Below are 72,089 nucleotides of genomic sequence, written 5' to 3' on the forward strand. Positions count from 1 at the left end.
GATAAAACATCTGGTGGCTCACAAAAGCCAACTTCCTTTCACTGTTTATGGAGCACTTCTGAGACAGAAGTCTGAATGACACAGCAGGTGAGTCCTGGCAGTGGTTTTCTTTGGCTAGGGATGAGAGTTGTTCATGTTCACGTACATTGATTGGACTGCAGTAGAACACTGGAATAACATATGGCTTGAATTGAGAGGGATTCCAGTCTGCTATGTAGATAATGTAGTTCTTACCATGCAGAGGGCAAGTGTCGGTGGCAGGGAGACCTTGACCATCAATTCTTTATTGCTGACAAGGTTTCCATTAAAACGTTGATGGCTTTAACAGGTTACTGGTGGACAGTCTGGTATTTCTGGCTTTAACTTCAGTTTCTCTGCGGTTTCACAGAACACTACAGGTTTACTATACATAGACACTCAGTATAGCACCGTATATGTATTGGCATACTTACAAAACATTTTAATAGACCTTTCAAATGCAGCGATATCTTGAAGGACACCAATTTTCATATTACATCTGGTTCACATTGTCCAAATAATCCAGCTTCCTATTCTCTTTGTGTCACTTTAATAAACATCATTACTTTTGACAGTAGTTTGACATCCAGGGTTGACGTAATTGTGCTGCTTAGACTCGCTATTGTATAAATGAAAACATGAAAATTCAAACTCCAGAGAAAAACAATTATATAATTTCTCCTTCTCAGAGGTAATCACAAGATTACATAATTAAGATTGTTTTGAGAGGAACGATACAGGTTAATTACGTGATGCCGTGTCATTTTAAAGATGCACAGGATACCACAACTCATAGGAAACATTTAAGTGGAATTGGACCTTGTGTGAACACAACCATAAGCTCATTTCCAATACATCAAGGGCATTTAAATTGTACAAATATAATTGTTATGTGTATTATATTGAACCATGGTTCAAACTTTCTAAAGCAGGATTTTTATTCGAGTAAAGATATCTCTATTATTTACCCTCAAGTTGGAACTTCTGTAGTCAACGGGAGAGATTGCAGTCCATCAGAGAGGCTTCTCAAATATTCCTCAGTCTGCTTGAAAATAGAGGGGAGATGAAAGGTCAAAGAACTACAATTCTGGAAAATCTTAAAGAAAGAAGTTGACTTACCTAATGTAAAAATATTCACTGCTGCTACTTTGTCTAAGTAAGTCTAAGTAAAGTTGAAATTATAAATGGTTCCACCACAATAGCTTTTAACTTCTCATCAAGATCCGGGCAAGTAAGTATGCATGCACCTGAGCTTTGTGACAAACTTACACCTTCACATCTTTCTTTTCCTAATCCTGGGATTGACAGCTGGGGCCTGTGGGGAGCATGATGAATAATTTGGTGGGCAGAAAGAGCTGCAGGCAGGCGGAAAATTTGGAGACAAAAGTAATAAAATGGCGAAGTCAACAGCTTCATGAACTATTTATCTTTCTAGAAAGCGATATGTCCGCTCCCTCAGTCTCATTCTCAACTGTTCCTCACTTCTAGCCACCTCACTTGTCAAAGCCCACCCCGCCGTCCAGGCTTTATTGAAACTTTGATTCAGTTTCCCCAAGTTGTCACTTTTTAAGGACTGGGTGCAATAAAGGAGACAGGTTATTGGGGGAGAAGAACACAAAATGGGACTAATGAAAAAAGAATCCTTTACTTGAGAGAAGGGGAAAAAACGCGCAATACAGTGTGATGTGAGGTTGGAGGAAGCACAACAGTTGACAGTGATCTATAGCATTAATATGGGCTGCTACAGACAGTCTGCTTCGGGCAGGTTAACTATCTACTGCTGAAAAAGACAATAGACAAAGGTGATATTGTACAGCCTTCCATGCAATGTGATATTTAGTTTTTGTAGACCTGTGGTTATCAAATTGGGGTTAAAGTTGAGTGAATAATATACACAGAACCATACTTTCCAAAAAGTTCACAATTTTCCAATTCCTCATTGAAAAAAAAAAAAAAAGGAGAAGTCGGGGTGGGAGTAGGCTATATTGTGTTTTTCCATCAAATTAAAAAATCAACACAGGATAAAAAGTAGCAAGTGTGAAAACAGTGTGTTGACATTGCCCAATCCAAGTCAGATAACAGTAGCAAGTACATATTCATATTAAACATTGATAGTTACAAGTGATTGTCTGTCACAGGGAGATAAACATAGAAGCATTTTTCTCTGTGGTTATCAAACTCATAAAAGAGCATAGACCTACAGGATTCAAGCATATCTTGAGCCTCACTGTATAGTCATATAGGTCAAAGCAAGACACATTTCGTGAACAGTAGGCTAGCTCAGTTCCAATAACGAGCCATGTCACTGAGCCAGCATGCAGAATAGAAGCCTTTGAACTTGCTCACCTAAACGGAATGCAATCACTAGGTTATTAATTACACCTGTGCTTTTTTCCAGCTGTAACCTGTTTTTTTAGTCTATGGTTGTGACGTGCCAAAATGTAAGCAGTGACAAAGTGTGTGCTGGTGTATGCAAGTAATTTTAATAGCTTACAACAAAAACATGTCAGTATTATTAGAGACTTATGTTGGTGTTATTTTACTGCAAGCCCTAATTAAGTTATTAGCTATGTTAGTTTTAACATTTTCAACATAAAAATGAAAAGACAATGAATATATTTGAAACATTCAAATTACATAATGGAATATAAATGTAGGCCTATTACACCCCTGATATTTTTTTCTACAGGTCGTGTTATTGTTATGTGTGAATAAACATTTAGTTTGATGTTTTCTAGCAAGCAAAGGTGGCTGACAAACTAGCTTACATTAGCAATAGTAAGCTAAGCAAGCGTTAACAGGTTTCACAGCAAAACCGAAAACCTTTTATGGCGCTATTGCAACAGCTTAATGGGTAGCCTAAATGGCGGTTATTTTACTAAATAAAGAAGACGTGTTTTGTTTTTTAACAACGCCACAGCTCTTACCTGAGGCTTGTGACTAGCAGCTTTCTTTTCTAACTGAGAGCAGAATTCGCTGGCGGGAAAACTGTAGTCCTTTAACCATAGACATTATAAAGGATAGACGCCGCATTGGGCGTTGAGCGCGAGAAATGCGGGCGCCATCTTGGACCGGTCACACGTTCCACTCAGTGTAGTCTGTTTGGCAGGTGGAATGAACTGTCAGCGCATGTAATTAATCATATCTCATTAAATACCAAACTGATTTTCACGCGGTTTTCTTTGCTGCAAAGATCATACATGTAGCTAAGATACAGGGCACAAGTTTTCGACCAGTAGCGGCCAACGCGGCGTCTATCGGTCTATCCTTTATAATGTCTATGCCTTTAACGACCAAATTGTCAGGCAGCTGTAAAGTGGTGAAAACTGTCGCACCTTGTTGCAGTGCCACTTTGGCGCATGACGCCATCCGCTGGTAGATCAGACCAATTTCATTTGGCATTGGGGTTATTTCATCTTTCAACAAATTAAAAAAGTACGGGATGAGAATTGTTAGAAATATTAAATCATCAAATGAAAAAAATACTCATATCACTAATAATTTTGTTGGATATTGATAAAAAAGTTGATAATAAAGTGTAAAGAGTGTCTTTCTCAGGATGTGGACAGACTATGCTGGGTCGTCCATTTTATGGTAAGGCTGATGGTTTGATCCTATTTTGTAATCTCCAGTCAAACAATAAACCCCAAATTGCCTCTGTTACAAAAAAGAAAAATTGCAAATATGCTTAGGCTATAGGCCTATACCGGAAGCTTAAAAATAGCACCAACACTGCTGCATCATGTAGGCATACCTTACATATTTTTATTTGTATAGGCTTATTCCCACTTCGACAAAAAATGCAAAACAAAAGTAGCAATCATTGATTGGGTCTCAGCCTTTACAGTAGGCCACATGGGAAAATATTATGGTTTAATAGGCATTGGTTTTGCATTTCTGTCTCACTCAGTATCAGTTTCCCTCTGTCTTAAGGACAATATTATGTGCATCTCTGAATGCTCTTGATTCATGAATAGGCTGCATGTTTGCTATAAATGACACTAATTCATGCTAAATTAACTATAGCCTACGTTTGCTTTACTTAAACTGAACTTTCCCCTTAGCCTCCAAAAGCATTGCTTTTGAGAGAGCCTCAACAGTGAATTATTGCTATGGCCATGTAAACGTGTAAGGTTTATTTATGTCTGAAGGCCATTTTCTTGTAAGAATAGCTGGGGAAGTGCATTTATATTTAAATCGTCTCATTATCTCCCATTCCCCATAGTAAGGTTAAAGGTCACATATTATGCTAAATGCACTTTTTAAATGTGTTCTAACATATCCATGGGTCCACGGTGTGCCTAGAGACTGCCAAAATATTTTAAAAAATAACAATCTCCTTTTCTCACTCTCCCCCTTTCTGAAACCCCCACCCCTCCCCCCCAATATACTCCAGTCAGAATTCTCCTCGTTTCTGACCTCACAAACTGGAAAGCCAGAAGCTTCCACTGTGCAGCCCACACCCAGCATAGTACAATAAATTATCTGAAAGTTTTTTTCAGCAAACAATTAAAGAAAAACGTATTAGGGACCACTAAGACCATATAATATGGTGTATAATAGTACCGAAAAGTGTATAATATGGGAGCTTTAAATCCACATCTGAATGGAAATGTGTTTGCTTTTTTCAAAATATCAGTGAGCTGTCGCTACAGTCAAACACGAGTAAAACACAGCAGTCATCCATGTATATGTGATACCTGTCTCAAGCTTTTAACAAGAGCGAGGCAAATCTGGAACGGGGCCCTGTAGCATTCCTATCAGCATGTTGATACCCAGTTGAGCAGAGCCACTTGATTTCCTCTAAAGGGTAATGTCACTGGAATGTGCTTTGAGTGCTCTCTCTCTCGCTGTCTCTCCCTCTCTTCTGCCGCTTGGGTTGTCCAAGAGTTGAACCCATCATCACACAAGGCAGCAGGGACGACAAGAAGTTCATGGTCCCTCTTTTATCATGTATAATTTAAAAAGCAGAGATTAAACATTAAACTCACTTCAAACCTTCTTCTATGTTTGAGTGGTGGTGGGGGACGGGGGGAGGGTGGGGGGCTCTTCTGTTGGTGGTGGTGTCAACTCATCACTGACTAGAGCTCATAATGCAAGTCCACCTCAATTACATGTCTAAAATACTGCTTCTTGCTATCGCCAAGGCTCACAGACACAGTGTGTGCTATAGAGAAAGGCACACAAAATAACAGCTCACAAATATAGAATAGGCTGTCTCCAGAGACACTATGAATACAACTGTATTTCACTTTGGAATATATTAAGCATGGTGGCATGACAACTTTCAGGGTCGCTTCCTTGAATTTCGTACAATTTCCCTTCAGGGATGAATAAAGTATGTAGGCCCATGTATCTAGGTCTATGTATCCATCTGTCTTTGAAAAACAAATAGATTTTATCATTTCGTGGATAATCATATTCTAAAACCTGTAGAGTTTTGCACAAATCACTTTGGTGGGGGAATTATTTAGGCCTAGTGTTAATTAGGAAACTTTGCCTTGCATGTGGTAATGAATCCATTGAAAACCTATCTTCTATTGTGCAAAGTGATGCTCAGTTACATACATTAAACGGAAAAGAGCATTAGAATAGCATATGTTCACTGGCTAATTAGGAGGTCCAATCAATAGTCTCAACTTGCTGTGAGATAAACGCACATTAGACCCGAAAAACTTGCATCTTATGTAAGGACTTTGGGCATTTGAGGCTCAACCCACTCAAAGCACTTCTGTTAAGGACTGCAGGCACTGCACTGAAAAACAGTCTTGTACAGCTGAAACGACATTCATTGCAGGAGAACTGAACAGTATAGGCTCTGGTCACTCTCTATATAATGCACCTCGACACCAGCTGCTGTTTCTGATTACTGTTAACATGTATTGTCTTTTTTGTATACTGAGCCCTTTTATGAAAGAAAAAGAGCCCAAACATTCTTACCAGAGGACAGGATAAAAAAAAAAGCATATACCGAATGTTGAAGTGCAATGCCAGATGAAAGCCTTCAAGTTGGAAAGTGTGCGGTTGTAGCTGTTCAACTACAATGAGAAGCTTTTCTTACCTTCTGCTTCTAAGACTTGCTTTACCTGTGAGTGGATGTGTGGACATGCATGTTTGTCAGCGTTCTGAAGTGAATAAGAAGTGAAGGTGAGTCAGTGGGGAGCTGGTGCTGGAATGAGCAGGATTGATGTGCTCACAGCAGGCAGCCTCTGGATCCATCATCATCATGGCTTGGTCTAAATCCAGCTCTCTGGTTTGTTCAGTGCAGAGGTGTATACCTGCAGTATAGTGCCCTTTACAAGTCTCTGTGGCACGGGAGGCAAGTGCAAGAGTAGCTCCACTCACACAGGATCGCACACAAACGCAGACACACACACAAATGAACGACATGTAGGCTACAGTCTGTTGCTGAGCAGACCTGTGCGGAGGGCTAAATTAGGAACAATGAATGTTGTAATATCAGGGTGTTATTGCTGGAACAGATTCACACTGAAGGCTGTGCATCAGACACACCAGCTGTGTGTCTAGACACTGTTACTTAGCAATGTAAACAGGACAGATGTAGCACAGGTTTACGTTTATACTGAATAGAAAAACTCTATACGCAAAGTGCTTCTTCATCTGTGTAGACAAAATGGACAGCCAGTTCAACTGAAAAGCAAGCTATTTAGTAGAGACAGAAATGTTGCAGGATTATTAATAAATCATCGAAGAAGATACCAAAATGCTAACACAGTTCCAAGAGGAATATTTCATTTATTCAGCTTGTGTTTTTAGGGGACCATTTGGTACGAGGGGTTGAGTAAGTTGTTGCTGCATTTTCTAGACACTGAAAGACCTGTCTGTTTTGCCTCTCAAAATTCGATAACTGATGTTAGCTCAAGGTTTTGAATCTGCTTCCATACACCCTTGTGGCTCAATGTCGACCCATTCAGCTTAGGGTAGAAATAAATAAAATTAAAATCCCTCTATCGGTGCTGTCAAGAAAGATGGAGCTGTGGCAACCCACATGTATGATATATGGATAGTACATGTTTTGATGATTGATTGCTTTCTATCAAGATCAGGTCAAAAGACATTGAAAAACTTACACTGTAGCTCAAGTAAAAAATATTAAAAACAAGGACAGAAATATCTCAACCACCCACTCGGGCGACTTAAAAAAAACAAATATACAATTGGAAACCAACACTTCTTTGAATTGCTGTAATCATTCTAAATATAAAGTCGTAGTAACATTTGTGTCAAGCGATGTCAGTCACGTTTGTTTCCATTGGCATAAGTTAACAGTGTCATTTGATCCCTGTCGGTATTAAGGGATTAAAAAGGTTCCCCCGTCCTCTCCACGTTGTTGACAGGTGTTGTGACTCATTGCTTCCATTAGCATTAAGCTGGCTCATCAATAGGCACTTGGCTGTTCCATCAGTCTTCCTCAGATGTAGCCCAGGGGAGCCCAAACCATACAGGTCTCTGCCAGTATCGAGAGCAGCTGCAATGGGCACCCTTGTTCTGTCGGTCACCACACACACACACACACACACACACAGACAGACACAGACACAGACACACATACACACACCCGCAAACTTACCTGTCCTGGTCTTTGCCTGACAGAGAGGATTCAAGTGCCACTCAGAGCTTCTCTTTGTTAAAGTTATCTGTCGATGCTGTTGCGTCAACGTAGCCCTTTCTGCTCGTCAGCATTTTAGTGTTTGTCAGTACACTCTTGTTTGTCATTGTGTGTCAACTTGATCACTAGGACCTTGAGTGTGTGTGTGTGTGTGCGTGTCGGTGGGTGCACATGTGTGGCACAGAGAAAAGGCAGTGGGGGCTTATCCAAACATGGAGTATTTTTCTGTAACTGTCAACTTTAGTAATATCTTGTACAGTATTTTCATTTATGTATGCCATGTAGGTGTGGGTGTGTGTGTGTGTGTGTGTGCGTGCGTGCGTGCGTGTGTGCGTGCGTGCGTGTGTGTGTGTGACTGTGTAAGTGTCAGGTGTGGCAGTGTCAGTGTCAGTCAGTGCGAGACTATAGCAGTGTCAATGCATGACAGCCAGCCATAGTCTGATGTGATAGTGTGCCACAGTGAATGACAATGTCTCGACTTACAAACCAGCGTGTAGTCTTTTGGGAAAGAGTGTTGTTTGGGAGAAAGCTGGGACAAAAAAGACAGAAAGAATGTTAGGAGAGGGGAGGGGGGGGGGCTACAGTTCATCGTGGAGGGCCTCTCCCTCTGCCTGATCCAGGGCTCCTATCAGTAGCAGGGCTCCGCTAGCGTTGTCTCTGACAAAGTAGATGAAGGGGTGGTCAGCGTAGAACATCTTGGGCTTTCCTACCATCTCCTCCTCCAGATCTGCCTCTCCTTTGCCAGCCTGAGGAGCCAGCTCCAGGGAAGCCCACTGCAACACTCCTCCCAGGTGGACTTTCCCCTTGCCCTTGGCCGAAACCCCGGAGAAATCAGCCACCTTCTGGTCCCAGGCATCGGTCAAGCCCAGGGCAGTCAACTCTTTCTGGAAAGAAAAAAAAACACACAGAGCGATGGAATTTTATGGAGTGTCTTAAATCGATTCTCTCCCCGAGGTTGAGGCCATCCTACATAGAGACTCTCTGCAAGTGTAAATGCAAACAAGCAGCTGCCTGCCACGACACTGCTCAATTATGCACGCAAGAATACCAAATGACAAGAGGGGAGGGAAAACAACATTTTAAAATTTCATGATGCTGTGACTTTCAGAAGCGACGGTGACGTGCAGCAGCAGCAGTGCCCTTCCCCAAACTTGGCCACATGATATTAACGTAAACATAAACAGGGACGACGCCCCGTCCAAAACAGTCAATCAGTAACTTTTTCCCAAGGAGTTTTTTTTTCAACCATAATGTTTATTTACTTTTCTATCAGGCCCAGAAGAGATTGGAGATGGGTATAGGAGGGAGGCTGACGGTTGCCCTTGTTGTGAGCAGGCAGAACAAAGTGGGCGACAGGCAGAGAGGAGAAGGAAAAGAGGAAGCAGAGGATGAATAATTTAAGAGTGATGCCCCGTGACCTCGACACCTCCTTTTGTTTTGCCTGTGATATGAATTCCACAGAAAGTCGTCGGCATGACAGGTAGTTTATCCTCCCATGGCAGAGGGCCACTCATACTGACAGGCATCTCCAGGGGCCACATGAGAGCATGGTGTGGGTGTGAGTGTGCCACTGTGTGGACTCGCTTGTGGAAAAGTTACAGGGGGAAAAATGAGTGGGTGCAAATCTGGTTTTCTATCAATGTTTAACCCTTAGCTGAGCAAACTCTTAAAGCCCAAAAGTTCTAAACAGTAAAAAAGCAGTTTTTTAAAATAAGTTTTATAATATTTATGAAAATGGATTTCCGTAAAAGCCTATTGAGACAACCACCTTTAAAATCATATATTGATTTTTACTATTTTAGACCAGCTTTCCAGATGCTATAATGTATAATGGAAATATTTTGAAACTGCAGGAAATAACACAAATTATTTGGATGATTTTTCTTGTTCCGTGGATTTCTTTTCAAAATCAGATTGTGATAGCTATGCCTGGCTCTTAAAACCACATGCTAATGGGCAATTGTAACAACGCATGTAGAATGACTGCTCTTCTACCTCAAGTTGACATGTGCCTGCACTTGTTCTTGATCCTATCAGATTTGTATGTCTAAACATTGAATAAGTAAATATGAATACAGTTGTAGCCAGCTGTCATTCCCTTTGCAGTGTTTCCATGCAAGGCTCTCTCCACACAGAGACACGCGCGCCACCTCCTGCTCTAATGCACTTCTATTGTTCTCATCCATTATTCTTCCTCTTTTCTTCCACCCGCTACATCACTGTCTGCCTCCTCTGCTCTGCCACTGGCATGGCATCCCCATCCCTCATCTGACCCTGTTGCCTCTATTTTATCCCACTCAGTCTCTCCCTCTTTCTCTCTCTGTACCTAACTCAGTCTTTTTTCCTAACTGGCTCATCCCTCTCTCGCTCTCTCTCACTCACTCACTGACAGGCAGGCTCGCCCCGGTATACATCGCTCTCAACTTCTGGATCTCCATCGGCAATGATTTCAAGTTTTGCCTTTTCGTCTTTTAACGAGAACACAGTAACAGGTGGATTCCTCAAATCGTGATGGACAAATGCGTGCGTTTGTTTGTGTGTGTGTGTTTGTGTGTGTGTGTGTGTGTGTGTGAGTGTGTGTGTGTGGAAAAGCAGGTGGTTTCTATATCTCTCTGTGTCCCTCATTCCTTTCACCAGTAACCCCTGAGAAGTCGGCCCCCTTGCCTTACAGTAGCGCAGGTGCCACTATGAAGCATATAAATAGAACCAATGAACCCTCTAAAACCTTGCCCTTCCTCTCTGACTCATGACTGCTTGTCATGGGGAAAAGCACTTGGTTAATTCTTTGGAAGCTGTAACATGTTTAAAAATGAAAGGAGCCATTGGCTTGAAGCTAGGACAGAGGGGTGTCAGAGGAGCCTACGGTGGCCTTGTGCACAACAAAGGAGTGGCACTGCATTATATGGGAGAGAGAGAAGCCTCTGGGAGGTGCTCTTTGGCTGCCCTTTCTCTCTGAAGCGCCACATGAATCTTAGATGGAGCAGAACTGGGTGGACTGCTGATGCCTCGCGCACAACATCAACGAGCTATTTGTCTGCGAGTGAGAGCCACAGGCACTGTCAGCTCGCGGTTCTGTGTGTGTGTGTGTGTGTGTGTGTGTGTGTGTGTGTGTGTTTAGGGCTTACTCGGCCTACAGCGCTGCAGTGGAACCAGGCCTGAGGTAGGATGGCATCCACCCTCAGGCGTGCGGCACTCCGCATCACATTATTTCAGCTGGGTGGCTGCGCCCGCTAAGTAGCTTGTTGGGTGTACCTGTGGGGGTTTTAAAGGGGAATGGGTTGTGGCAGCCAGGGCATGTTCCATTTTTTTTCTGGAAGGAGTCACTGATGCTCATGCACAGAGCAGGCATAGGGAAAGAAAGAAAGAAAGAAAGAAAGAAAGAAGGAAAGAAAGAAAGAAAGAAAGAAAGAAAGAAAGAAAGAAAGAAAGAAAGAAAGAAAGAAAGAAAGAAAGAAAGAAAGAAAGAAAGAAAGAAAGAAAGAAAGAAAGAAAGAAAGAAAGAAAGAAAGAAAGAAAGAAAGAAAGAAAGAAAGAAAGAAAGAAAGAAAGAAAGAAAGAAAGAAAGAAAGAAAGAAAGATGAGAGGGAAGCAGAGATCAAACCGTGAGGCTATTGCCAAACAGTGCTCCTTTTATAACAGCTGCTGAAAACTATGGCATTATGCACTGGAAAAAAAAGACCTTACCATGATCAAAACCATGGAAAGACTACACACCATACATAACAACTGGCTACAGCATCATACATACAAGAAAGGGCAAAGAAACAACAAAAGAAAACTTCCTATTATCAACATTCTATTATCTATATCTATACTTCTATTCCTGACTGTACAGAACTTCAGGCCAACTGTTATTCTTTTGAAACGTGCTCTATAAATACATTTGAATTGAATTGAATAGAAATGTGTGTATGCTCAGGTAATCAAATAGTTATAGTGCATGCAGTATCCTAGGGTGGGGAACTTTGTCATTCCCCTCCATCTCTCCATTGTTTCTTTCCTGTCTGAGTATTCATTATTACTTCACTACAGCCAAATAAAGACAAAAATAACAGGCATTAGAAGATAAAAAAAAATATGTGTGACGCGTACATCAAGACTAGCCTGGCTCCGCCCGCCTACCTACTTCCGCTCAATTTTCATTTCACTTCAGTAGTCAGTCTGGGGGTGGGGTGTGTTATTGGGATTCTGCTCGTCCAAATTTTTAGCGGTCCAATCAGCGATCAGAGCGAGTGGCTGAGAACGATGACGTCGAAGTCGCGCTCCAGTTTCAGTTGAATGCTGCGTTCCTTTATACTCGGAACTCGGAGATTTCCGACTTGGTAGTTCCGAGTTCCGACCTGTCTGTTTTCCAGTGCATCTGCTCGGGAAAGCATGGACGCCTACAACCTTTCTCATCCAAATAACTAAACGTTAGGCTCTAGCAAGTTACCGTTGCCAGGTACCGGTAGATCCATAGACTACAATATAGTGAAGTCGGAAATTTCCTATTTCCCTGTACAACTGAAACGCACCGTCAGAAGCCGGCTCATGACATACGTCTGACCAAACGTGATGTGATTGGTTGGCTAATCCAGAGTGGCACTGGGCAGATCCAATAGTTTTAAACTTCAACAGACACCCGCCTCCAAGTGAGTGAACGTTTGCCAATTACAGCACTTCCAGACCTTCTGTACAAATGAAATGAAGTACGATGGTCTGGTTGGACCAGGCTACATCAAGACTACAATCAACCCAACAATCAACAGAAACTAGGAATAAACTCTCCTTACCTCCACTGCTGCTGCCCAGTTTACACTTCCTGTTCCATCTGGCTAACCAATCTACTCCGCCAAATGATTCTTGTAAGCTGCCCCCACCTTTAACAACTACAGACATGTTCTGTTTAATTCAACACTGCCCTTAACATCCTGCGTGGGTGGTTTTTCCAGCATGCTGCATTCTCCACTGGCATCATCACAGCTCCATTTCATGGACACAGTTGATGGAGGCTTTATAGAAATGCATATAAAACTCTCTCCCGACGCTTGAAAGCCTCTCAATCTCTTTACCGAGTCTCATCAGCAATACAGCTATCGGTATCTTATTTACATGGGCCTTTACCCATTTCACAGGATCAATATGCTGTCTGTGTCTCAATCCCCGCGTTGGATTCAACAAGACAATTTCACCACAAATGAAAAAGGGAAAACAAGAAGCCTTGGCTTTTAGTGAGATATCAAACTAATAGCCATGAAACACATCGGATTAAGTCATATGATGCAGGGGCTGCGGTAGCCATGTCAAAACAGCTGTCCCTCGACACTGTATACTGTGGAGTGTGCTCCTGTAAATATTTGATGGCCTTTTTGACCTCATTAGCCGTGATTGAGTGAGCTCGCCGGTGAACACTCATACGTCTTAGTCACCGACTGGAGACACAGCCGGACTGGAGCTGGAAGCTGGACCATTAGTGCGTTTGTGCGTGCGTGTGTGTGTGTGTGTATATATATATATGTGTGCGTGTGTGTGCGTGCGTGCGTGCGTGCGTGTGTGTGTGTGTGTGGCCTGGTCAGCAGCACTGGATCAGAGACAGAGGGAGAGAGAGAGAGAGCGATGAGGGGTGGTTCATTCACTGACCTCTGGGCCAGGCTTGTTAAGAGGATTCTCCGTCTCTCTGGCTCTATAGACTCCCCGACACACAGTCTGCCCTTCACCAGAGGAGAAACACCACAAATAGGGAGACGTAAAAAGAAAAGAAAAGAAAAGAAAAGAAAAGAAAAGAAAAGAAAAGAAAAGAAAAGAAAAGAAAAGAAAAGAAAAGAAAAGAAAAGAAAAGAAAAGAAAAGAAAAGAAAAGAAAAGAAAATGGCAGACTTCTACAGCTATTTATAGTTCTCCCTCCGTGACACTTTTCAACCCTGTCCCTAAGGTACCATTGATCGTCCTCTCCTCCTCCACCTCTCCGGCTCACTTGCCTGCAGAATGTCACTCCTATTTAGGTCAGCAGAGCCAATGTGATGCTGAGTGATGGCATATTACAGTCACATGTGGGAGACCTACAAAGGGGAATTAGATTCTTGGGACTGATATGCCAATCGAGGACAGAGGTGAAGGAGGGAGTGGGGTGCCTTAGGGCTGAACCAATTCCATGCGAGGGTGCTCATGGGGGTGTGTGATTTCCTTTGCTCTCATTTGCCTCACACAGGGGACACGAGTGTTAGGGCTAACATAGGGCTACACACCCCCTGCTATGATCCGCTGTTTGTCCAGATGCCGCCCTCTAATCTCAGGAGTCCATGGCCGACCCCGAGCGCTGACAGACAGAGTGGTAAACAGTGTTAACGCGCGGTGATGAGCAATTATTTGCCCGACCCAATTGGAAAAATGATGGTCAGAGAGAAGACATGGCAGGGCTGTCACTGGCCAAAAAAAGGCCAGCCAGACAGACAGACAGACAGAGAGAATGAGCCGGGAGTGGGTTTGTTCAGGGCTGCAGCCCTTTCATAATGATTCCTCCGATGCACAAAGCAAATGAAGGCAGAGAGAGAAAGGGAGACAGAGGCCAATGCGTCCAAGTGCTTGTCCATAATTAGGTTACATAATGAGAGCAAAGTACAGCTACTTTTAGCTATTTACAGGAGTCCATTTTTTTTCTCCTTTCTCTTGCTTCTGTCAGGCTAACTCTCTCCCACAGAGACACAAGAGGATTTGTGCAACAGCCTGTTTTTATGCTCTTTTCCCTGCCAAAGCCATAGCCGTGTCAAAAAGAGTTGTTGCGAGCTTTAGTTGTAGATTACAGCCTTCTCCCCAGAGTGTCCTGACAATGTTAATGTCAAAAGCTTGTTCTTCAGGGCATGGCTAGCAGAAAAACATGGCAGCACAACTCTTCAGATGTTTGTTAAACTAGAAAAAGGGCAAAGTGGATTTCGTCTGCCCATGATGAGGTTAAAATGTGCCGCTAAAGAGGACATGCTAATAGGTTCCAGTCAGTGTTCCTTGCCCTGGGGAAATTGGTTTTAACGGCATGCCTTCTCCATCTGTCAAGTTTAACTAACCACTCTCTCTGTCTCTTTCTCTCTCTCTCTCTCTCTCTCTGACCATGTCTTTCTTCATCATTCAAAACAGTTATGCCACCAAACTACTATATATCTCACTGTCTAAAGGGGTGTTGTTTAGAAGCATATGATTGCATACAGAGTGCAAGTTGTGGCAATTGAGGTAAAGATGAATACATGTCATTTGAAAAAAAGTTCAAGAAAAAAAAATAAAATAAAAGAAAGGGTTAGAGTTATTTCTAGTGAGTTCTGAGATGAGGGCACTTTCACAGGTGCCTCTTTTAGTTTGGCTGAATCACACCATGGAGCTCTCACCCCCTTGGTGCGGTTCATTTGGACAGGTGTGAACACAGTAATTGCACTCGGCCGATGACAAAAATAAACGCACAGAGACCTTTATTTGAAAGAGGTGGTCTCGGCCTTGTAACAAAGGAACACTGGGATGGGTTGGTTTGTGGTGGGAACATGATGCGACCTCCATACGACCCAACTGCAGGAAGAATTGGGCCTGTTTTGGATTAAACTAGCTCCCGTGGCTAGAGATAGTCCCAAGTCGCACATTTCTACCGATCCAAGAAAATGTTAAATGATTTGCATCATATAGACCTTTAGCCTTCTTTCCTGTCCAACAGCTAGGCTCAACAGCATTAGCATGTTGCTTGCAAAGGTAAGTGAATAAACTAACTCATCGGTTACAGAATGGTTTCTTCTCTCTTTTTCTTATTAGCAGAGAGAAGACACATTCATGATCTATATATTATTGAACAACTGTAAATAAAGAAGTGAACTCATAGAACCATAATAATGTGAACAAATCCTATTTTTCCATGACTCACACAATCAGCAGGACATTCTGTGTGATTCAAGCTACTTATCGTTGCACTTGCCTCTGCTATGGACCCATGCGGCCTGGTCAAATACAATACGTGCCTTTTTCCACAAGCTCGACAACTCTCCAACCTTCCAGTCAGCGGCTTGACACAGCCTCCGGTTTGGCCCGGTTTGAACCTTAACAGCCCCTGAGCATGCACATTAGCATCAGCAGCCACTGAGCTGCTCCCTGTCTGCCTGGTGCCACCTCCTAGCTTTCTCTCTTTCTGACTCACACCAGCTACCTGCTGACTCTGGGGTTAACTGGGGGACAGATACACTCTGACTATCAGCTGGACTGTGGCATGATGTTTGTGCTTCTGAAAAAGGGGGTATGTGGGAGTCTTTCAGAAGCCCACCAAAGACATACATGTAATGGGAGGGAGGAGAAGAGTGTGGGAAGGAGAGACATTTTAAGATACTTGAGTCAGAGTCTGCATTGATTCTAGAAGCTAGGCCACTGCTTCAGTTATTAGGAGCATTAAAGAGGCTCTGGAGGAAGACAGAACAGTAGGCATAAAACAGAGGTCACAGGTGACCAATGAGAAGGAGTACTGGCGATAGAGTGGGAAGAAAGCAGTGTAGTGTGTAGTGAAAAATGATGCAGGAAATAAATGAAAGATAGAAGCCAAAAGGAGAAACTACAATCGAGGCTGCACGCGGGATCCACTCTGTCAAATTCCACCACGGCGGGATTAAAAAAGCTGAGCAAGCAACCACTTTCTCACTGCACATTTAATGTGCTGTAATGTACATCACCCCAGTCTGCTGTGTCAAGCACAAATGGAGGGGGGACATGCATTAAAAAACTAACTTAAAAAAATAAATAAGAATCAACCTGTATTGCCCCCATGAATAACACCTGCAGATCCCCCTCAAAAGAAAACACCACTAACCCTATTTTCCAGGGACGCTAAGGTTACTCCTGAAATGAGGCCAATTTGAGAGCACCTGGTTGTTCACATTTACTCCAAGGATTTGCCAAAGCCTGTTATGTCCAGCCCACTCGGGAAAAATTCAGAATCTGCAACCATATATGCACCACAGGAAGGGGGAACTAAGCAACCACAAAACCAAGAGAATGTAGGCCTACCTCACATAAAAAACAAACATGACCCAAAAATAGAATGGAGTGTCACAGATGGGTTACATTATTGATCGCGCGCAGCCTTTCTCAGCCAGTCAGGTGAAGAATGAGATATCAGACGAGTGTTTTTCCGAACATTGAAACTCTGTCTGCCGTAGACCACAGACATGATGCATTTTCCCTGAACTATATGGGAACCAACAGTCTATGAACACAGAGATTGTGATTTACAGTCATATGAAAAAGTTTGGGAACCCCTCTCAGCCGGCATTATAATTGACTCTGCTTTCACACAAAAAAGATAAAAGTGGTATGTCTTTAATTTACCAGGAACAGCTAAGTACTGGGATGTTTTCCAAACAAAGATTTTTTTAAAAGCAGTATTTAGTTTTATGAAATTAAATAAAATTTGAAAAACTGGCTGTGCAAAAATATGGGAACCCTTGTGGTGTTGTTGATTTTAATTCCTGTAACAGCATGTAAAACTGAGGACTTTAAACACAAAGTTGGTTGGATTATGTTGTTAAGCCTTGAACCTCATATAAATGTCTGTTTAATCATGATACAAGGTATTTTAGGTGCCTAAATGCAAGTTGCACTTCTCTTTGACTCTCTGCAGAAGTGAGACAGAATGCGATCATCAAAACAGCTCCCAAAAGATCTTAAAAACAAAGATTATTCATTGTCATGGTTAAGGGGAAGGCTACAAGAAGCTTTCCCAAAGGTTTCAATTGTCAATTTCTACTGTAAGGAACGTTGTCAGGGAATGGAAGGACACAGGCACAGTTGCAGTTAAACCCAGGTCTAGCAGACCAAGAAAAGTACAAGAGCAGCATATGCGGCGGATTGTGAGAATGGTTGCACACAACCCACAGATCACCTCCAAAGACCTGCAAGAACATCTGGCTGCAGATTGTGTATCTGTACATGGTTCTACAATTCAGTGCAATTTGCACCAAAACATCTGTATGGCCGGGTGATGAGAAGGAAGCCCTTTCTGCGCCCACGCCACAGATACAGTTGCATGGAGTATGCAAAAGCTCATTTAGACAAGCCAGATTCATATTGGAAGAAAATGCTTTGGACTGATGAGACAAAAATTAAGTTATTTGGTCTTTATAAAAAGCAGATGTTTTGGTGCAAATTGCGCTGAGTTGTTGAACGATGTACAGATACACAATCTGCAGCCAGATGTTCTTGCAGGTCTTTGGAGGTGATCTGTGGGTTGTGTGCAACCATTCTCACAATCCTCCACCTATGCCGCTCCTGTTTTTTTCTTGGTCTGCCATGCCTGGGTTTAACTGCCACTATGCCTGTGTCCTTCCATTTCCTGACAACGTTCCCTACAGTCGGAATTGACAATTGAAACCTTTGGGAAAGCTTCTTGTAGCCTTCCCCTAAACCATGACAATGAACAATCTTTGTTTTTCAGATCTTTTGGGAGCTGTTTTGATGATCCCATTCTGTCTCACTTCAGCAGAGAGTCAAAGAGAAGTGCAACTTGCATTTAGGCACCTAAAATACATTTTCTCATGATTAAACAGACATTTCTATGAGGTTCAAGGCTTAACAACATAATCCAACCAACTTTGTGTTTAAAGTCATCAGTTTTACATGCTGTTACAGGCATTAAAATCAACAAAACCACAAGGGTACCCATATTTTTGCACAGCCAGTTTTTCACATTTTATTTTATTTCATACAACCAAATACTGCTTTTCAAAAAATCTTTGTTTGGAAAACATCCCAGTACTTAGCTGTTCCTGGTAAATTAAAGACATACCACTTTTATATTTTTTTTGTGAAAGCAGAGTCAATTATAATGCCGGCTGAGAGGGGTTCCCAAACTTTTTCATATGACTGTATATACAACTGGGGTTTATCATGGAGAAATCTATTTAATTTTGAGTTAAAAATGTATGTAGGGTGATAGGAGGTCAAGTTTATTCAATCATTGTATTCTTAACTTCTTCTATTATGACGATAAGAACAATAACTTACTGTGAGTTTAACATCCTCTTTTAACAACCTTACACTTGAAGTTTGGTGTGTTGGGCCCATACTCTTCACCAGATATGAAAACAGTGGAAGTGTGTTGTACTAACCTGCAGACTGAGTGTGCTGGTGAGGTTGGCCTTGGGCAGAGAGATGGCCACACTCTTCTCGGTGGTCTTCTCCAGCCACTTGGACAGCAGCTCGAGGGTCAGAACTTTCTCCAACCTGTCCAGGCTCTCCACATGGAAGGGCAGCAGCAGCATCACACTGCACCGGCCCCCCGATAGAGGCGCCTCCAGAACCTGCACCATGTTTTCTATGTCTTCGTGGTGACGGTACAAACCTAGGAGGGTAGGACAGGCAGAGAGCAAGAGTGGAGGGAAAGAGAACATTTTACACAATGTTACATGTTTTGCTTTTTCAGCAGTGGCTTTGAAACAGGAGCTCTCTACAGTTCTCTAGGGATTTGGATCAGATTTGCATTTTTCAGCGGTGTTAACTGCAGCTATTTGGTGCCACCTGAGTTCTTCCACCACCCGACTAAATGATCTGAACAACAGGAGAGAAAAACTCTACAGAGTAGGATGAAAAAAAAAAATCCATTCAAACATATTGTGAATGCAATGTAACCCCAGACAGGATGACACCGGATCGCTGTAATAAACGTTTTCATGAAAGGGAAAAATGTACTACGGTATAACATTGAATGGAATACAATGTATCCCACAAACATCTTTCAGCAGAGCAGAAATTCACTGCCTTGTTGCGTCGTTCCAACACAATACATAAAATATGAAATGTGCACTAAATAAATCATCAGGTACACAGGGATAAATATGAGGGAAGCAGATTGGACCTTACAGATGTTCAAGCCATTCTAGAACTCAAATTGCTTTTCGCTGCATTTCTTTGTTGGCAGGAGTACAAGCAGCAACAGACTGGGGTTTTTTACCTGCTCGGTGCATCATCATCACTTTGGTGTATTTCTTCCCCAAGAAGGTACGGCGATCTGTTCTCTCATCGCTGAACTCTCTCTCCCACAGCCCTGAGGAGACAGATAGACAAACAGGGAGAGCCACTGTGAATACAGAACACCGGCTAGCCTACTGAATGATTGAAAGAGGTGAATGGTGGCCACCAGGTGAAACCATGAATACATATAGACCTGATACAAGGTGACACCGGCCGACACCGTGCTCATTAATCATCAATATCTATTTCTCATAAAAAAAAATGTCCGCTCTCCTCAAAGCTGCTGACTTGTGCTTGTACCAGCGAGGCCGTTATGAGGTCTTCCAGGCCACATCAAGCCCAGGCACCACATCCCACTTGGCCCTGCTAACCCCCCTGACCGCTGTCAATTTCAGAGGGGTTGAGAGCTGTGGTGGAATAACTGTTGTAATAACCGCACAACACTTTCCCAAAGCTGCTGCCTGGCACCGTTCAATACTGCAGGGGACAGTGGATGGTTGAGTGATTAGGACTTCACTTGTTCTCATGTCACTCTTTGTGAATGACACCCGAGGCCAGCAAAAGGACAGAACTAAAAATGATTTTCAGAATGGCTTAATCAAAATGGTCACCACTCCCGTAACACAATACAGAGGCCAAAAGAGTCATACGTTCTGATCAAAGTCTAGAGACCTAATCGCTTGGCTTTATTATTAAAATGCTCGCATCGGACAAAGCATACAGAACCTTCCATTCTCTGCACCATTGAAAATCATTAAGTCGTCTTTAAAATGTCAATAGAGAAAGTGAAAAATACCATTTTCAAGTTCCCTGAGCCCAAGGTGATATTTCCAAATTCCAGATCATTTATTAAAAACGAAATTTCAAATGATATAAAACCGAGGAAAGGAGGTTATCAGATCAAGTGCCACATATTCTTATTCCAGTGTTTTGGTATTTTTGCTACATAAAACACATGAAAAAGGTACTTGAGATTCTTTATTGCACTTCCATCAATCTGGTGCACTTGCAATAGACAGACAAAAACCAGACTCTATCAGAGACTATGGCCACAAACTTGATATCATCAAAAGTAATGGCAATCTATCTGATAGTTGTCGTTGAGATATTTCCCTAAAAAGACAAATGTAAACCTCTTAGTGCTATTAGATGAAAAATGGGGGGATGACCAAAGTCAGTAGGACTTGTCCCCTAGGAGCAATGAATGTCTGTCCCAAATTCAGTAGATTTAGATATATTTTGTTTTTGTTAAAGTTGAAAACCTCAAAAACAACCAAACGATTCAGCAGAAGCAAACATTTTCCAAACCTTTTTTCTTGGTGGAAAAGACATATTTCAAACTCTTACTCCCTTGATAATGTTATCAGGGCTTATTTTTCTGCAGACCTCTGATACCTCCCAAGAGCCACAGGAGAGTCAACATTAGAAAACAATTTTCACAGGCTGAGTTGTGCTGCTAAGGATGAGTAATCTGAACTTTATGTGTCAAAAATCGGTGCGGCTTCAAAAAAAGTTTCATTGACTAACACAACTGATGACAACTGATTTTCTGCTTCTGATTCATTAACAGGACTTATTCTTCTAAACACTTGGGGTGGCCTTCCCCGAGGCAAAAACCACCCAGCTTCCATTGGCTCCGGGCCAAACACAAGTCACAGCAAAATGACAGGTGAGTCCCCCCCCCCCCCCCTACTCCCCCATCCCCCCTTCCCGGGCGTGCAACGGCAAGTCAAAGACATTTGCTCCGCTGCCTATGACATCAGCGAGTGAAATATGATCGCAGTGGAATTCAAAAACAACTGGCTGCTGAAGGTTACCTGAAGTGGCAGCCGTGTTGTTGAACGGATGTGATAATGATGAATAATTCCCCCCCACAGTGTGTGTTCTACATGTGTGTAAATACTAAGAGGTGTGTTCGTGGCGGAGCAGACAGTGATTTAATGATCTCATCACCAGCCTCCACAGCATTGATCTTTGTGTGTGTGTGTGTGTGTGGCTGTGTGTGTGTGTGTGTGGGGGGGGGGGGGGGGGGGGCTCAAGTCGCCTGTCCTGGGTTTTGCACTGCACCATCCTTCCTTTAAAGGGACAACACTAGAGATCACTCCAAACATGAATCCATTAATATCCATCGACAATAAACAGTGAGACAATTGGCCGGGCTTTAGAAATCCAATCACTCACGGAGTTACCAATTCAAACTGTAAACTTCAGGCAAAGGAAACCACGGGGAGAATCAATGAGAGCGAGCCGGCTCCCTCTCCTCCCTCATCAACTTTTGATTACAAGTAGTTGTGGTATTTCAGAAGCTGTTATTAGAGGTTAAATGTGTGGGGACTTGTTGTTCTCTCTCTCTCGCCTTTTTTCTTTCCCTCTTCTTCCAGTTCTCCATGTTGTTGTGCTGCTGCTGTCTTGTGTGTATGAGTTTCTCTCTCTCTCTTTACTGTTGTATGTATTTTCCCTTTATTTTATTTTGCTTCTTCCGTCTCCATTGTTTGTTTGTCTAAAACGGGGAACAAAGGCTGCATTAATTAACTAGTGTGGACTGGAACTCCCAAGGTAGGCCTCTTACATGCCTCAAACTAAGTCTGTCAATCTCTCTCCTTCTCTCAGCAGGCCACCCTCTCTTTGCTTTCCTCCCTTTTTTAGTTGCTCTTTACTTTTTTCCCCCTCTCTTCTTTGTGCCCCTTCCCACCCAGAAACAACTGCTCTTTCTCTGCAGCCCTTTTTAGCTCAAACTCTTTAGCTGTTTTAACATCTCTCTTCTATGAGCATGTTGGAGTACTAATTGCCCGTGACCTTCCCCCTTGTTTTATTGAATGCAGCATACTAGCCCGGGGACAGGAGGGACAACGAAGAGCGTTTTTTAATTCCTTCAATAATTAACTTAAAAGGGAATGAAAGTTAAACAAACACAACACAGGCAGGGGAAGCAGACACCCGTTTGGTTCCAAAAGTCTTTCCAGCACCATCTCTGAATCCATCACATTATCACACACTTTGAATTACCTCCGGAAGCTGAAATCGAATTTAAAATAAAGGAAAGCTAAAAAAATGACATGGGGGATGGGGGGGGGTGGGGGTTTGGCAGCTTGAAAAAGCAAGAAGCAAAACTATTGACAACTTTTAAATGATGAATCAAAACTAAAAGGAATCCAATTTTTTCTTTTCCATAATCTAATTTGTGTGCCGCAATCAGCTGTGTAATCTAATTTGTATATTTTTCCCTCCGCGAAATTAATGAACCGACGAAACGAGGGGTGGGTTGGCAGGAAAACTCATTTTGTAATGAAGTCAATACATCAAACAAAGCAAATTAATTAAGTTGCTTATCAATGTATAGTGACTGTCAGGGAATGTTATTTTCAAAAAGGCGGTCTATCTGTTGGCAACCTGTTTTTCACTTGGGCGGCATTGCCTCTCTTCTTTGCAAGTAATACAAAAAAAAAGAGAGAATACTTGCAGGAGGAAACGGAGGGAATAGAGGCAGATAGGAGCAGATAAAGGATGTGAAACGGGAGAGAAGTGTGGGAAGGAGGGGAAGGAGAGGACAGGGGTAGATTAGACACGCGATAAACGGTGACAAAAGCAGAAGAAACGTCCCGAAAAGAACCGGGCGAAACAGAAGGATATATTTAACGCACCATCATCTTTTGTGTGTGTGTGTGTGGAGGGGGGGGGGGGGGTGTGTGTGTGTGGGGGGGGGGAGGGGGCGCTGCAAACAAAAATTGAGATCCGACGTCAGCGGCCACACAAACGCTGGCAGTGCTCTGAGAAAGACGGAGATGATAAGCTTGTCCATGGAATATGTGATAAAACTATTGAGCCTATCTTCCCACTTTTGGAACAATAAGTACGATCTAAGAGGAAGTTCTTTAAAGTCTTACCGCAAAACACGTTTGTCAGAAAAGAGAAAAATATGTCTTTACAATGTGTGCGGTGAATTAAAAGAGATGAACATTCATAATGCATTTTATAAAGCCTTATAAACTCATTATAATGTCTTGTGAATGGGCTTATAATGCATTATATAGGTGACCTTCATAGAAAGGGATACAGAGGTTTCTTACTAGAAAAGGTTGGATGGTGTTTAAATTCATTAAAATTATGAAATTGTTGTGATTTCAAAGTTATATTTTAGTCATTTATTTTGTTGTTATTCAGCGTTTGAGTCTAGAATATTGGATTTAACATCCTGTTCCAGAAAATACCAATAAATGGTACAATCCCAAAAAATTATTAAAAAATTTAGTGTGTTTCACTCATCAACTAAAATCTAGTTGACAGTGCAATTACCGACACCCTTTAACAGCCGAATAAAAGTGAAACTCATCTACTTTTTCCAAGAGGGCCGAATGACGAATCATGAATTTCAGATAGAGGGATTATATGGATATGTTTCTGGGATGCAACTGTTTTCGATCACAGATGGGGCTTTGTAAGTGACTAGCATTCGCACCCAAGAACATTGACTAGTTTCCACCACCACCGCAGCCCTGTCACAAAGAACAGATCCGCGCCAAGCTGTGGGGCCGCTGCAGACTTGGAGCGCTCCGAGCACAGATGTTAGGCACTGACACAGAGGGGGGGAGTGTGTGGGGGGAGTCTGGACACTTGTTACTCAATTATTTAAGATGACACATCACCCCCCAATGGAAGATGAATAAGCTCTCAGTGATAGACCCCAGAATCATCCTTTATCTGCTGTGTCCACCAGCTGGAGTCCACCGCATGCACACACACACACACACACACACACACACACACACACACACACACACACACACACACACACACACACACACACACACACACACACACACACACACACACACACACACACACACACACACACACACACACACACACACACACACACTCACACACAAACACACACGCGGACAAACACACTGCACTTGGGTGGGCATGCTGGCACACACACACACACACACAGCGTAGTAGTGGGCAAATTGGAAACAGTACACGCACACACGCCAAGTTAATATTCTAAGACTTCTCATCCAATGCAGCAGAACAACTTGAACACAGAAGCATTGCATAATTACAACGGCTCCACAATCACAGGGCACAACATTGCAGCATTAGTCGGTCCAGCCCTAGTTGCCATTTTATGCGTCTACACACATCTGATCCAGCCATTTCCAGCCATTGATTGGATACTCACCATAATTGAATATTCAGTTGGCTTGTAGAGTTGCTTCATTTAGGGGTCAGAGCCAGCACTGTTGTGGACACACTGACAACACACTGACAAATGATGACTTGTTTGCATACTTTCTCATGACATTTTCCATTACCACAACCAATGTCATTATTTTCCCTGGATTTTGGGACCATTTGGAGACCACAGACCACAGTTAGGGCGGTGATGAGAGCATCAAGACCAGCCCACACAGTAAACTACTTGTGTATAGGCCCTGTTTACTGTGTAGTGTACACTGACTGCTTGTAACTCACCTTTAAAGCGCAGGGCATTGGCCAATAGCAGGGCTCCGTTCTTAGCCTGGATTTCAGCCTCTAATAAAGGAGCGCCCTCCAGTCCTCCTAACCCTGCTTTAGCCCAGGTGTGGAGCTGCTTCAGGTCAGCCTTGGAGGAGTCTCCTTTCCCCAGGGGCCAATGCTGGAGCCTGAACCTGGCTTGGCTCTCCTTCACAAAGGCCTGGCTGACGTCAGGAGCTTGCTGCTTGGAGAACAGAGCGGAGGATGTGTGCAGGAGAAAGCTGGTCCCATTGGCTTCAGTCAAGGTCTTCAGCGCCCCAGATACAAGCTCACCGGCATGGGGACCGGCCTTGGTTGGGGAGGGGGTCTTGAGGAGGTCTTGGAGCTGGCCAGCAGAGGAGCCCCCTGAGCCTCCACGCAGCGCTTCCAGGGAGGAGGCCAAAAGCAGAGGGGAGAAGAGGGTGTTTACCGAGCTGGAGTCGTTGCGCAGGGCCCGGTACAGACGCAGACCCAGGGCCCAGCTGGGGTCACCCAGGGGAGAGGGGGTCAGGCGGGGTGGGGGGCTGACTGAGGCAGCAGCAGGGCTTTTCTGTGATGAATCGCCGCCCAGCACCAGGAGAACTGGCAAAGAAATAAGGATGTAGAAAGGAAGCCTGGGCAGCATGGCAGCTCTATAGAGGGAAAGGCACAAGAAGGCGAGTCAGTTAAAAAGCTAAAAAGTGTGTATGTGTGTGAGAGTGTGTGTGTGTACAGGAATGAGTGGAATAAAGAGAATACACTCCTCTCATTTATAATGCAAAACTACATAACTATTTCATACACACACATTGGCAGATTTTTTCGTTTTACAGTTTAATAGATGCACACACTGTTATTATTGCACAGTTCATATTAGAGCTGAAGCAATATAAACACACCCCAAGGGGTTCCTTCTCCCCCTGTAAAACTCCTACTCGTTGAAACAGCAGTAAACTTGATTTTGTGCATTCCTCCCCACTTGACAACACGGTTATTATCTCACCCGCTGCGCCAAACACCAGAGAGGAACAATTCACTTTGATGAAGTTTCAAAGGAATCTGTTAAGTCGAGGAGTGAGCGCGCGGCGGGATGAAAAGGCGAACATGAAATACCTACGCGTTTTTTTTTTTATATCAATATGCCTTACTATAAATGACGAGTCATTGATTGCCCAGCCGGTATCGACAGTAACAGCCGGGGCGGGACATTGTTGCGTTCAAGTTTGCTCTGTCTGTTGTGATTTCCAAAGACCTCTCGGCTAAAATAAGAAGGAAGGAAATGAGTTTGTTCGAATTTACCGTTAATTAACTCGTTTCTTTTGGTTTCCCCTGTCTGTCCTCCGCCGCTGTCCTCTCGCTGGCTGCTCTGTGCTCCAGAGGAAGTGCTTGTGGGACTGGGCTCAGACGTGGCAGCTTTCAGAGGAAGTTTGCCGTCTCCCCTCAACTTCACAGCGCGAGCTCTGACTGCGCCTTTCCAGAAACTTCTAGGCGACGCACTGAAGCAGGCTTACCGTCCACTGTTAGTTTGAGTTAAACCAAGGCTATGAAGGCCAACGAAAAAGTTGTGTTAGGGGAATTTAAGCGGATAACACCCGAAATACCCACCCAGTCATACGTGTGTTACTGAATTAGCCCATTTCTTAAAATAAACGCGGTTTAAAAAGTAACACAGTGAAAAAAGGCACCATAAAAGTAGGCTAAATGTAACCCAGTTGTAGTGCAATTGTAGGCTACTAGTGTACATATTACAGCTTAATATGCAGCTTTGTGTATAAAAATGGATAGATGTAGGCCAATATTGAACCCAATGCATCCTACCGCTGGAGAAAAGAAGGTCGCTTTTAAAGTCAGATGTGGTGCCTGGTGTATGCAGGCATAATACATTTATGCTTTACAAAACCATAATTAAATAGCACAAAGTCCCTGCAGGGATACATTATGGCAGTTCTCGAGGAGTTTGGCAGGCATAATGTGCATGTAATGCCGGGCTTGGTGTAGTTTTTTTTAAAGGATCAGAAATCCACCAGTCGCACTAAATGAGGCGTTTCTCCGTACATTCAAGAGAGAAAGCGTTGTGGCTTCGCTTGGATAGTAAACCCTCTTGTTCTTGGCTCGGTGGGGGATGTAGTTCCCAGAGCCACTCAAGCGGGGTCGCTAATGGTCTTCTCCTCGCCTCAGCTCAGTGACCCCTGTGTGTGTGTGTGTGTGTGTGTGTGTGTGTGTGTGTGTGTGTGTGTGTGTGTGTGTGTGTGTGTGTGTGTGTGTGTGTGTGTGTGTGTGTGTGTGTCAGAAGAGGCAGCTTCTCCCTTACTTTGACACAAGGAGCCCTCCCGGTGGATGATGGGATGTACACTTTCTTTATAGGTCCATGGATGTACACCACAGGACCAGCAGTCAGATTAAACCTGGGCAAATCCATCAAAAGCTTCTTTCTTTTTCGGTTATGATTTAGTGTTAAATCCATCTGCATTTTGGGATTCATTAGGTAACAGACTGAAACACTGATTTATTAAAACAACAAAACATCCCATCTCACCTTGCAGTAGCTGTAATGATGGTTTTTTAAGACTCATGGAAAGTAGGGCAAAAACCATGCAAGTCTGACTGACCCTTCCAAATGTCCCCATTCTGCATTCACCTCATTCCCCTGATTTTCACATCCCAAAAAAATTGCACCTACATTCCCCACTCCCTGCAGTGGGGAGAAGATCAGTAGCACATGGCTTCGGGACAGGGATTATTGGCCCAAATTGAGGGACGGAGAATGGTCATATAGGGTCCTAATCCATAAATGTGGAGATAGACTAAGGAGGCTATAGAGAAGAATCAGAGAGGGGATGTGGAGGGAGATAACTGCTCGAGACCACCAATGCTCAGCAATCAGGCCGAACATGACAGCTTGTAGACCCAACCAATTATTTGCCCCTGCCAAATCAATAGAGCTCTCTCCCAAAGATAACCATCAGCGGCGCTATCTGGAACACATTCCCAGCAGAGAGCACAAATAACACATGCCGAGCTCTGCCACTCTCGCTCTCTTGTCTCTTTTGGGGGAAACACACATTTCCCTCCCAGACACTAAGTTAGCCAGGCTTCATTGGAACTAGGACACAAATAATAATCTAATTATTGGACATCCTCGCATGGGAGAGAAACATTAAAAACAGCACGTGTCAAAACCACGCCTATGTGAAACGGTGTCACAGGGAGATCTATGAGCAAAACACTCTCACTCACACACACACACACACACACACACACACACACACACACACACACACACACACACACACACACACACACACACACACACACACACACACACACACACACACACACACACACACACACACACACACACACACACACACACACACACACACACACACACACACACACACACACAGATTTGTTGGTGACTTTGAGGCTGCGTAGGCTATACTGTACATGCTGGTGGCGGTGTGTTGATGCGTACAAAGGTCCTAACCCTCACCACAGGAGTCACCACATCCCTCCTGGGGGTCCCCCTCCTCAGCACCACATCATAGTCAGGCTCATCCCTAATATGCAGCGAGCGACACGTTGCAGTGCCGGCCATTCATAAAGAGCAACTGCTTGTGTCACAGTTAAAGGAGTCCCCCTGGGGGAACTGGTTTGGAATCTGTGAAGCTCCCTCAGTCAGCCAGGTTTGCATGTAGGGATTTATAAAGGGATGCACTTTGACCAAAATGCAACTCCACATCTTACCTATTACCCCGCCGCCCCTCTCAAGGGCCCACCTGCACCATGCCCCCAGCTTGCCCTACCTCTCAGCACCTTATCCAATGGGTCTGATTCACTTATTCCAGCTCCAGATGTCATTGTTTTAAGGCGGTGGATGTTGTATTTCACCTCACATGTTATCGGTTTACGTGGCCGTTAACCATTGTTCTAAGCTGTTGTCGGGGGGTTAAATGCCCGTGGCTCAAGGGCTCGGCAACACAATCAACACCTTGCAATGAAAGCCGTTATGGTCACAGCCAAGTGGCCTACAGCTATATATCCGCTCGCCCGTGCCCTATTCCTTCTCTCATTTTCTCTCTGTTTCTCTTCAGCACACACGTGTGCCGTTTCAGACACACATTGCAGCGTTTATTTCATTCTCCCTCCTCTTCCCCTTTGCTCTTTTGGAAATGAGATACTTCTCGTCGCACTACATTAAGCGCGGCTTCCTCAGACCCCTTCCCACTCCACAGCTTCCTCTTTCCCTTTCTTTCCTTTTTTTCATCCACTGTGCCTGAGGTTTAAGTAGTTCCCTCTATTCTCCTCCTACCTCTGGGGGCTATACGCACACACGCGCGCGCACACACACACACAAACACGTACTTAGACACACACACACACACACACACACACACACACACACACACACACACACACACACACACACACACACACACACACACACACACACACACACACACTCATATCTATTTCCTGCTCTTTCCTGGAGGTGAAGTGACATTTCTAAGACAGGACATAAAGCAGACAGATCCCCTTTACCATAATACCTACCTAAAACAAAAAACTCCAACTTTTTCTTATGAATATGTTAAAGTTCCCTCCCATGGTGCTCTTCTCTCTCTCCAGCACCTACTCCCACCACCCCCTCTTACTCACTGTCAACCCATTTCCTCTCTCTTACTTCTCACCTCCTCTCACTCCTTCACCCCAATTCTTAATCTTTTCCCATCTCTCCCACGCACCTTCTCCCCCTTTTTCCCAACATCCTTCTAAATCTCTCACCATTCCTCCTCTCGTCAGTTCTGGTCTGCCTGTCTGTCTGTCATCATCTCTGACTCGTTTAGACTATAAAAAGGGCTGGTTCAGACCCCATACGGACAAGTTGGTTGGTTTTACATCAGGCTGCCTTGTGGTCCCTTTTTAAATTAGGGCCCTCGCTTAATGTCCAGCCAAGCTGCTAAGCATGCAACCGTCATTTTGACTGAAGCGTTGCCTTAACCCAAATTCTCATCCTGGCTGGAGGTCTTGTGCCAAACCTTGAGAATATAAAAAAAGGGAAACAAATAAAAGCCAAAGGCCCGTGGGACATTGAGCTGTGCAGTTATTATTAGCAGTAGCCTAGCTTGTAATGGCCTTTTAGGATTAACATTTTAGTCATTTATTTTAAAGATCGATTTAGGTAATCAAATGTAGACAAAACTATAGCCCTGAGTTCCAAATCGGATACTCTTTATTTTCACTATTCTACATACTACAGCTGACCATAAAAAGTAGTTAGCATGCAGTAGGCAAACAATTGGGACATACTTTAACTTATTTATTTCATCATAACGTCGGCCATTAAACTTGCATCTTACTTGTATAACCGTCGCATTGGTGGTTGTTTTCATGTGACATTACTTTTACCGCGGAGTTCATTGTGGTTCAGAAATGCCCAAAAAGCATGTTGATTTCCACCCAAAAAACCCGACCAAATGTAGTAAGGCATCCCTCTATTTTTAAGCATGCTGCATCTGACCACATGTATTGGGATATCCTAAATCTTTTTTCTAGCATACTAAATAGCAGGGAAGTGTGGGTATTGGAACGCTCGGAAACAGTACAAATATAAAGCAATAATTTTGACAGTTCAAACAGAAGACAAGGGCTTAAACAGATGTTTAGGTCTACTTTACTAGAATACACACATTTTGGATGGGATTTGGGAACTGTCAGATGAGCGTCTCCCCCCCCTCCCACCTCCCCCCCTGCTAGGATGTACCCCCCCCCCCCCCCCCCACTCTGAATGTAGGGCAAAACTTTAGAGAGGCAACATGAGGTAAGCACTGAACAGATGGAGAGAAGGGAATATGTGTGTTTAATGGATGGAGGGGACAGGAGAGGGGGGCAACGGAGGAAAGGTGAGGAGGGTCAGCCCGCGTCTCTGGTTTGGGGTGAACATGTCCAACAGTGCCAAAATCACAGGCACATCTGCTGTTCATCTCCAGTGTTTTCAATAAGCCTTAAATGTTTCCTGAAGCCCTGTGAAAAGTGCACCGGGCTGCCAAGACAGAAGGAGGGGTCTGTCTGTGTTTGACTTTCTTTGTGTTTTAATGTATGTGTGTGTGTGTGTGTTAGAAAAATAGGTGGTCCCCCTCACCTCTTTAGTTATTGCTTTCTTTTTCATTATAAGTTTCTATAAATTACACCAAACTTGAGGGCAGTACAAAAGCACGGGTGCACACATCTCTACGGCCTCTCAACCAACCCACCCAGCAAGAGGAAGGCAAATAAGTGTCTTATATTGTGCTCAGTGAGTCAGTGCAGGGAAAAGCAAATGCCAAGCGCCCACAAGAGTACACAGCTGCTTCCGAAGCGAGTGTTGACAACTATCTTTATCGGAATTAGATATTGCTCTTGAACCCCGCCCCCGAATAACCGCCACACCTGTGAGTCAGAGTACTCAGGCTCAGACGGCATGACATTAAATCAACAGGTTTAGCCGTTTGACGCGTCACACTGATCTCGTAAACGGGTCTCACACGCAACCGCAGCACCGTATACACACACAAACACTCTTAAAACTGTCAAAAACACACACTTTCAAAAGACAGATATACTGACACCCACACACACACACACACACACATACACTTGAACAGTTACACAACTTATATCCTGGGGCTGTGAGTTTGCCAGCAGCCAGCTGGTACTGTCATGTCTGATAGGCTGGAACAGAGACAGAGACGGAGAGGAAAGAAGGAAGGAGGGAGGCAAGCTGGGAAAATGTCTACAGCTGAATGCATTAGTAAGATTGGGAAAACTGTATCAAACCCTGGCAACACATTACACTGTCTCATTTGGGTCCAGAGAGAGTCCCCCCCCCCCCCAACCGTCATTCATCCCAATTCCTGTAGACTACACGGTATGTTGGTTCGTCTACCGTCTCCTTCCTTTCCCCCAGTCACTTCATGTATGAGGTTTTGATCTCAATTTCAAAGAACTTTCTGAGTAAACTAAATCTGATCATGGCAGTGATGAATGAGCGCACTGACATCTTGCATAAGCGAGAGATTATGTCAGAAAAAAAAAATAAGAGGGGGTGTAAGTAAGTACGTTTTCCCCCCACCCTGCTAGACACAACTACCCAAATTAAAAAATGCTGTTGATCAAGACGAATCACTAAACAATTGTTCCGCAATATGATTTCTGGCTCTCAAAAATAAATTCACACTTCAAACGGCCCAAAAAAATGCCCCCAAGACAAAGAAATGTTAATTTGCATCCAGACCAGATTACTGGGTAATGTGAAAATGTGAATTTGCTGTTTGGGAGAATGAATGGCTACATAGATAAAGGCTGATAAAGGTCATAGATTTATCAGCGCAAAAACCAACTGTCCACTGAAGTCAAATGGGGCTTGAAATTCAGCATCTTGTATAATTCGCCCATTTCAAACGGCTCCGTTGGAGATTTTCTATACGTTAAAAGGAGAGGACACCCAACTTAAAAGCAAAAGAAATGGCTGGCACATCATTAAGTCATGGGGACAGATGAATGGAGGAACTAAGTTGTTCTTAATGAAGACAGTGAATAATCTCCCACATACTGCTAAAAAAGTTAAATAAATGTTGCATCCTGTTGTATCTAAATGCTATCATGCTCCACATAGCAATGTTCACATGCTGCTACAACGTACAACCACATTCATCATCTTAGTTTATCGTGCTAGCATGCTAATATCGGCTACTCAACACTAATATAAGCATAACGGAATGCTAAGGCTTATGGGAAAGTCACTAGCTTGCAGTTAGCAGGATGACAGATTTGGATCAGGGTTCACACATATCATATTCAAGGCGGCGCTAGATGAAAAACGGTTTGCCATTATAATAAATTATACATTATTATATCGATTGAAAATAAATGTCTTAAGTCACCCTTTACTCAATAGGCATTTGGTCAATATATGTCTGAATAAAAGGTCAATAATTCAGGTGTTCTGACAAAAAAAAACACACTTTAAAGTGAGAAAGACATAAACTTCAGTAAGGATATACTGTATATATCTATTGTAAAACACGTATTTCTAAGGACAACAAAGAACTTTAACGCTTGATTTTGAGTATTAACAAGGGCAAAAATTTGTTTCTTGAATTTTCTGGACCCATCTATAAAGTCAAGTTAAAATCCCAAATGCTACCACAGGACCACAAACAGTTGAAAAGTAGTTAAATTCACTTCACAATTCAAGCTAATACTGAAGCATTCCGGTTATGTTAATCAGAGTTTTCATACCGGGCAGAGAAGCCTATCTAGGTCAGTAAAAGCCAGTTATGATGTTTACATGCGTCAACCGAAAAATACGTAAGTCTGTCAAAATGAGTGATGTATCCAGAATTAAAAGTAGGCTGGGTTGCAAATGAACTCAGCCGACCCGCTCAGGTGGTAGAGCGGGTCGGCTGATGATCAAAGGGTTGGAGGTTCGATTCCTGCCCTGCCACTTGTGTCACGGTTGTTGTGTCCTTGGGCAAGACACTTCACCCACCTTGCCTCGTGTGAATGTCGACAGTAAGCCTGCTATCGGTGTATGAATGTGTGTGTGAATGGTAACGTGGGAATGGGAACGGGAACAGGTCTCCCTTGAAAAAGAGTCTCCGGTCTCAATGGGATTTACCTGTATAAATAAAGGTTAAAAAAAAAAAAAAAAAAGAATGTCCTTAGCAAAGTTTCTCAGTTTTATTATGAAGAGAGAACTTGTGGCTGCCCTTTAATTAAAGTAACATTTTATTCCAAGAGTTCTTTTTATGGTTGATGGTTAAATTATAGTGGGGGACCTTTTCCTATCTCCCTTACATAGGGAGAATATTCAGATATTCAAAAGTCTTTGTTAATTTGTAATGCAATTCCTAACATAAAGAATAGCCGTACAGTGGGTCGATTGAGCATAACCGCACATCGCAGTGACATTTGAACAGGGAAACGTGGAGTCCTCACACAATCATAGCCAGGTAACAGGCTCAAAGATTTACATCCATAAAGAGTAAAGTAGAGCTACCATCACCTGTTTCCATGTTTTATTCACAACCTCTCCCCGTGCATTACCATACATATTTATAGAGATAACTACATTTACATGTACATGAACACCCCTAAAGCACACACACAGTGACACACACACACACACACACACACACACACACACACACACACACACACACACACACACACACACACACACACACACACACACACACACACACACACACACACACACACACACACACACACACACACACACACACACACACACACACACACACACACACACACAGAAGTTCAGCCTATCCCCGAGGGCTGAAGCTGTCATTTTAGTCCTTCACAGCGGTTACTGTAAGCGTGTATCCAAAGGAGCACACACAGGGATCCATTGTGTGTGTGTGTGTGTGTGTGTGTGTGTGTGTGTGTGTGTGTGTGTGTGTGTGTGTGTGTGTGTGTGTGTGTGTGAGATTTAGACTGACTGATAGATGATGGCTGCAGGGCAGGTGGGCACTGAGTCATCTGCTGGGTGTTGGGAGGTGGATGGAAGTGTGGGGGGTTGGAAACTAGTGGGAAACTTTGTGGGAGCAGGGAAGGGGGGAAGAGATGAAGTTAGGTAAGCTGTCGGTCAGGCTGTCACTCACACTCATGGGAAACGCTTAAGGGCACACTGATTGAGGGAGGAAACCGGCATCATGTGGGAAAGGGAAGCACGGGGGCAGAAGGAGAAAGGCTAAGAGGTCAAAATATGGGGCACAGGATGGGGATTAGAATAACTGAGACACGCAAATGAACAGTGTCACCACTCTATTTATTATCACTCTGCCCATGATAGGTAGAGGAGGAGGGTGGTGACACAGACACGAGAAAATTCACAGGAACACACATAAATGTTCATCTAAATATAAGCAATATAGGCATATAGCAGAGAGAGAGGGAGTAGATGAGTAATGGCACAGGAATGAAAGACAAGGTGAGTGGCATGCACAGGCAGAGTAATACAAAAAAGAAAAGCATATAAAAATGAGCAAAGAAAAAGAGTGAAGGTGTAATATTTCACCATTGCCCATGCTACCAAATCAACAGGTGATGTCATCGGGTTCAATGTTACACCGTTACGCTGGGTTTGGGGGCGACAGAGTTGAGACGTGTAGCGGGGTGTAACTGCAACCTCGTAAAAGAAAGGGGGGTAAAAAATCCCATCATCCCATCATCTCTCCCTCCAGTTTGTATCAAAGCTTCTCTGTCTCTCTCTCTCTCTCTCTCTCTCTCTCTCTCTGCCTTCAATCAACCCCCTCCCTTTCTCCTCCCCTATAAGCCGCTCTGCTATTCGCTCCGGCGAGGCTTAAGATGGAGGGATTTTGCCCTCTTCTCCCTCCATGTCGGTTCATTTCCAGTACAGCGTGCTATAAGCGGAGCCTGCATCTATCAGTGAGGAGATATAAGCTGTTATGAATGCCAAGGGTCAACTTGTGATATTATTCTGCTGTTAATGGCCCACCGTGTTATAAGGCCTCTAATATCCCTGGAAATGACTGCTTAGACAGCTGCACAATGGGCATGTGTGTGTCTGTGAGATTGTGTGTGTGTGTGTGTGTGTGAGAGATTGTGGGTCAAAGCAAGAGTTCGCAAGACCACCTTGCAGTGAGTCATGTGAAGGCGACTAAAGACGCTCTTTCGAATCAGAAGTGGGCTTTAAATAATTATTGTGGACTCAGCCACATCCAGCTACACACACACACACACACACACACACACACACACACACACACGGTCACCCATTTGCATTTCAGTCAGCCTCTGTTCAGTTCTGACCTTTAGTATATAGTTTCACTTTGGCCCTTCACTTCCTTTTAAAAACTACAAACACATAGATCAAAAATGGGGAAAAGAAAGAAGAAAAAGCCCTTTAATGACATTTAGTCAAAGTGTGCACGTGTGCTGGGGGGAGAGGGCGCCCATGTATTAATTCGGTATGCATTCATCAAAATTACATTAGTTTCAGCCTTGCCCAGAGTGCAGTCAAAAGATGTTCACCCGGAGGCTTGTAAATATTACTTCACTGTAATTCCAAAGTGGCCACAGGTGCGGCCCTCATGCATTTATTAAAAGCACATTTAAATGTTTTAAACTGTTGAATTGCATAGTGTTGTGATGGCGGTCTGCAGAATTTGTTCATGTCTCTCCCACCTGACGCAATGAGCAATAAGAGACTTACATAGGATTTTAATAGGGGGCAATGCCTGACACATTAATAGTTGAAGATTCCAATAGAGGCGAGTTTAACAGCAAACATTACATGAGGGATACTGTCGTTTCATCCTTCACGTTTGTCTCTTTTTTGGGACTGAGACCAATAGCATAAGATTACTGGTGCCATGCCGAAGATTCATAACATCAATAATTCAGTGTCACTTCTTAGTTTGACACATAAAAACAATTACCATAAATAAAAAGTGCCCCACAGCTGAGTAGGATGGTTGGGCTTCACTGGCCTCGGTGCTCCATAATAGATTAACTTTTGCATCAAAAAGTACAAGCTCTCATGGGAAATGCAGACACGTGCTAAAAATACTGGTGACATGTCATCATGGAGGGTTCTAATCATCTCTGCCATTGTCTCAATTGATTGCAGCGTTATTAGCATGAACACAATCATAAAGGAGAAGAAAAAAAAAACTTTCTAATTTATAGTTGCCGGATGACATTGTTCGACCAAGCTGTAACAGATGTCATGAGAACTCGCTGACTGGATCCTATTTATTTGTTTTGCCTCGAGTGGCCCTGTGTTATGCTCCATCCAATTCTCATTTAGGAAGTTGTGTTTTTCATTTCATTGATAAATGCAGTGGAAAGAACAGTGGAGGGGGGTGGGGGGGAAACATATTCTGATCTTTTAAGTAGAAGGAGCCATGGCACCATGCGACAAAATGAATCAGCACAAGTTAATGTCCTAAATTATAAGCAGAACAATGGTGAAATTAATAATGTATTTTTTTAAGATTAATTTAGCATTTAAATGTTGTGGCCAGTCAAAATGGAGCTACATTTAAATATTTGAACTGCTAAAATACATTCTATAGGGTTGTGTTATATGTAAAGAGATACTGTGGATTTTGCCCACCCTCCCCGGTCAGAAACACATTAACGTGGGATCCTATGATGGCTAGTATTTACAGCACAAACCTATCTTCTCTGGTGGCCACATGATAACACATGGACATATTGGGGGCAGGATGATGGGAAGCCACACTATATAGATAGGGGAGCCTTATCTTGGCTCAATGATGGCCTCAGACTCTTTCATCTGTATATGGCCATCCATGCTGATCGATGAACTTGACTCCCTCCCAGTCAATTTCATCACCAGTTAAAGTTGCAGTGTGTAATATCTGAATATTTAGTGGCATCTAGTGGTGAAAGTTCTAGGATGCGACGCTCCCTTGATAACCACTCCCTTTCGAATAATAACAGAAGCTACAGTGGCCTTCAAGGACAAGACATTAGTTACTAAATATGTCATTATGTACCACTGCCTCAAGTCTTTGCACAACATCAAGTGATGAGGTGAAGGTGTATTTAGATACTTAGTTTATAGTACTTCTTCTTGGTCTTCCAACAGGTACATTTCCCCAGGACACCCACTTTAAAAATGCATATGGTCGTTAAGTTTGACCATGCTGTGCTACTGTAGAATCATGGCAGACTGCCTCCATGGTGGCAAGCCCCGCTCTCATGTAGATATAAAAGGCTAATTTCTAAGGAAATAAAATACTTTTATTTTCAAGCGATTATACATTAATTCATCAAACATACTTATGATATGAATAATATATTTCCATTCTGTTCTAAAAAATATCAATACTTTTACTACACACTGCACCTTTAACTCCCTGACAATTAAAACCTCCTGTCAGGTGTTCCAACACTGCTTTGTGTGCTCTTTGTGGGGGACCAAGTCAAGAAAAATCTAAGGTGTTTTTGACAAGCTTTCTGTAGAGCAGAAAGGCAGATCCCGAGACTACTCTGTTGGATTCGGCATAACACCCTGTGATTTGAGCAACCTTTTGAGAAAATGACCCAATTCTACCTTTTCTTTTGCCCTCAATAACCCTCGCCCCTGTGTTGCACTACCTGGCTTGATTTACGGTCGTCAAGGTAACCAGTCCATTATAAGCCTAATAGCCGGCACAGAACAATGAATGTCATCATTTTGACAAATTTCTCTTTGGCTCGCTGGGGGAAAAAATCCTTGTCATCATAATTGCGATTACATGTGTGCGCCACAGCACGAGCACCTACCTGGGCGCCTGGTATATAGAATATTTTTTGAAATGGTCTAGTTCTGACAGCACAGACAAAAGAGGGGCATAATAAGCTCCGTACTGAAATCCTTTCTGTGCCGCTTTTTCTCGGGCCCCTACTGTTTACTACTTGTCTTTTTGAAGGCCATTTAATTTTTTTCCTCCTTGACAATTTCTTATTCATACAGCAGGAGGCTGACAAGAGAAATGTTCGGCGCGGTCAGGAATCTATATGAGCTACAATGATACACCCCGGTGAAACTCAAAAGGCGGCGCTCCTTTGCAGGGGGATCATATTGCTACTTTTGTATCAGTGATGAGAGCAGAACAGAGACATGGTAATAAAGCAGCAGGCTGTAGAGTAAAGCTACACACAGGCCTGGTGCATAATGAACGGTATAATTATCTCCGGCTCCTGTAACTTATTGTGTTGTGTGTTAATCCTAACAGATGAGAGCTCAGGTGGACAGAAGGTAGTAAAGAGCGGAGAGGCTGTTGCGGGCTTTAGGGCGCCGTGGCCCCTGCTGCAATAAAGCAGGTGGATGCAGTGGAGTCAGAGGGAGCTGTAATCTGGGAAGCTGTCTGCTTTATTACCCCCACAACACACACACACACACACACACACACACACACACACACACACACACACACACACACACACACACACACACACACACACACACACACACACACACACACACACACACACACACACACACACACACACACACGTCTATCTTTGTGAGGATAGTAATTTACATAATAATGCATTGCGTTGATGACCCTTCTCCTAACCTTAACCATCTCGACTAAATGCCTAACCCCGACCCTCACACTAACCCTAACCTTATTCTTACCTGAATATTAGAACAAAGTGTTAAACCTCAAACAGGCCTTTTAAGATGTGAGGACCAGGAACAATGTCCTCACTCTGATGGTTAGAAGAAAAATCCTCACAAAGATGCACACACACACAAACACACACACACACACACACACACACGCACGCACGCACACACACAAACACACACACAAACACACGCACGCACACAGACAAACACAAACACGCACGAGGAAAATAGCAGAAAGTCAGCAAAGGAAGGAGAGAGAGAGAGAGAGAGGAGAGAGAGAGAGAGAGAGAGAGAGAGAGAGAGAGAGAGAGAATGCAAATTTGAGTAGAGAACCAGAGGGTTTGGTGGAAGGGGAAGCAATCAGCCGCCATGGTCCTAATCATGTTCTTCTCCCTTTCCCTTTTTCCACTAAAGCCCCGCTCCCAGTGACGCTTTTGGATACACTAAGTTGCCAAAATGATTTCATAAGCATCTCGGGCCTTCACCACCAGCGAAGGAGCAATGCAAGGGGATGATGTACAAGGCACTGATTAGACCTAATTACCAATCCTGATTAAGGCTTTTTAATTAGTCGAGCCAGCACTCGAGCTGGAGAGGGCGGCAGAGATGGTGAAGACAGTGGGAGAGAGAGAGAGAGAGAGAGAGGGGGAGAAGCACTGAGGTGAGGCATAGAGCCAGAGAATGCAGAAGGAATATGAATATAATATTATATTGGCAATATTGGATATTCTCCTATTGAATAATATAAAATATAGAAAAGCAGAGAAGAAGTGACACATGGGGCAGACAATTCTGAGGCGAGAGCTTGACTGGGGTTTCAAGCGATCTGAGCACAGAATAGTTCAGTATCAGGCTAAAACTGATTGGGTACTGCAGGTCATAATTATGTGTTAGCTTAAACTAAAATTTCAACATAGATGACACTGACGAAAGATAATATGACATTTATTTTTCAAAAGTAATTAGTAAAGCCATTATCAGATGAGGTTTAGTTCAATGTCAACCCAAAGCACCGGAAATATGACTTCATGGTTGAAGCTCTGTTGAGGAAACAGCTTTGGTAACTATTGTTAGACATAATCAATATGTTTGAATGATTTTGAACTTTGATGAATGATTGACTTTTTCACAATAATTTGAGCGTACCCTTCCTAAAATAAGTTGTACACACTTGTTTACTTCGCTGTTTCCCTGTGGCCCTTCCTTGAATGAGAAGCTAATTATACTGTAAACAGTTGTCTATTACAAAATCAGCAAACTGCTTTATTCCATTGATTTGATGATGTGAGCTATGTTCCTCTATTTTGCATTAGCAAAGACAATTAAAGTCTTGCTTACCAATTTGGAAACAGAGCATGTAATGCATTTTTACGGCCCTGGTGTGGTCAAAGACAAGGCCAGTAGGCTTATATGATTATGTGCTACAAATAATAGAAGGCTTAAACATCTGTGATTCCATGACAAATGAGCAAATTCCGTCTGATGATGTGGACAATGTGAAACAATTGAATGAAGTGAGCATAGCTGGGCAGTATGTTGTGTTCACTGTGCTACTAACCAGCTAACGTTAATTCCGTCCATCTAATAGTTGACTGACACAAAAGTTTAAGGACTTTCATTTCACCTGTGTAATGGTTTGAAATTCATGTTAAATTGACGTACTGCTATCTATCTTTATTTACCTAGCAGAGCCCGGTAACATTTACACAGAGTAAATATCAATTGACCACTGTGTTTACCACACTTCACTGAGACAAACAAGAAAGAAAAGACCATGTCATTCAAATCTCACCTTTGTGAAAATGATGGGATGATGGAGAGAAAAAGAAAGAGAGATGGAGATGAGAGAGGAATAGCTCATTGTGCCCATGATAAAGTGAGCATTATGTCCAAAACAACTACGTAATAACCAGAGATATACTTGTATATGTTCTTTGGTAATTATACACAATGTTTCACCAATTCAAACACAATGCAGTATTATAGCGCAATAATATGGTATTATTGTGTGAAAATGTCATTGTACAACACCCATTTTGCTTACACGTGTGCAGTGTTTGAGACGCATTTCAATAATTCAAATCCTAAAATGATGCAAACCCAAACACAAAAGGTGAAATAAAGAAAGGTTTATGCCGTTTCCCTGAATCATTTTAATGCACTTTGTCAGGAGAGACAAGTGTGAGGAGTCACAGAGGAAGGGACAGCCAGTGAATACAGAGGCCGAGAGAGAGAGAGAGAGAGAGAATAGAGAACAGAGGACGGTCGGCCAGAGAAATGAACAAGAAGGGTGTGATGTTGAAGAGGACGAGAGAGAGAGAGAGAGAGAGAGAGAGAGAGAGAGAGAGAGAGAGAGAGAGAGAGAGAGAGAGAGAGAGAGAGAGAGGAGCAGGTTATGGAAAGCAGAGAGAAACAGAAAAAGGAACCGGACTGACATGGTTTTTAAAGCTAACTGATATCCAATTTTTGCCCCGAGAACCTCTTGAAAAGACTAGGGAAATCTTTTCCAGAGGGGCATGTCCCCCAACACATTTCTATAACTGCGCCATACACCCCTCCCCAAACGGAGCCCCCCCTCCCCTCCCCCAAGTTCAATTCAAGTGGGGTTTATTCAAACGGCCACGTCCTCAAGAGAGAAAAGGCAGTCCCATTTTAGGGAATTCTACAATGAATGGGGAAGTAAGAAGGAAGAACAACTCAAAATATAGAGTCGCAGATGGCTGAAAGACGCAACCAATATGGTCTCTGTCAGGGCTGGACTGGCCATCTGGCATACCGGGCAAATGCCCGAGGGGCCGGCAGCCTTTTGGGCCGGTGAGGTTAAAAAAAAAAAAAAAAAAAAAAAAAAAATTTAAAATCTTTTTTTTTTTTTTTTTTTTTTTTTTTTTGGACCCTCGGCTGTGTGACTTGGCCCGGCCCGGCCCGGCCAAGTCACACAGCCGAGGGCCGAGGTCCCTTCCCTCTCGGGAGTGCCATGGACATATAAATGTGCGTATAAATGTGCGTGCAGGCTGTCAACTTCACCTGAAAGTTACCAGGCCATTACTCATTATGATTGGTTCTAGGTTAGGCCTGGCCCAATCACACACACAGCAGAGGGCCGCCCATTCAGAGGCTGCATTGAGTTGTATTATCACGCATTCAACTTGTACTCAGTAATTATGAGCATCTGACGATGGTCAGTTTTACGTTCAGGGCCGTCGGACTGCGGACAGGCTTGGGGGGGCCCAAGGCAGAGGGGGGCTGCACCCAAGAAAAAATAAATTATTTTTTTGATTTATATTAATTTTGCTGGCTCAATATAGGCCCCTGATCTTTGAAGGCCCCGACATTTTTTATTTAGGGGCTATGAAGATCAGGGGCCTATATTGGGCCATTAAAAAATACAAACGAAGGGAAAAAATTCCCAAAGCTGACTGGATTTTTTAAACTTTCTTCTTTCTGCTTTTTGGTCATTCTGTGTCTTTGAATCATTCCAGAAAATAGTACTAAATAGCTTACATAGGAAACAGTTGATTTAGCCTTAGTTTTCTTCTCAAAGTGCACCAGATTGATGAATTTTACTTTAACATTTTAAAAAAAATCTTCCGGGGGAGCATTCCCCCGGACCCCCCTAGAAGGTCCAGGGTCCACGACACAGTCTCCCAAATTCCTGTGAGAAACACTGTGTGTGTGCATGTTTATTAAGAGTCATTAGACCAGGGGTTGTGTTCAAGTACGCGTAATAATCTGGTCATTCATCAATAGAAACATTGTGTTGTTATCTGGCTCAGAGAGGGACCAGTCACTCATACGTTTTGGACTATAGACAAACAAAGCTTTTACATGTTTGTATTGTAAGACCGCCTCTCAGAGAGCCCATCAGGACTTTCTGTATAGGGGCCCAGAATTTGGTGCAACACCCCTTCCTCCGCATATCGTATAAACGGTGGGCTGCCATGGCCAAAAATGCCAGGGCCGATTTTTTGTCCCAGTCCAGCCCTGGTCTCTGTCTGTTTGAAGAAGTTTAGTTTCATACCACAGCCATCTGAGTTAAGACTAAAATTGTGGCTATGACAAGTTAAGTACTAGTCTGATAATGTGAAAACAAGCTCACTACAATCGGTTGACGGCAGACATGTGGAAATGTAAGACTTTACCAGCGATCCATCTGAACGTTGATTGTTTTTAGGCAATTAATCAGGTGTAGTGACCCCCCTCAAAATCCATGTTAAGAGAAATTTAGCCCACGTTCTGACTTTTAAGTGTATGTTGTATAGTAAACCATATTGAAGCTACATTATAAAATCAATTAATAAACTATGACTGCAAAAACGTAATATTTCAACCAATGCGAATTAAATTGTATACACGTCTTAAGCTAGTTCTTCCTCTGAAATACTATGAAGACTCATCCAATGTTAATCATCGTTTTTTGGTACATTTTAAATGTTTCCTCTTGTGCGTGTGATACTAAGTGAAACACTTAATGAATATAAAATCATATTCCTGCTGCTGGGGGCTTTGTAAATTAATGAGTATATGGCTTCAATAGTTAAACCCGCCACATGCTAGTGGAAAGTGCAGCTATAAGCTATGCTAGCAACACTCTTTGCTAATCCCCCTGAAAACAGAGAAGAATAAAGAAGATGATTCAATTAAAGATGATCTTATCCGGAGTCTTTCGTTTTTTGGAATATACTCTACTACTGTATGTTCTTAAGACTTTAATCAGTACCAGCCATTTTTTTTCAACCTGACCCCATCTTGCCTTCCTCCTCCTAGTGCGTCAGATCTGGTGGTTTTAATATGGGATTCCTCTGTAGAGTACACTTCTACAGGGACATATGTTAAGTATGAGAATCACATCTGTGCCTTTCACCAAGTGAAATTTTTCCCTTTGACTTTTTCCCTCCATGTCTGATCTTCCTCTGTATGAGAGAGAACCTGATTTGCCTCCGCACTGTTGATCTTCACGTCTTTGACAGATCTTGGTTACAAACATAACCTCTCCGTTCTTATGTTCTTTATTCGCCCTCTCGTCTTCCTTCTTTTCCTCATTTTTCTTATGCTTTTCCCTTTGTTCTGCTTCCCATCTGGCCTTTCTTTTCCTATAAAGTGCCTCATACAATCTCCATGTCTCTCTCTCTCTCTCTCTCTCTCTCTCTCTCGCTCCACTGTAGACCATTTGGCACAAACCTCATCTCTCCTCCTCTCATCCCTCGCTCTCACCTCAATTTTCGGCTGTTGCATAATTAATTAGCAGCACTGTTCACTATCAATGCAATTACTCCAGAGAATGGAGAAACGAGAGAAAGGGAGAGAGAGAGAGAGAGAAGAGCGAAAGAGAGGGGCGAATAAAATGGGAGAACAGGGCCAAAATGGAGATGCCATGAAAAACATTGAATGAAAGAGGAGGGGAGAGAGAGAGAGAAAAGGGAGAGTAGAGATTTCAGCCCTTAAAGGGATGGAGTCAATATGGGCTGAAATCAAAGCGCTAATTTTGACAATGCTAACTCCATTTGGAGGCCCAGGGATCCAGATGGAGACAACACAGGTTCCATTCAAAATGGGACATGATACATAATAAAAATAGACTCTCGCAAGCAAGATTTTTCGATGTGTAAAAGGACACAACACACTGCTGTTTTAAGGGAGGGCCAGAGGCCTTAAAACACTAGTCAGGGTCATCACTTAACATATGCATATACGTTGAAATATTTAGTCATCACGGTAGATTTGTACATGGGAGTCACTGTGAAAGTGTTTGCATGTGCATAAGCCTGACGCCCATTCCCAAAATTATTTATGAATTCATGTCAACACTCCCCTGTTTAATCTTGTTTGGACATAAACCAGACTCATTCCATTCTTGATCTGGCACCGGGCGCGATGGGGATGGTGTTACATGTGGCCATATGTATCCTGTGTATTGTGATCCATAACGGCCCACTAATAAGAATAATGATACATAAGTGGGTCAAATTTATAATAATTCTTATTCCCACAATGCAGTAGAATGTGGGAGGGTGACTATATATAACAAGCCGCACATGCTGGGAAAAGAAAAAGCTGGTGAAGAGACGGGTTTTCACGCTGTATGAACGTTATTGAAACTGAGTTGAAAGCTATGATGTCATGAAAAAAAGCCTGTGGTTTTCAAGTGAAGTGTCGCACATGGCGGAAAGCATGCGTGAAGGTATGCACGGTTTTACAATAAATGCACGACTCTGCGCGGAAAAACTATTTTCCCCCCTTGTCCGGATACATCATGTGAACTGGCCGTCTCTACTTTTTATATTGCGGTGACTTGCCCAAAGGGGGGCTCTTACAATTACAGGTCAAAACAAGGTGACATATTTGTTAGTGATTGACTCAGATAAGTACAACAGCATTTGCTGGAAATGACATTTCTGCCGCTATCTGGCTTGTAACAGGTCCATCAACTTGTATATTGTTACAGCGGGGATGGCTTTTCTATTTACTCGCGGTAAAAACCTACAGTATCAACGCCCGGACATGACAAATTATTTATTGTGTCAACAGCACCATTCTCACTCCGCGCTATTAACTCAAGCGCCCTGTAAAAAGAGAGAGAGCGAAAGTGAAAAATACCACAAGGAGCTTCGTGTTTCATTTCGACATGGGAACTTTGATCATGTACGGCCTTTAGCAGAGATTTAGCCCAGACCCATTACTTCTTCCATGGAAATTAACACAATGCCAATGCGTTCAAGGATGGTTGCCATTTCTCTGTCTTTCATTCATTTAACCAGACATGATATTACGCTGTTGGGATGTTGGAGTCCGGCAATTCGTGCGTGACTGTGGGATCTGGGGAGTGTTACGCATATGGAGAAGCTCACCATACCAAATCACCAGCAGAGAGAAGATGTTCTCTTGGGTCTGACATGCCCTAAATGACAGATGGACTAATACGACTTAATTCCTTCCGCCTGTAATTCTTTGTCCGGCTTCATAACAATGTAATTACAATTCGAGGGCTGGGCGGCGTACTTTTCACATACAGTGCAACTTGTGTCATTGTGTGCTATTCTTGGCAGCCCGCCACATGCCAATTCCACGCTCTCCGCCATTAACTATCACGTTTGTTTGATTGAATACAGATTCAGATCTTGTTAAGATAATAAACAGGATGTCTTCAAAACGGGTCAAGTAAAGAGAGAGACACAGGGAAACAGAGAAAGCTATTTCAGTGTATCCTGTTTCCCTATTCAGGCGCAGCCCATTCAGCTTCATTTGATTGTTCTCTCCATGGCTTTACTTTCTAGACATCCATTACTGAAATAGCTATTCTATGAGCATTAATGAGTGAGTCACACAAAAGGCCAGCATAGTGGAAAAGGAAAACAGTTTTAAAGGAATGTATTAAGACAACACACATACAGTACACAATCATTTGCATGCATATGCTCACGCACTGACACACACACACAAGCGCGAACACGCACGCACACACACACACACACACACACACACACACACACACGCAAGCAAATAACCTGGAAGGTATTCCTAATTAAAGGCAAATGTATTCATTGATATTGTCGCAGAACTTTATCATTGGAGGATGTGATTAGCATTGAAATGTTTATTTTTGCCGTGCGGTTAATTGTTTACTGTGGGCTAATTAAAGCCTGTCTGTCATTAACGATGATCACTGCTCTCTGCAGATGGAGGCAACGGTGACGGACCCCGACAGAGGGACGAAGAGAGATAAAGAGAGAGAGGGATAGCCAGAGAAAGAGAAAGAGAGAGAGAGAGAGAGAGAGAGGGAGAGGGAGAGAGAGAGAGGGGGATATTTTCAAAGCATCCATGTGAGTTTTTTAAGCCATGCTACTGGCAGGGCTCTGGGGATGGTAATGTCTGCCTATTGGTCCTTCCGTCGGTCTTAAACTGACATATCTCAACAAATGATTAACAGTAAATGTAATGCAGTCATGGTCCCATAGGGGTGGACACTATCGACTTTGGTGATACAGTCTTTATCTAGCACCAGCATGTCAGAGCTTTCACTCGTCAAGTAAAATATGTCTTCATCTATGAGTTGGATTGGCACACTATTGTGTATACGGACAATCATGGTTCCCTGATGATGTATCCTAATGACTTTGGCCTTCCCCTGACATTTTTCTCTGGCGCCACAAAGGAGTGACATTTACAGTTTTGAGTGAAATGGATGGATCGCCGTGAAATTTGATTGTCCCCCTTCAGGATGAGTTTTAATCTCTCTGAGTATCCCTAAACTTTTCCACTGACATCAAGTCATCAATTTAGATTTGTTCAATAAAAATCCACAATTGTACTTTTCAGTACAGTTCTGTTGGGAGAACAGCAAACGATTGCATTCTAACATGCCAAACTACAGTCTGTTGGCATTGGCAAAGAGGGTTGTCATATTTGCTGAACATCAGTTACAGTATCTCACAAAAGTGAGTACACCCCTCACATTTCTTCACATTTTTCTTTATATCTTTCCATGGGACAACACTGAAGAAATGACACTTTGATACAATGTAAAGTAGTCAGTGTACAGCTTGTATAACAGTGTAAATTTACTGTCCCCTCAAAATAACTCGACACACAGCCATTAATGTCTAAACTGTTGGCAACAAAAGTGAGTACACCCCTTAGAAAACATTTACAAATTGGGCCCAAAGTGTAAATATTTTGTGTGGCCACCATTATTTTCCAGCACTGCCTTAACCCTCTTGGGCATGTAGTTCACTAGAGCTTCACAGGTTGCAACTGGAACCCTCTTCCACCCATTTATGACAGCATCACAGAGCTGGTGGATATTAGAGACCTTGCGCTCCTCCACCTTCTGTTTGAGGATGCCCCAAAGATGCTCAATAGGGTTTAGGTCTGGAGACATGCTTGGCCAGGCCATAACCTTTACCCTCAGCTTTTTTAGCAAGCCACTGGTCGTCTTGGAGGTGTGTTTGGGGTCGTTATCACGTTGCAGTACCACCCTGCGGCCCAGTTTACGAAGGTTGAGTGCACGTGGTCAGCGTCGTACACAGAGTTTGGCTTTGGAAAATTGACGTATGAGTGCTGCCAGCATTGCTGAAGGGCTTGAAGGGGTGGGGGGTCAACATGTCAGTGCTCAGACCATACGCCACACTCTGCATCATACTGGTCTGCATGCCTGTCATCCCAGAAGGAAGCCTATTCTAAAGATGATGCACAAGAAACCCCACAAAAAGTTTGCTGAAGACAAACAGACTACGGACATGGATTACTGCAACCATGTCCTGTGGTCTGATGAGACCAAAATACATTTATTTGGTTCAGATGGTGTTAAGAGTGTGGGGCGGCAACCAGGTGAGGAGTACAAAGACAAGTGTGTCTTGCCTAGAGTCAAGCATGGTGGTTGGAGTGTCATGGTCTGGGGCTGCATGAGTGCTGCCAGCACTGGGGATCTACAGTTCATTGAATTCTAACATGTACTGTGACATACTGAAGCAGAGCATGATCCCCTCCCTTCATAAACTGGGCCGCAGGGCAGTACTGCAACATGATAACGACCCCAAACACCCCTCCGAACGACCACTGGCTTGCTAAAGAAGCTGAGGGTAAAGGTTATGGACTGGCCAAGCATGTCTCCAGTCTTAAACCCTATTGAGCATCTTTGGGGCATTCTCAAACGGGAGATGGAGGAGCGCAAGGACTCTAATATCCACCAGCTCCTTGATGTCGTCATGAATGGGTAGAAGAGGGTTCCAGTTGCAACCTGTGAAGCTCTGGTGAACTACATGCCCAAGAGGGTTAAGGCAGTGCTAGAAAATAATGATGGCAAAACAAAATATTGACACTTTGGGCCCAATTTGGAAATTTTTTCTTAGGGGTGTACTCACTTTTGTTGCCAACAGTTTAGACATTAATGGCTGTGTGTCGAGTTATTTTGAGGGGACAGTAAATTTACACTGTTATACAAGCTGTACACTGACTACTTGACATTGTATCAAAGTGTAATTTATTCAGTGTTGTCGCATGGAAAGATATAATGAAATATTTGAAGAAATGTTAGGGGTGTACTCACTTTTGTGAGATACTGTATGTTAGAACCATAACTGTGCCTTTTCTATGCGAGAGTTAGCATTCAGCCAAATGCTACAGAAAAAATTGCAATGTACATTTGATTATCAAGTTGTCTATTCACTATGACATTTCCAAAATGGATACATTAAATACAGGGCCAAATGTCTACTTACAGAGAAAAATAGGCTGTGTGAGAATGTATTGTTTTGGAAATTTGCTCATTACTCTTGAATGATTCAAACTGTGAATTACTGACTATGAGTGATTATGACTCTGATATTGTGCAGACACTGAAAAACACCAACTTGTGATTCATCCTTGAACCTCTACCAGCGCAGAATAGCTGCTCTGTGTGACTGAACCCCTTAGCACCCCTTTGCTTTATAATTAAACTCTTAAAAGAACAGCAATGTTTCCACCATCTTTAATTCAGATTTATGTTTGTATGCTGTATCGTACCCCTGGCGTCATAGAGTCCTGTCTTGGCCAAATGTAACTCAGAGAGATAAACATCAAAGATTTGGCAGCAGTTGAAAAAGAAAAGCTACGTACCTTTTCAACTATTTTAAGCAGGGAAAGCTGTTGTAATAAGATGCATGGATTGTGTGTGTGTGTGTGTGTGTGTGTGTGTGTGTGTGTGTGTGTGTGTCTGTGTTTGTATGTGTGCTTTGTTTGCGCGCACATTCTTTATGCTTGTATGTTTCTCCATGTCGGCCCATTTGTTTCGGTGAGAATGTCTGTGAAAGACAGGAGAGAGCATTGTGTATAGGCTGGTGTCAATCACTGTTAGCTGGAGTGGATGTGTTTGTTAGGGCAGGTCTTTCTCCATCACAGAGAGCCACATCCACATTAGATCCTATGGCAGGATTAAGTGGCACTGCTGAAGGTACACGGCCGGCCAAGAGTGGTTATATCTTCATTTACCCCGCTGGCAGCTGGTGATTTGTTCCTGTGCACATCTCCCCGGGTCTGTATGTGTGTGTCTGTATGCATGCATGCACACGGAGTCTGGAGTAAATGGGGAGTGAAGAGATTTCAACTCAAGCTGATCGGTCTGTGTGTACATGGCATGTGGCGGTATAAGCATGTGTGTCTTTGCGTGTGTGTGTGTGTGCGTGTGTGTGTGTGTGTGTGTGTGTGTGTGTGAGAGAGAGTAGATGGAGTGATCTAGGAGGAAAAAGCTAATCTCTTATTGATAACAGAGGAAGGATCACAGGCGAAGGTTGCTGTCGATCTGTAGAATGCAATACCAGGTTGCCACTCTAAAAAAAACAATTTAGCCAGGAGGCACTTGGGAATGCAACTTACAAATGAAAGCAGATGAAAGAACCACACATGTGGGCCAAAAGGTTGTAGGCCTACATCAAGTGCATGGACTGGTTTTACCCTTCAAAAGGTAGAGTAAGTGAATGTGGAGAATGCGTGTATAATTATATATTTTTTTGTCTAAATCAGTGAATATCTCCCAACTATCCGCTACCTGTCCTGTACTGTGTGTGCTGGAATACAATCTGGTGTCAATACACAGCCTAGGCTCTGTAAACTGGTATGTAAACAAACAGTATGTAAAAGTGGGGCTACCGTAGCTGACAACATGCAACCACATAGAGCCCACTGCCTGGACATGTCCCCTGCATGCAAACTCCAACATAATTTATGAATGAAAAATTTTGTGTAATTTATACAGAACGGCAGTCAGTCAGTGACATCTTGCTGAAAAAGGAACACATCTCTTTGGAAGCAATGAAATTGGCCCTGCAGTATTCATATTCCTATTTTCTGTGTAACAATCATTGCTTTCAACAGATTTTTTTGCAAAAGAAATGGCAAGGTTACCGAGTCCCGGGGAATAACCAAAAACCTGAACATTTTCTTTGCAAGAATTACACGTAGTCCGGCAATCTTTTCAGTGAGTGGTGTGGGCTTGATTTGTGCGGCTGGTCTCAAAAAATCGGGGGGTGAAGTTGTGAGACATCCACTCTCATGTTCAATGTCCAACTTTGATCTGTATTTTGTCTTGAAAGAGGCAACTGCTAAAAAAAAAAAAACTCAATCTCCGACAGGTGAGATGTGGCAAAAGGAATGAGTGTGGCATAGCAGTGGGGAGCCCTCCTTTTCCACACCAATCCAAAATGCAGCCAATGTCTGGGGCTTAAACTACCGTGTTCAATGTTCAATCAGTGGTGACATTAATGAACTGTTCCTCTTCTGCAGTCTGGTAGCCAGGCAGCTGGTGTTGCACTGAAGAGGGGTCTCTTGTAGTCACATTGAGCAGGGTCCTGACACTGGGAAATACCTATGAAAATATGAGAGACTTGGAGTGTTTTTTTCATACATGTGTTCACTGTGTTCTGCAGCTTGTTGACTTTGATGAAGTCTACATTATCCTCTCTCACTCACTGCTCCAACATATCCAGTTCATCTTGTGAATGATGGGAATGTATCTGCCAGCTGTTGAGGGCGCTTGTATTGGCAGTTCATTGATTTTCTGAAAGGAATGCAAGTTTCAGTGACGGGATGTCATTTTCTCACACAGTGTGGGAAGAAAATCTTTGACCAGTCTTGTTTTGATCAAGTTTACTGTGTCAACGTTGTCCGTGGTGTTTCATACAGAGTGTCCACTGTACATTCATTGGGGGAAATTCCTTTGCTATTATATAGTGTGGAGCTTTTTACACTGATCATCTCTTTACGCTACTTTGTAAGAGGTGAGTGGAGCATTTGAAGGCACATGTGCTGCTGTAAAAAAGTGACTGTTGTGTAGGACAGAGTCTTCTTCAAGTGGCATCTTAAACTGTTTGCTTTCCTACTGTCCTGATCTAATGTTCGGAGACTAACAGCACACTATGGACTCTCTTTATTAGCCACCGTTGTACTGGTGAAGGCGAGAGTGAGATACACCTCCTCATATTTTCTTGTGTTTGCTTTGGTAGTTGTGATGTTTGGAGTAGGATCATCTTCTGCTTTATGTTTACCTGCCAGTCCTTTTACAAACTTGTCCATGCTTTGTCAGCAGTGCAGAACCCTTCGTCATCTGTATTTATATCTAGCCCAGCAGTGCTAACCCCCGATGTAACACAGGGTTCCACCCCCCCAATTTGGTAAGCGCCCATATCCCTATTACACTTTCCATTGTACAAATCAAAAGAATATTTTCAAATCAAATGCCTCCTTCTTTGGAGCAGATATTTAAGTAATACATTTGTACTCTTCAATTGTAAGGTAATGAAACTTGTAGTGATTTAATCAGGGCTTATTTTTCAGCCTTGACACAGCTTAGTTTATACAGTCACTTCCCATTGAACCTGTTGTTTTAACACTCATGTAGTAGAAACACATTACATAGTGCATGGTAATAAGTGAGCTTTAATGGTTATGCCCCCCCCCTCTTACCTGCAATATATGCTATACTAAGAATATATTGCATGCTGTAGCTTCATATTAAGGTATACATGTTAATGATCTTCTCATCTAGCTTCCACCAATTAGTGTATTTGCAAACATGTTGAACTGTTCCTTTAAAGTGAAGTAAAGGGTGCTATGCCTATCATTATGCTAAATAGTAACAGCTCTCTTTAGACTGGGTCCATACTTTTTGGACCTTCAAAGATACCATGAGCACCAGCAGAACTGTTTATACATGGTGTCACTGTTAGTGTTATCTCACTGCAGTACAAATCTCTCCATGGTTAACATGCTATGCCGTTGTTTGTTGAAGGTTTTAAAGGTGAAATATCCAACAAGACAAAACCAGCATTTTAATTGGCTATAAATGCTCCTATACTGATGTTTTATGCGTATGCACATGTACAGTACCTTCACGCGGGTAGCCTGAAGAGAGAAACAGGTACAGATTGTTTTTCCAGCCATCTGCCAATTTTACCGCCCGAGGCAAAAAACAAAATGACTATACATAAAAACAAGTAGAAAGGAATTATACTCACTGATGTGGGATGTAAATTAAACAGCAGTTTGCAGCAGGTGAGCAGTCCCATGTTAATGTGGGCCCAGCCATGCCTACCCATGTATGTCCTTCCTCGCCCAAGCTTACAATGCCAACCACCGCCAGCACCTGCCACGTCCCAGCTCCTGCCCAAACTAACTAAAACACTTCCATATCAGCATCAGGCTATGCTTGACTTGTCTTTTGAAAATGTAACAATAATAGTCATTTGCCAACACTAGGTTGATAACAACAGCAGGGAGCATATCTTAACAACCACAATAAGCTCTACAAAACAGGTTTGTGCACTTGAATTCCCGACTTAAAAGCTGGGCAAACTATGTGTGTTTATCCTGTAACGGTGCCAAACAGCTCTTTGTCTATCTCGCTGCCCCCAGGGTCCTGGCCCATATGCCTGCCTGCTCCCAAAGCCTGGTCACGCAGGTCAGGACCCTGCCAGCCTCACAGGGACACGAGACTGAGTGTGTGTATGTGTGTGTGTGTGTACGTGTGTGTATACGTGTGTGTGTGTGTGTGTCTGGTTGTGTGTGTGTGTGTGTGAGCTAGCAGCACGAGCGTCCATCTGTTACAATTGAGGTAGCTTGTGTGACAGATCACCCCCTGACCCCACCCCTCGGGGAGAGAGAGTGTGTGTGTGTGTGAGGTTGGATATCTCTAGTTACACAGATGTGAAGTGTGTTCACATACGTCCAGCCCATAGGAAAATGTACACATTAGTGCGATTGCATCATGCCCCATACGTCTGTATCTTTATAAGCAACCACCCTCATCCACCAGCACACATCTCAACAGACCACCCTCATTCCCCTCCCATGTCTGTGTGTTCTGAACCAGATGGGGTGCCAGGGTCACCTCTGACCCCCCCACAGTTCTGTGAGTGATGGGCCAGCCCAGCCCTGTCAACCCCCCCTCCATTGTACCCTGATGGGCATCTGACACCACTCGGACCTATTTATTAACAACCCTACCACCGCGCACCTGAGCTTCTTAATAAGTCTGCCAATCAGCGTTATTCTATAGGCGAATACGTTCCAAAAACTCTTTGTTGTTGCAAATGTATCAGAGAGGTATAATCAGTCACTTGTCGAGTGGCAGCTGAGCTTTCTAATAACGCTGACAATCAATGCATTAGGAATTAAGAAAGCAACTGACCTGTAGTTAAGGGGGTCGATTCATCAAAAAGACAACAAAAAAAAAAAAAAAATTTGCTTACCCTTTAGTTTTATCAGCCCATGTTGCCAATTCTCGGCCTTTAAGATTTTTGATTTGCTAGTGGAGAAAGCAGGTTCTTTGAAAATAGAGATGTCTGCAAATGTCTCCAGAGTAACTGGGGGACAGTCACTTTTCAAATAGATTTTTTTATTTTATTTCTTTGAGCAACAAAAATGAAACATAATTCCCTACTATTGCAATGGGGTGTAGTAGTCACTACTCAAAGCAGTGGAAGTAAAGGAAGAAATATTCAAATTCATAATTACAATGAACTGACCCTTTAAAACTCCTCCTCCTCCATTCTCCCTGGATGAGATGTAACCACATAGTACTGTCTCCAACCTTCCTCAACAGACGCCCACATGGCTGGCTAAGTATAAAGGAACCTTTATGCCACTTTCTTTCCAAACATAAATACATTGTAATCAAAGGAATGCACTTCAGTCTGCGTCGGATCATTCCTCGGTTACACTGTATTCATCTTCTGCATATTTGATCCATTGTGTCCTCATGTGTCCCCCACGTGTCCATGTGAACTCTTACTGTGATGTGAAGCGCTGCTATTTTTGTATATAGTAAAGTGCACGTCAAGGCCATAGAGGATGTTTGTCTCACGGATTCTCACGGAATGCTTCATACTAACACTCTGAGACAAATTAGCATACAGATTTATCTCTGGCTGTTGTAAATCCATTTTGCTCTTTGCAGATCTTTATTAAGCACCTTGTTTGGTTATGAGAACTACTTTTATCCCTTGTCACAAATGGCTTTTTTTTTCAGTGTGAGGAATACATTTTACAGTATTATGCGATGGCAACAGCATGCTGCAATATTAAATGGGATGTTTTTTTTTTGTTGTGTTTTTTTTGATGATCCCTATCAGTGTATCAGGTGAGATTGAAATCATAAGGTTGCATGGGCCCAGTAGCGTGCAGATCTCTTCACAGTAGAGGTGATAAGGGAAAAAAAAGTTATTTCTAACCGAAATGGCAGGGAGGGTTGAAGAGGTCAATGACCAATGAATGTGCTGAACAGAAAGTGTATCTCTTTTGACATAGAGATGCCTCCGACTATTACAAAAGTGCAATTTATTAAAAAAGTGTATAAGCTTCCATGTGGACATATCCTGTACACGGTAATGTTGGTACCCCAATGTTTCTCCTATGGTTATCTTGCATCTATCAGTTGCAATAATATCACAGGGGGAGCTAACTGAAACTAACACAAAACTGTGTGGGAAGCAGCACAAAGCATGACCACGCTACAGATGATAAAAACAACATGTTGAGAGCAATTTCTCCCTCCGCAGGATTGTTCGGAACTGTCTGTAAATAAAAACTGACTGGAGAGTTTTGAACGGTCGTTTGAAGTTGGGTAAAGTCTGGTTTGGATTTGTTGTATGGTGAAAACAGTAGGTTACAAATCAATTTCTGAACTGGACTGAAGGCAACGGGGGAAAAAATCCAAATGAAAACAATCCCAAAAGCTATTTGCCATCTGCAATCCTCTGGGAGAATGTGCATATGCAACGGTGAAATAACTGAGGGGAAAGCATTTGGGGCTTTGAAAAGGTCAAATGTTGACTGTGAAGCTCTGTCCGTACTCAAATGAGCCCCTTGAGGCCATGTTTTGAAGTGAGCGTTTAAAATGAGTACAGTCAAATGCACAACCATTCGCCTCTCACAGCAGTGGTTACATTATTTAAAAAGGGCACCCAGTCCCAGAATAATGAGCTCTGAGGACTGCAATGCCACACACTGTAGGATATGCATTTAGCCAAACTGCTCACTGTGTCATTTTCTCAGCGCTTCGTCAATTTGGCCTTCCTCCACAGCCCTTTGACTCATTTGGAGTCAAAAGAATCCTCCTAATATGAAATGCAAATGTAAGCTGTAAAATAATGTTACAATCAGTCTGACTGTAACATGCTCCTTAAATGTAACTGACACCGCAAAGATCCCTTCACAATATCATCACAGATTACTGATTTCTCAAAATGGAATTCTAAATTGGCATGACATGGGCATCTTGAATGAGTCAGGAAACTAATAGACTTCTGTTGCCTTTTCATTGGATAAAGTCAAGTCATGTTTTGTTCTAATTCAATCCCAAGGATTATCTCTGGAGACAACAGAAACATAATGGGTCTTCATGCTGAGTGGCTAGATGAGCATCCTGAATTTTCAACCAAATTGCCATTAAACTTTCATTAGGGAATGCAGCAGACTCCAAGATGCGCTGGAAATGTATGGTGAAATTTTAAATGTTACAGAAAAGGCAGATTTGTATGAGATACAGAACACAGACAACTGCTGCAATGATAAGAAATTATTATTATGCAAAATATCCATAACACATTAGTTTGACTGCCATGAAAACCTATCTACAGCCATAATTAACCTTCATTCAGGTTGTGTTAAATGACAAATTGACAACTCTAATCTTAGAATCAGTCTTTTGTGCCACAAGACAATTGCTTCAGTGACTGACAATCAATATCTTTGTTTCATGCGGCCTGATTGTGATCTAAATACTTGACTTTGAGACAACTTGTGAATCATGAAGAGGGAGTTGTTAATTGTTTGACAGTGATACAACCCAATCTGACACCAGTTTCCATTACAGTAAACCTTAGGCACTAAACGGTCTTCCACATCTGCTTTATCACTTTTCCCCGTGTTCAGTTAACTCTAACTACCTTACGAAATGTTTGCTCGGTGCGTGAGGGACACAGTTAAAGCTGGCATTGGCTGCTCCCACTGTACTCTGGTTGACCTTAACAATATGTGTCTCATTCAATATTCCAATGGCTGTACGCTCTTTTAGATTGCGCTGCATTGATTTGTAAGTGCTTTTTGTGAGCTCAGAAAGCTCCAAATGGAGCCAGATAGGAAGGGCTGTCTGCCTCTGGCTGGCCAGTGTATTATTTTTAGTCACACATGTCCTCAATCGTGACACAAAAACTGACTTGCAAACCCAGTTCTACAAGCCCTAGGGCCTCCTGTAGTGTAGTGTCTATTAGCATAATGCAATATTGATTGCAACATGGTGAGGTTTGTCAATTGTTTGCAAACAGAAGGGCATTAGCGAGTTTTACCATTAGTACCGTGTGTTGTCAAACTTTGGTGGCACTCATTGACTGCAAAGCCATACAACGTAACCTCAACTCAATGCACAAACAGATCGCCCTGCCACACACACACTAGTCAAACCAACCAGACTGGCTTGGGCACAGTACCATTGCCTAGTGTGAGTGGGCCTTTAGCTTCTTTTAATTTGTTTTAAAACTGGCGTCACAGACACACTATCAAATAACAACAATCTGTCATCAACCATCGGCAAATCCATCGACACAAGTCAAAATCTCTTTGGGATGAAGGGTTACTAAAACTTCAGCTACTAGTCTGTGTGAAATGGATTCTTGAGTTTCTCAGCAAAGTACTACAGCCTGTGGGTTTACCTTGGTGCATTGATTAAGGCAAATAATAGTGGTTAAAAAAAATGTGTCCACCTTAACAAAACAAAAAAAACAATAACAAAGCAGAACACTGTGGTTTGGACCGCAGAAAGCAAACGGTAGACTGTGATATTACCATTGCTGTGTTAATTCCAAAGAGCTTGAAATCAAATATGCAGTGCAGCAAACATTTCTGTTCCTTGACACTCTCCTCGCTAAAATACTGGGGGGGAAAAAATGGTTCGTGGCCAATGCAATGAGCGACAGCCTGGGGTTCAAGAGCAAGTACTGCTCAAGCTGACCATACTGCCTGTAGTCAGTGAGATAGGGATAGTAGTAGCCAGGCCTGGACAATGATTTGACTCATTGTTTGTATTCCAAAGACTTGCTATGGGAAATGTCCACTCTGAGCTTCTTCTCATTCCGTGGGCCTTGAAATCATTGTTTGTCCGTGTTAGTCATCCATTTCGGCCCCCTCCCTCCCTTTCCCTTTCCCTCACACTCATACCTTTCCATCGGTTTGCCTCGTTCTCTATCTGGCCATGTCTGCTTTCCTCCCAGGGCGACACCTCAAGTCCTCTTGATCCCAAACAAAAAGGCAGAGCTCTTGAATTGGCTTTAGGAGGGGAAGAGACTAAGACAATGTAATGTATCTGTCTTCTATCTAGGCTAGCCGGTGGGAACAAATATTGACACGTAATTCCTTTTTTTTTCTCCCCTCTCTGTCCAATGGCCAGACCGTCCACTTCCATTACAGCTGTGAGGGAGAGTGGGAGGGAGAGTGGGTGTCACCGGGGAGACCGACATGAATGATATCTTTTTCGTTCTTTTTCTCTAGTTTTTTTGCCCTCGCTCCTTCACTCATTTCTCTCTCTCTACCTCTTTTTTTTTAGGCTATACTCTGCTTTCGCTCACGTCCTGTTGTCGATCTATCTGGTGAGAAAGCAAAGCCCTTTCCAGCAAGGTAAATAACCATTATTGGGTGAGTCAGTGGGAAAGGAGGGAGGTGGCGGGGGCGAGGCAGGAGAATGAAAAACACAGCGCGAGACAGACAGGGAGGTGGGGAGGAGAGATGAAACTTGGGAGAAGGTCATTTGTTGCTTTTTCAATATCCTCAAGCCCCCACTGTCTGTCTCACCTTTTATTTCATCCCAGAGCCTATTTGTCTTCGGCCCTCGAATTGTGTCTTTGACTTGAGCGAGACGGCAGAGGGCCTTTTCTCGCGATGCCACGACTTGCAATATAAAAACACAATGGCAGTCTCTTCTCGCAAGGTTGTGAGATTCCTCATTACATGCCTTTATTTATCTTGCCAGAGAGCACATGTAGACACACGGAGAGGGAGGAAGAGACAAAAAGAAGATGGAGAATGGTGTGAAGAGAAAAGGGGAAAACAAGTGATTTATTTGATTCTTTTTTTAAGAACAATATCCTGCTCCAGGCTGGCGTTGTAGTTTGCTGTTGGGAGGTCAGTGATGTAACACATGCCAGGCCATGAGCTCGTCTTCGCAATATCACGCGATGCACCATCACAGATGCTGCATGGTTGCCTCGGTTGCGTTCACTCAGTTTGCCCTGTGTCTTGCCGTCTGTGTCTCTTCCTCTTTGTGTGTGTGCGTCTCCCTTTTCCCAAGCGCCCCAAATCTTCATCTACCTCCATCTGCCACCATGCCTCTAACTCCATCTCTTTGTCTATCTGAGTGTCCTTAGGAGACACTTGTAGATCAGGCAGGAGCTGGTGTACTTGGGTGGGTTATGAAGGAGAAACACTGAATCAAGTTCAGGGCCGTCCAAGTGTTTGAATCAAAGCACCCCTTTGCTTGCTCTTCCGTGGATTTCATGAATATTTGATTAAATAATGGGAAATGTAATGAAGGGAGATGCTTTAAAATTCAAATTCAAATTCAAATCAAACAACTGGCGTTTCGTGGCATTGGAACCGGCTCTTCAATGAGCAAAGATCTCTCTCCGGTGATTGGCTGGAGGAGGACGCAGGCTGTGTGACTGACTGCAGTGCTCGTTGAGGCATGGAGAGGAAGAGATTAAATAGGGGATATTTCAGGGAGTTGCGTGGCGCACAAGTGTGTCTGTGCGCACGCAACACCTGTCCGAGTCAGCCTTAAAGGAATACACTAGTTTAACATTGAAGACTTTTAGCTTGTTGCTTCACTTCTTTGACTGTGCACATGGACGTCGATTTGGCTAAACAAGTGGGGGGGACAAACAGGCATTCTGGAGTGCATTTTCAAAAGTGGGGGGGACAATGAGGAAACATCTTTTTTTCTCTTTAGTGCAGGTAATGAACGGTTCTGAAAGACGGCATACCCGCTCACTAATGAATAAAATGTATACAAAACACTGATGTCTGACACATTTGATGAAAAAAGCATTTTCAAAAAGCAGCGGACATATGAGCCACTAGCTGCCCAACCAAACATGACGTAAACAAAAGGAGCTTGGGAAGGGTTAATATGTTTGATGGACGCGCGCTCACCGGCCGGCGGGGAGACAATTCTTATCAGCGGTATCTTGACAGGCTATCAACACACACCTCAGAAGAGAAGGTGCAGAGGGGTATACTACGAAACAAACTCAACAGAGCCCGGCTCTCTTTTTTTGATCTGGTTCAACATAACACACACCCTCGCTCAGAGCTAACCGGTATCACGAAGGAAGTTATCAACCTCTTATGTTGAACGAGGGTTTCGGCTTCAGGCTCTGTGCGCGTCCCCATGAAAGGGGGCGTTTGACCCGTCATTTGACTCTGCATCCGCACAAAATGGACTGATCTTGTGCCGCTAACTTTACACAAACGGACTGATTGTGAGCAGCTGAGTAAAACAAAAGTGTGTCGCCAACTTCATTCAAGAGGAAGAGTTTGTCAGTCTGAATTATTACAGCAGAAATCAGAGAGCCGAAAAAAACTCTTACTGCAAATAGGCTAAGGAGAGTGGAATGCTGCCAGCATGGAAATGATTTATTTATCTTGCCGATCGTTCTCGCAGTGCGTAACGTGACATTATAAAACAATGAAACGTTGAACTCGGATTTAAACACTATACCATTTAGCCTAATATATATATAGGCTACTTTGCTATATTTATAGCACTACGCCTATAGTCCCACACTTAAGAATGTAATTTAAGTCTGAAAATGTCCCCAAATGAATAGCCTATGGAAAATCACTTTAGTTGTGGGCCACATCATAATGAATACAATTTGATTTAGACTATTAGCCTTTTATTTGAATCTTACAAATACCAATAGGCCTACATTAAAAAACCTGTAGTCTGGATTTTTCGGACAAATATGAATCTACTGTGAGAAGCTTAAACTGCGAGTCTGCAGCGATGTCCGAACTGTGACAGCTGTCACCTGTCACGTCCCAACTGTAATCGCTACTGATGAAAAGAAAGAAGCCCACAGTGAAATAATGTTGCAAACTGTGATTTTATAGAACGCTTTATTAAGAGCCAGTGTGTGTAGATCGCCAGGTAAAACCATTTGAGGTGAGAGCATAGAGTAGCGCTGCATACAGTAGGTCTAGGCCATTTAACATTTTCTGCATCAATAACTATGCATGTGGCAAAAAGCCCCAGCGCGATGTTACAGTTCACTCTGCTGAAAGCCTTATGTTACGGCTTCGTTTCGTTCATTAATTTACTGATCAATAAGTTTACTTATTTAACGAGTTTCCTCAGTGAGAATATATCGCTCAGACAATATAGTCAGGTCCGCGGGATTTCAAAATGTGTAGTTTCCTTAAAGGGCAGCGCTCTAAGAGCCGAATTTAAACTCAAACTCTGAAACAAAAACTGCTCTGAGCAGATTAGCCGTGCAGCCTCTGTTACCACGGTAATCTAGCCAGGTAAAAAGAGAGCCACCTTTCCTGATACTGAAAACTCTGGCTTTAGACTCGACAGACCTCGCTCAGCCCTTAATCTCGCTTCGTAGTATACCCCTCAGGTAGGGGGCTCGCCTGTCCCGCTTCTAATGCACAGTGCACATCAAACATAACGTTAATGCGCGTTCAGAAAGAGGAAGTCACGGCACTCATGTCTGTTAGCTTTTCAAAATAAGAATTTGAAAATAAAAGTCCGCAAAACAAATGTTATTTTGGGGATTAATTTCTCCGCGTGAGAAATTTGAGGTGTGGCGTGTGAGAGTGTGAACGGGTTGATTTGCGTGTGTCTCACGGCCAAAGAGTGAGACTTGGCTACCCTGCTTAAAGCCACTCGCAGTTGTCTCTCTGCTGCTGATTGAAATGCATCAGTCTTCTCTGGTGTGCAAACTAGCGGAGACTTCGGAACATGTTCACTGTTTTGTCGTTGGTATCCACTGCTGTTGTGCTATTTCAAAAAAGTTTACGGTCTAAGCCTACTAGTGCCGCTTCTACGCTTATCTGTTTAGGTTTAAACAGAGAGAAGGCGAAAAAGAGAGGCGAGAGGCTCACACCATGAGCCGACAGTTCAGCGCGCGCACAGAGAGAGAGAGAGAGAGAGAGAGAGAGACACGCTGTGTTTTAATACGGCTGGACGCACTCCATGTCCGGCTTAAAAAGTGGGGGGGACAAAATGAGTCTTGACGAAAAGTGGGGGGTACATGTACCCCCCATACCCCCCGTAATCGACGTCTATGACTGTGCATGCATTTTTAAAGGAAGAAATGGGCAAAAGGGTTGATCGTCGCTAATTAGCTTATCACAAAGACTGGGAGTCAATGGGAGTGTTAGCCTGCCTCCGCCGACAGTCATTGAACAAACTTCACAACATCACTGTACGGTCCTGTGTGCTTTTATGGGACTTGAATATTTACCACGTTATGTTGCGCTCTATATATTTTTGCACTAAATGTCATTTTAGAATCAAATTCATTCATGAAAGAAACAGCGAAACATGCCATAAATCAAAATGTTGAACTATTCCTTTTGAACATTTGTGTAAGCGGCGCTTCATCATCAAGAGTAATCCTCAATGACACCACTGCCTCTTCTTATAGAGGTCTCTCCGGCGAATCGTGACACATGTGTTTATACGCAGTGTCTAATGCCTGTGAACATGCCAGGCTCAATCTCTCTGTGATCTTGTCTCAAAAAAGTTGCATGTCTGCACAATCAGCGCTTCATTGCTTCTGACTGCACGAGTCAGTGGCTGAGTGTTAGGCCCGCGTACATCTGCTTTCATGTGCCCGTGGTTTGTACCATGCATGTGCATTAACGTTACCCTCCAGCGGGCAGCAAGTGACATGACGGATCGTGTCGCTGGTGTTGGCATGCAACCCGTGGAAAGAAGCAGAGTCAGACAAGCCGTATACCGTATGGAAAATGCATGTCACATCCATGTTCAACCAGGGCTCCCTGAAGAACCATCCTCCACTCTATTGCACTGCTTGGTTCATTGATCGTGCCCTGGCTTGTTTAGCACTTACTTTTCTGCTACTTCTTCTCTCCTCTGTCTTCCTCTATTTCGTTCCATCTCCATCACTCACTCCATAATTTCACCTCTGCTCTGCATCACTCCCCGGCTTCTCTCTCTCTCTCTCTCTCTCTCTCTCTCTCTCTCTCTAGCACTCACATTTGGGTCCCTCTCTCCGGCACTGCCATTGCACAATGCAGGGATCATTAGTGTACTTAATGGAGGTAGCCATTTTCTGCAGGGGGGAATAACAATGGCAATGAGCAGTATCCAACCAGTCCTGTGCCCTCCCCTCCCTCTATCTCTCTCTCTCTGCTGCTATCCTTTTTCCCTTTTTCTATCTTGTTGACTCTGGGCTTCCTTGCCTCTCTCTTCTGCTGTGGTGACAGTGACACTGAGCATTGTGTGCAGCCGGTGTAGGAGTGGTCCTCCTGTCTCATTTACACTGATATTGGACTAGGTATCAGGTATGTATGTGTGTGTGTGCGTGTGTTTTGACATGGGAGCGACCATCACTGCCAAATAAGTGCATAAGCGTATACTGTGGTGTGACACATCGACACGAACAAACGCAGGTGGGAATGCTTACACACTCTTACACACAAACACACAAACACACACACTCATATATACACACACACACACACACACACACACACACACACACACACACACACACACACACACACACACACACACACACACACACACACACACACACTATTTTCAGTTCCTATTTCTTCATCTGAGTAACTCTCTTGACAGTTCATTTCGGGCGATGTTTTTTTGCACGAGAAGGGGTGATTCACTGACACATGGCTGAAGCATTTTGGGAAAGAACAGGAAAAACGTAATGAAATCCCACCTTTGCTTTTAATACGCACATGCACACAACCTGCTTGACGTCAATGTTTTCAAATCACCTCGCCAAACATTGGATCTTTGCTTTTACCAGTAATAGATGGCTGAGGGGCCTAGAAGAAGTTCATTAAAAGGATCGTCTAATGGGGGCGCCTTTAGCTCAGTTGGTAAGGCGTCCCCCTCCCGGGCCGGGCCCAGCAGCAGACCCGGGTTCGATTCCCACCCGCGGTCGTTCTCTGCATGTCACTCCCCTCTCTGCCCCATTTCACCTCTGTCTCTCTGCACTATCAATAAAGCATAAAAATGCCCAAAAAATATATTACTGGCATTTAAGGAAATACTGGATATACTATATAAGACCAGTCTGAGACATTCATTTGGGTTTACACAGCTCTTAAATGAAAATGAAACGTGTATTATGAAATGAAAATAAAATCATCTTTGCTCAGTTCTGGAGTAAATTCATTTCGGCCGCATTCCCACATGGACTGTTTTGCTAGCTAATCCCATTCTGTCCTGAGTAATGTCTTCTCAAGGTAAATATAAAAAGAGCTTCCCATAGAGGTCTGACGTGGTAAATGAAACTTTGCTGTATGTCTATGTCTAAAACTGGTTTGAATTTGAATTGGGATTTCCCCGAGTCAACATGCGTGGACATGTTGTTTTATCGTTCATAATCATGATAAAACAACAGCAGTCTAATAAGAACTCATCTGCAAAACAATCAGTATTTGCAGGTTACACTCTTTACAAATTCAGTTATCTGGATCTGCCTAGAAAATTGCAATCGGTGCACCCCTACTTTTCACCTTCAATACAGTTAAGAGAGTGGGAGAGCAACGGGGAGCATTAAAGCTGTTCTCAGGGCTAGTGGTTGAACAAGACACGTTTTGGTTTGACTTTTTTATCGTCACCCATCTGTATAGTCACACACTCACATACATACCAATTCCCTTCACTAATTGTCCACAATGATATACACTGGGCACCCGGTCACAAATTGTTGGCATTAAATGTTCATTGTATAGAATCGGCTCATTAATATGAATGAGGTCTGCTGTGTGTTCGCAACAGTCCATCTGTGGGAAGATTCACGCCGGAGCAAACAGGCACACAACATGCCACACCACACACACACACACAGACGCATCATGCAGATTTACTGACTTAGGGCGGGTCTGTGCACACTTACACAATTATATGCAGAGACACAGGCATGAACACACACACACACACACACACACACACACACACACACACACACACACACACACACACACACACACACACACACACACACACACACACACACACACACACAGGCAAAGGGTGCATGGCTTGACAAACTGCTGCTACCCCACTCACATCCCTTATTTACCCCGTGATGTGCTCCGTGTCCCTCCACGCCTCCCTTTCCATCCCTTCTTTATCTTCCACTCCTTTAATACAAGTCCGCTCTACAGTTCCCTCCTCCCCTTACACTGCCCACTGCCACAAATCACTGCAGCAGAAAGACCAGGGCCAGGACAGGGGGAGACATTAAAAAAAAGAGAGAAACAGAAAATACTAAAAGGGAGGGGGGAGGCATTCGTAGTGGGGGGGGGGGGGGGTCTCTCTTTCTTTATTTTCTGGGCAACAAAAGACCAGTGGGCATCCATCTCAGGCCCTATCTGTTGACACAGGGCCGGCAGAGTGAGCAGGGCCAGCTGGCTGGATCAACACGCATGAAAAATAGTGAGAGTCCCAGCAACAACAACAACAACAATAACAATCGCCACAGCCGTGATAGCTATGACAACAGTTGCTCCGGCAGACACAAAAAAAAAATCAACAAATGTAAACAACAGAGATGTCGGCAAAAAGAAAAAGAAGACATAAATAGCGGCAATCTAAACAATAAAAGCATCCGATAAGAAGAATTATCACACCACTACAACTTATTCCTCTCTAAGGCTTCCACAATAACTAACACCTACACCACAGCAAAAAACACTATTAAATATAGCATAACAGGCTACAACTACAAGCCATAGCAACCGCATCAGCAAGAAAAACGTCCCCGGCCTCCTCCACCACCACAACCTCCAACTATTGCAGTGTTTGCTAAAACTATTATTATGTTTTGCTACCACCCTGGAGTTTTTATGTCAGAATGTTATTTTCTCTCACTTGTCTATTCTACTTGTCACTCTCTCTCTCTCTCTCTCTCTCTCTCTGTCTCTCTCTCTCATCCACTTTCGCAGCTGCGGCAGGCGGCGTGAACGTCTGAAAAGAAAAGAAAAAACCCTAAATCCGAGGAGGGCACACGGCACCCCATCATTTCACCGACAACACCCTCTCATCTTGCCTCTCTCCATCTCGCCATCTTTCTCCCTGCTCTCCTTCGCAAGCCATCAACTACAGCAATCAAGCCCTGAGATCTTCAGCGAGAGCCCGAGAAGGGAGGGATGCAGCAGCGGGAAGAGGAGGAGGAGGTGAAGGAGGAGGAGAGAGGGAGGAAGATTAAGGAAATTGATGGTTGAGTGCCGCTGCTCGACATTTAAGGCGAGAAATGACTGGACTTCACGGGTAGTACTGATGGCAACCGGCGTTGATTTGACTCTGGCTTGTTTTACACATACAGTGTCACATTATAGCCCAGACAAAGTTGTTATGGGGGGGGTGGGGGGGGGGGGAGCGGGGGGGTTCATTTAAATGACTTTCTGTGAGAGTTCAAAGGAAATGAACACTGAACGCATCAGAAAGTGCAAAGTGTGAATACAAAAGTTAATATTTCAGGTCAAAGCTAGACCACCAAATTGTTTTTTTTTCTTCCAAAATGAAAACAGAGGATTCTGGGAAATCATTTAAATGCTGACCTTTACATTCACTTTGACTAAATAAGTGATTTACATAATGGGGCCTGTTCAAAGCCAAAGTCAAATGGTATTCTCGTTGATGGGGTTGTTCTTTAAAAGCTGCATTCCCTGGTTTTATAACACCACGTCGACATGTGCCGGCCTGTTTTTCGAACCTTTTTTTTTTATATAGCAAACAATTGCCCTTTTACAAGAGGTAATTTAACCACAGCCTTCATTTGCCAGACCAGAGTGTTTCTTTCCACCAGTTGAATGTTAAGTCCCATATTCACTGACCTTTTGGTAATGTTAAAATCTATTTCGCTTGCTAAAAACTCCAACTATATTCACCAGGAATTTGGTGACTGGCAGGTAGTACCAGGTATATTGGGTTTATCCGCGCCTGTTGGTCACTATAAGACTTCATAGAACTGAGGTGAAACTTCCAAGTTCAATGATAATTCTCAATAGGGTTCTTCAGTATGTCGTCAAATCACCATTGCAAGTCCATTTAACCTCATTCTATAAATTGTTAATATGAAAATAATAACAGCTCCCTTCCCTATCCAACTGTTTTGACCTCCAAACATCAACAATGCTTCCAAGGATTACCACTTCAGAAAAATACTGCCAGGACCCAGTTGAAAATGACCTTAATTATCTTTTTTATGCATTTCATATTTTATTCAAGTTCAGCCATGCCTGGGGACCTTACTGTAAAAAAAGAAGCAATACACTTCAGAGAGGGGGAACCTTCCGTTTCAGTCTAGCTGGAGAGAAGAACATTTTCTGAGAGTGAGTGATGATGGAGCAAACACAAATCAGTAAAGGAGTGGAGAGGAGAGGAGAGGTGGGGGAATGGAGAGAGAGAGAAGGAGGGAGATAAGGCGGGTGAGGGAGGCGCGGGGCCAGAGAGCGGTGAGAAGTGACGAGAGCTGATCTCTATTGATCACCACAGACAGCTTCATTATCAGCACTTACTGGACACACCATGAATTCACAACCACTTCCTTCTGTGTGTGTGTGTGTGTGTGTGTGTGTGTGTGTGTGTGTGTGTGTGTGTGTGTGTGTGTGTGTGTGTGTGTGTGTGTGTGTGTTTTTTGTGTGGAATTTACTTTCCAAATGTGCTCTGGTAAAGATTCTCGTTTTTCCATCCAGTAATTTTTTTTAGCGTGACCAAAATCCCTCGGTAATGGAAGAGAACGTCTGATCCCCCATTACTATTGAAACCTTTTTGTCCTAACCCCTTTATGTATGTGTGCATTCATACTATTATGTGTACCTGGATGGGCCCCTGCAGTCCCCCCGTCCCCACCCCCACCTCCACCCAAAACCAGCTACCATTAGCACTCTACTAGCCAGCAGTACATTTGTGAATTAATGAGCTCGGCTGTTGAGACATCTGTCCGAGTATGTAGTAAAGTATTGAACGATCATGGAGGGCTGTCAGACAATGAAAAGGAACAAGAAAACATAAAATGGCCTTTTGTGAGCAATAACAGCAAGGGCTCCCTCTGCTCCACACTCATATCGTGAATACACTCTTTTGAAGGTCAGTGGCAAATATCAGCTCACAAAATATGTTGTTCTACGTTTTTCGATCGTTGTTTTTTTTTTAATTGTGAAGTTGATAAGTAGATATCTATAAAGGTATGCACTTACATTCTATTCTGAGTTACTTGTACTTTAAAGGAAGATTTCAACTTTTTTTCAGAAATAGGCTCATTCTATTTCTTGCAGGGAGTTGGATAAGAAGACAGATAACACACTGATGTCTCCATATGGGTATTATTAGTTGCAGGCAGCAGCCGTTTGCTTAGTGTAGCATACAGACCTGAACAAGGGGGAAAACAGCTAGCCTGGCTCTGTCCCCAAGGCAACAGCACCTCCAAAGCTTACTAATTAACACATTAGATCTTGTTTATTTAATCTCTAGAAGAGAACAGAAGTGTTAAAAATTGCAATTGGCCATTTTACAAGAGGGGGGGGGGGGGGGGGGGGGGGTTGTACGCTAAATTGTGAGCTGGTTACCTGGCAACTGCACACAGCCAAGAAAACAGTCCCGCACCTTAATCCAGGTAAAACCCAGACTTGCTGTTTCTCCAACGTTTTTGTGCTCCATCTCAATCTTATCATCCAGAGGTAGACTAAGCCTGGGCTGTGTCTGAAATCGCGCACTTCTGTACTTACACTTACTTTTTTGAGTGCACTTTGCGCAAAATCGGAGAGTGTGCCAAAATGAAGTGCACTGTAAGTTCCTCTGTCGTGCACTCAAAACGGTCTAAAACTTGAGTGTGGAGCGATGGACACTTTCCACACTCAACGGCCGCCATCTTGCCTACGTAACGGAGAGGACGGGACATTCTAATCAAAATAGAGGAGCTTGAAGCAACCGTGGAGACGGACGCGCTCCACAAAAGTTAAATTATATATTGTTTTAGTTTTTCCGCGACTAATGTGCCTGTTTTGGCTATCGGTAACGCAAGCAGAAAAAAATACCACCGAAGAAGAACCGTCAAAATGCAAAGTCATTTCCGGTAGGTGCGCGACGGCAGTTTGGACAGTGCTCTGTAGAAATGAGAGCACTGCGTCTATAAGTAAGTGTACTGTAGGGATAATAAAGTGCACTCAATGTAAGTGCACTTACGTAAGTGCGCGATTTCAGACACAGCCCTGGTTATATTTGCCATAATGTTGAACTGTTCCTTTAAAATCTTAAAATGAGGGTAAAAAAAAAATGTGTATTGTTACAAAGTTAACTAATTAACTTACTCAAATAAGCTCCACTTCAACCATCTTAAAATACTGAGTACAAGTGTTCGGGCATTAGTAAATATAATCAAATTATCTAATGGTGTTCATATGGATATACAGAGGCGATGCTGTTTGTACGACTGGTTATTTTATACTTTTTATAATTAATTGTTCAGGCCGTTAATTAGGAAATACCAAACACTTGTAATTTGCAGCTTCTCAAATGGGAAGATACCTTATTCTGTACCTTTCTCTGTTTGTTTTATGTTTCATCAGCTCTAGAGGACATGTTCCGCTTGTCATAATAGGTGTAATTAATAACATTACCAATGGGCCCAGTATGTAATTACAATGCGACAGTGATCCAGCATGTACAATACAGGACCTTGAAACTAAAACAGAGCAATGCCATTCATTTTATTAATCAAACCTGTGTGCTTTGCCATGACAAAATGTCTTTTGTAAACGGGGCCAAGGCGTGACTGTTATTCAAGTAAATACCTTTTCCACAGCTGGTGAAAAAAGCAAGGACAAGCGAAAATATATACAATGAACATTTATATAATGAAACATTTTTATATACAAAGAATAAATATAATAAAAGGCCAATCAATATGTGAGCTAACCATAATGCCCTATATAACACACACACAGAATAGGAGCAAGGCTGAAGGGGACTAAGAGGCTTGTCAGGGATGGCTGCTGTATACATGCACTGCATTTGCCTCTGTCGCTGTGTTTATTGCTTCCTCTCATTGGTATTTCCGCAATAAAAAAAAAGCAGGGAATATTGTCCACTCCACGTCCAACCATTACATCAATGAGTAGTACACTATCTGAATGCATTGAAAAGTCAATAGGATACGGCGGGCGGATAATATGTGCAGAGGGATGGGGGGAACGGGGGTATAATGCATGTTCACTTCAAATCATCTTTCTTTTCTCCTTTCAGTATCCCCCCCTCCCTCTCTCTCTCCTTCCCCCCTACACCCTGCGCTTCATATCTTCCTTTCATTACCTGGAGAGGCAGCGGAGGAGAGGAGGGAGGGAGGGAGGGGTTGAGATTGAAGGTAGTTAGCGGTTGCTGGAGTTAGAGGTGTGTGTGGTAGAGAGAGGGGGGGAGAGTGAGGAGAGGGGGAAGAAGGAGTGAGCGAAAGGTTGGCGAGGGGTTGCCTTGGCAACGGGGGAGCGGGGCCCTCGTTAGCCCAGCAGGTGCTAATAGGGATAACGAGGGGGAGACAGGGAGGGGGACGGAGACAAGACCTTTGCCTTTCCCAGCATCCTTTGCTCTTGTACTTCACGTGTAAATGTCTCTCCTCCTCTTCCTCCTTTTCCTTCAAACCTTCTTCTTTTTCTACTTCTTCTCCCCTCGTCTTTCCCCCCAGCGATTCCATTTTAAGCATCTCCTTCCAATTCAGCTGCACCGGTTGCACTCGTTTTCAACAACTACCGGCCCCCCCATCTTTCCCTTCCTTTTACTCCACTCACTCACTTCTTTCTTCAATTCTTTTTTCTTCTCTGCCCTCTTCAAGCCTGGTCCTCTTCTCCACCCCTCCATCCTGTCCTCCACCCATCCTCACACTACTTCAAGACGGATGGAAAATAAAGTCCTCCAGCGCTTCTCTCGATGGAGAAGAAAAAGGGGGAAAAAAAGGCAGAGAGAGAGAGAGCGAGAGAGACAGGAAAATAAAGGCTGAGGGGATGGCGAGGGAAGGAGGAGAGAAAGCGAGAAACAGGGAGAAAGAGTGAGAGAAACAGGACATTCAAATCAATACTTGTGTTTGTCAGCTTGTATTTTTCTGCTGCCTTGTCTTCAGTGTTCTCTCCCCTCCCTCCACCTCTCCACCCCTCTCCACACTCAGTGTACCATTCTATCCTGTTCTATCTCTCCTGCTAAACACACACACTCACACCACGGCCATGAACCCACGGCAGCCGCCATTTCAGGTTGTTTTTCTCTATTGCTCAAAAGCTCTTTCTCCTTCAGCTGCCCTGGCCATTTTGTCGTCATCGACAAAGCCTGCCTTTACGGAGGCATTCGGACAAAAAAAAGGAATAGAGGACAGATCTCACTCAGTCGTTTCATGCATTTTTTTTTCGAGTTCATACAACCTGATGCTAATTAAAAATACAAGTGCCCAAGGCCTGGCCACTTATCGGCACAAAGAAAAACACGGGGAGTCTCGTCAGCCACTCCACATCAATGCAAGCCAGTGGTGTTCTAATGCAAGGTGCTCTGCTACCAATATGTTCACAATGTACTTAAAGTTTCTTCAGCATTTTCTCAAGG

The 72,089-nt window shown here is 43.2% G+C and overlaps 1 protein-coding gene across 1 annotated transcript; it reads right to left on the reverse strand.

Moving 5' to 3' along the window:
* Positions 1-6,769: 6,769 nt before the first annotated feature.
* On the reverse strand, positions 6,770-26,515 carry serpinh2 (serine (or cysteine) peptidase inhibitor, clade H, member 2). Its single transcript, XM_080051569.1, has 5 exons — positions 26,383-26,515; positions 25,084-25,736; positions 19,589-19,681; positions 18,747-18,979; positions 6,770-8,532 (listed from the first exon to the last, which is right to left on the reverse strand). The coding sequence occupies exons 2-5, from the start codon at positions 25,727-25,729 to the stop codon at positions 8,227-8,229; spliced, it is 1,278 nt and encodes a 425-aa protein (XP_079907695.1). The 5' UTR covers positions 25,730-25,736; positions 26,383-26,515; the 3' UTR covers positions 6,770-8,226.
* Between the last annotated feature and the right edge of the window lie 45,574 nt (positions 26,516-72,089).

This window comes from Ammodytes marinus (genome assembly GCF_949987685.1).
Source record: "Ammodytes marinus genome assembly, chromosome: 23".
Lineage (NCBI taxonomy): Eukaryota > Metazoa > Chordata > Actinopteri > Uranoscopiformes > Ammodytidae > Ammodytes > Ammodytes marinus.

Excerpts from the sequence above, each read along its gene's own strand:
- serpinh2 (XM_080051569.1), bottom strand. The coding sequence starts at position 25,729 with ATGCTGCCCAGGCTTCCTTTCTACATCCTTATTTCTTTGCCAGTTCTC. Across the intron at positions 19,682-25,083 it reads CAATGCCCTGCGCTTTAAAG|GGCTGTGGGAGAGAGAGTTC; the intron begins GTGAGTTACAAG and ends CTGTCTCCTCAG. Across the intron at positions 18,980-19,588 it reads GATGATGATGCACCGAGCAG|GTTTGTACCGTCACCACGAA; the intron begins GTAAAAAACCCC and ends CTACCCTCCTAG.